We start from the raw sequence: 72089 nt of genomic DNA on the forward strand, positions 1-72089 counted from the left end.
ACTGTATATAGGAAATAGGGTGCCATTTGGAAAACAACTGATGTCTAGTGGTTTTAAGTGGAAGTCATCTGATCTTTATTATGATTCTGTGATTCAAACGTTTTCCTTTATGAATTACTGCGGACCCATTTCCCCAATGGTATAGTATACTATGGCAGGCACAGGAGGCTGCTGAGGGGAGGACGTTTCATAATAAGGGCAAATGGAGAAAATGGAATGGCATCAAACACATGGAAACCATGTGTTTGATGTGATTTGATACCGTTCCACTGATTCTGTGATTTGATACCGTTCCACTGATATCGTTCCATTATCATGAGCCTGTCCTGCCCAATTAAGATGCCAACAACCTCCAGTAATTACAGTTGATCAGACTGAAAAATAGTCTTGTTTTCATCCGATACAGCATGTCAGATTTCTAATATTAGGTGTAGCCTAGGCTGCTGCAACATTTATGTCATGAGTTTTTGCTTGTGTCTGTCCGGTGTTATCATCTTTGCTAAATAAATAACTTTGCTAAATATTTACCGAAGGAAAGTGGAAAGCCTACCTGAGCGCACGCGAAAAAATGTGCGACGTCAACCTATTAGTGTTATGTTAGCTAGCTACAAAGTTGCTTTTGTATCATGACAAGGTGTAGTACTGAAACTATCGAGGTTACCTAGCCAGCTACACGTTCAAAGTCAACAATGCAGCCACTGCTAGCTAGCCTACTCCACCAGACAGCAGTACTGTATAATTTTCGTCATTTTAGTCAATAAGATTCTTGCAACGTAAGCTTAACTTTCTGAACATTCGAGACGTGTAGTCCACTTGTCATTCCAATCTCCTTTGCATTAGCGTAGCCTCTTCTGTAGCTTGTCAACTATGTGTCTGTCTATCCCTGTTCTCTCCCCTCTGCACAGGCCATACAAACGCTCCACACCGCGTGGCCGCTGCCACTCTAACCTGGTGGTCCCAGCGCGCACGACCCACGTGGAGTTCCAGGTCTCCGGCAGCCTCTGGAACTGCCGGTCTGCGGCCAACAAGGCTGAGTTCATCTCAGCCTATGCTACCCTCCAGTCCCTAGACTTCCTGGCGCTGACGGAAACATGGATTACCACAGATAACACTGCTACTCCTACTGCTCTCTCCTCGTCTGCCAACGGAAGCTCATTGCTACCTTGTCCTCCCTCCTGAATCCTCCTCCCCCTCCCCCCCCCTCCTCCCTCTCTGTGGATGACTTCGTCAACCATTTTGAAAAGAAGGTCGACGACATCCGATCCTCGTTTGCTAAGTCAAACGACACCGCTGGTCCTGCTCACACTGCCCTACCCTGTGCTTTGACCTCTTTCTCCCCTCTCTCTCCAGATGAAATCTCGCGTCTTGTGACGGCCGGCCGCCCAACAACCTGACCCTATCCCCTCCTCTCTTCTCCAGACCATTTCCGGAGACCTTCTCCCCTACCTCACCTCGCTCATCAACTCATCCTTGACCGCTGGCTACGTCCCTTCCGTCTTCAAGAGAGCGAGAGTTGCACCCCTTCTGAAAAAACCTACACTCGATCCCTCCGATGTCAACAACTACAGACCAGTATCTCTTCTTTCTTTTCTCTCCAAAACTCTTGAACGTGCCGTCCTTGGCCAGCTCTCTTGCTATCTCTCTCAGAATGACCTTCTTGATCCTAATCAGTCAGGTTTCAAGACTGGGCATTCAACTGAGACTGCTCTTCTCTGTGTCACGGAGGCTCTCCGCACTGCTAAAGCTAACTCTCTCTCCTCTGCTCTCATCCTTCTAGACCTATCTGCTGCCTTTGATACTGTGAACCATCAGATCCTCCTCTCCACCCTCTCCGAGCTGGGCATCTCTGGCGCGGCCCACGCTTGGATTGCGTCCTACCTGACAGGTCGCTCCTACCAGGTGGCGTGGCGAAAATCTGTCTCCGCACCACGTGCTCTCACCACTGGTGTCCCCCAGGGCTCTGTTCTAGGCCCTCTCCTATTCTCGCTATACACCAAGTCACTTGGCTCTGTCATATCCTCACATGGTCTCTCCTATCATTGCTATGCAGACGACACACAATTAATCTTCTCCTTTCCCCCTTCTGACAACCAGGTGGCGAATCGCATCTCTGCATGTCTGGCAGACATATCAGTGTGGATGACGGATCACCACCTCAAGCTGAACCTCGGCAAGACGGAGCTGCTCTTCCTCCCAGGGAAGGACTGCCCGTTCCATGATCTCGCCATCACGGTTGACAACTCCCTTGTGTCCTCCTCCCAGAGTGCTAAGAGCCTCGGCGTGACCCTGGACAACACCCTGTCGTTCTCCACTAACATCAAGGCGGTGACCCGATCCTGTAGGTTCATGCTCTACAACATTCGCAGAGTACGACCCTGCCTCACACAGGAAGCGGCGCAGGTCCTAATCCAGGCACTTGTCATCTCCCGTCTGGATTACTGCAACTCGCTGTTGGCTGGGCTCCCTGCCTGTGCCATTAAACCCCTACAACTCATCCAGAACGCCGCAGCCCGTCTGGTGTTCAACCTTCCCAAGTTCTCTCACGTCACCCCGCTCCTCCGCTCTCTCCACTGGCTTCCAGTTGAAGCTCGCATCCGCTACAAGACCATGGTGCTTGCCTACGGAGCTGTGAGGGGAACGGCACCTCCGTACCTTCAGGCTCTGATCAGGCCCTACACCCAAACAAGGGCACTGCGTTCATCCACCTCTGGCCTGCTCGCCTCCCTACCTCTGAGGAAGCACAGTTCCCGCTCAGCCCAGTCAAAACTGTTCGCTGCTCTGGCACCCCAATGGTGGAACAAGCTCCCTCATGACGCCAGGACAGCGGAGTCAATCACCACCTTCCGGAGACACCTGAAACCCCACCTCTTTAAGGAATACCTGGGATAGGATAAAGTAATCCTTCTAACCCCCCCCCCCTTAAAGATTTAGATGCACTATTGTAAAGTGGTTGTTCCACTGGATATTATAAGGTGAATGCACCAATTTTTAAGTCGCTCTGGATAAGAGCGTCTGCTAAATGACATAAATGTAATGTAAATGTAACCTTTCTCTTCAATCTAACTTTTAATTGATGATGCGATGAAAGCTATCAAATCATTTGGAATTGTTTTCGACATCCCATTGACATTTCTGTGTATCCCATAGAATGGAAGGGGTTCTTCAACAAAAAGTCCACAACATTTTTGGCAGAGTTGGCCATTCTGTCAGAGAAAACTGCACACTGGTGCTGGCAAAGTTCGATATGTTCAGCAAGTAAAGCATCGTAACGCGCAATTACCTGCAAGTTCCTTGTAGTTGCCTTTGTTAACGGAACTTTCCCTCTCGTTGTGTCCTCTAAAAACAAATTCTTGCATGCCCTGCTTTTGTTTTTTCGTTTAGCTGAACACTTAATGTTCTTCAGGTCACTGTACCCACCTTTCGACCAAGGTTTAGTCTTTCCAAAAAGCATACAAGGCCAGCAATACAGGCGGCCTGATGAAAGGCTCCCTGTTAACCAGCTATACATTTGATACCAGTTGATATTGAACGCCCTCACCTTATCATCCTTCTTCATGAAATTGATCTCAGGCAGAGGTCGACCCTAGCTTTTAATTCGCACATTTTCCGTGTACCCCATAGAATGGAAGGGGTTCTTCAACAAAAAGTCCACAACATTTTTGTCAGAGTTGGCCATTCTGTCAGAGAAAACTGCACACTGGTGCTGGTAAAAATAAACTCCCTCCAGTCCCTCCTTTCAGCAAAGCCCCCCCACAACTTGATGCTGCCACCCCCGTGCTTCACGGTTGGGATGATGTTCTTTGGCTTGCAAGCCTCCCCCTTTTTCCTCCAAACATAACGATGGTCATTATGGCCAAACAGTTCTATTTTTGTTTCATCAGACCAGAGGACATTTCTCCAAAAAGTACAATCTTTGTCCCCATGTGCAGTTGCAAACCATAGTCTGGCTTTTTTTATGGTGGTTTTGGAGCAGTGGCTTCTTCCTTGCTGACATTATTTTCTGGAATTCTCCAAGCTGTTTAAAGGCACAGTCAACTTAAACTTCTGACCCACTGGAATTGTGATACAGTGAATGATAAGTGAAATAATTTGTCTGTAAACAATTGTTGGAAAAATTACTTGTGTCATGCACAAAGTAGATGTCCTAACCGACTTGCCAAAACTATAGTTTGTTAACAATTCTTTTGTGGAGTGGTTGAAAAACGAGTTTTAATGACTCCAACCTAAGTGTATGTAAACTTCTGACTCAAACAGTATTTAGTTATAAGGATTATTGTCAGTTATCGTCAGGTACTGTATGTGCGTGATCAGGGCTTTATTCAGGAACGTTTCTTTGGATACTTTAATGTGTCAAGTGTGCGAGATGCGCAGTCTGTGTTTGATATTATGAATTTTGAGATGTCTGAGTTTATGTTCATAGAGAAACTTGTTGTCCAAACCTACAGTGGCGCAGCTGTAATGGAATGTATCTGCTATTTGTATTTACAGCTAAGTCCCCACCTGTTCCATGATTAAGAGGTGATGACTACTCCACTACCTTTGTCAACTTTCTCCTGACATGAACTGAAGTCTCATGTGCCCGCTCATTCACTGGCACACTGAATGTTTCCCCTCCAAGTACTGTGAGTACCCCTGTCAATTGTCTCTCATTACTGTATGTAGAGACAATCACATTATTACACATCATTGACTTCACTCCTTGCTTGGACTAACTCATTCTTAGCTCTTTTGTCTAACTGTGTAGTGTGTTGTCTTATATTTTCTTGTCTTCCCAGTCAAATTCTGCCCAGCACTGGTCAAGCCTCTGAACACCTCAACTCATGCATCATACCCTCATTCAATCACTGCTGTGATCCCTTTCCAACACTGTGTAAGTAGCCCTCCCATTCCCATTCCCATTCCCCACAATATTGTACTATAAATGTCTTTATTAAATGCTTTAGGTTAAAATAATTAGTCTTTGACGATTTTTGAAACACACTTTGTCGTCTCCGTGCGTTCCGCGCCTATTCCGTCGGTCTCCCATTCTCCTAAAAGTTTCAAGTCACGAGCCTCCACTGAAAGAGAGACCTAAGACAACAACATAGCATGGAAGCGACACATCGCAACACAGCATGGTAGCACCACATGACAACAACATGGTAGCAACACAACATGTCAGCAGCACAACATGGTAGCAGCACAAAACATGGTACAAACATTATTGGGCACAGACAACAGCACAAATGCAAGAAGATAGAGACAACAATAGATCATGCGAAGCAGCCACAACTGTCAGCAAGAGTGTCCATGATTGAGTCTATGAATGAAGAGATGGAGATAAAACGGTCCACATTGAGTGTTTTTTGCATCTGGCCGTGGTCCCCCTCCAGTACCTCCTGCGCACCCCAGTTTGGGAACCACTGTACTATGGTGCAAAGGTAATATTTTAAATAACTGCTGTATAGGTCTATTCTTGTTTTATAAATCAATTATATTAGACTGTACAAAGATGAAAATCAAACTGTCAGTTAATAAACAGCACTGCATAGGAGTAGTTGGCATAAAAGCAAGTCCTAAAAATGTAGCTCTAACTTTTGAACGGTTGGAGCTATCAACTATTATGACCCTATCACTGAAAGCAAACATATTCCATTTCCTGGTACGATGCTCACAAGCCATGCAGGTCTCGTTAGAAGGGAAAGTGACACAACCGCACTTGAAAGCAATGCGGATCTTATTTTCTACACACACAATTTCTACCTGATGATCTTCAGTCATATTTTTGTGAACTTTCCAAAACCATTTCAGTCACTTTGTGATGCAAATAAAAAATGTATCAAATCATTTCACATCTTTTCTTATTAGCCTTATGAACTCATTGGTTGCAGTTTTTATCTGTGCTAGAATGGCCATAAACTGAAAAAGAAAATCGGGATATCGGTATCGGGCTGCAATATCCACATTCGTGCATCCCTTATTGAATGTCCAAAACCATATAGAAATTATGTAGGCGATTACAGCTTTGAGTTGTCGTAGGTATGTCTGTATCAGTTTTACACTTCTGGATTTGGGGATTTTCTCCCATTCCTCCTTGCAGATTTTCTCAACCTCTGTTAAATTTGATGGGGAGCAGCAGTGAACAGCAATCTTCAAGTCTTTCCACAGATTTTCAATGAGATTAAAGTCCGGACTTTAGCTGGTCCACTCAAGGAATTTCATATTATTTTTCTGAAGCCATTCCAGCATTGCTTTGGCTGTATGCTTTGGGTCATTGTTCTGTTGGAACGTAAATCTCTGCCCTAGTCTAAGGTCGCTTGCACTGAAGCAGGTTATCATCAAGGATTTGCCTGTATTTGGCTCCATTCATTGTTCCCTCTATCCTTACCAGTCTTCTAGTTCCTGCCCCTGATCAGAATCCCCATAGCATGATGTTGCCACCAACACGCTTCACTGTAGGGATGGTGTTAGACAGGTAAAGAGCTGTGCATGGTTTTCTCCAGACATAGCTCTTTGCATCAAAGAGTTACATTTTTGTCACATCAGACCACAAAATCTTTTGCTTTATGATCCCAGTCTTTCAAGTGCCTTTTTGCAAACTCCAGGTGTGCTGTCATGTACCATTTTTCTCAGGAGTGGTTTCGTCTGGCCACTCTCCCATGAAGCCTAGTGTCACGTCCTGACCAGGCAAAGAGGTAATTTGCCATAGTAATATGGTCAGGGCGTGGCAGGGGGTTGTTTTGTGTGGGTTTTTTGGGTTTTCTGTTTCTATGTGGGAGTGTTCTAGTTTTCTATTTCTATGTGTTGTTTTTTCATGTTGGGCCGGGTATGGTTTCCAATCAGAGGCAGGTGTCTTTCGTTGTCTCTGATTGGAAGCCATACTTAGGCTGCCTGTTTTCCTTTGGGGTTTGTGGGTAGTTGTTTTCCGTTTTAGTCGTAAGTACATGACGGGACTGTTGTTGGTCGTTTTTTCTTGTTTTGCTGTTGAAGTGTTTTCATTAAAGAATTAAGAATGAGCACTATACACGCTGCGTCTTGGTCTCCATTCCACGACCCCTGTGATACCTAGATTGGTGAAGTGCTGTAGAGACTGTTGTCCTTCTGGCAGGTTCTCCCATCTCAGCCAAGGAACTCTGTAGTTCTGTCCAAGTGGTCATTGGGTTCTTGGTCACCTCCCTGATCAAGGTCCTTCCTGCCTGGTTGCTCAGTTTGGTTGGATGGCCATCTCTAGGCTGGTTATATTTTTTGAATTTCACAATGATGGAGACCACTGTGTTCTTGGAAACTTTCAACACTCTAGAAATGGTGCTATACCCTTCCCCAGATATACAGTGCCTTCAGAAACTATTCATAACTCATTGACTGTCACAGTCTTCTCCTTCATCTGACGATATGTTAAAATCACTGTCAGAAAAGGTGGACCAATACGCAGCGGGTTTCGTGCTCAACATATTTATTTATAAAATAATGCGAACACCACGGAAGAAAACAATAAACAAACTAGCGACATGAAACAGTGAATGCAGGCTCAACAAAAAGCAGTGCTCTCAAACAACTACCCACGAAAAACAAAGACAAACACACCCTACTATATAGGACTCCCAATCAAAGGCAACTCAACACACCTGCCTTCAATTGAGAGTCCAACCCCAATCAACTAGACATAGAAACACAGACATAGACCAGTGACAAACCCCATAATACATACATCAACTACCCTCTGCCACGTCCTGACCAAACTACAATAACCAAATATACTCTATACTGGTCAGGGCGTGACATTGACATTTTTTTTTACCCATTTACACAAAATACCCCATAATGACAAAGTGAAAACATGTTTTTAGAAATATTTGCACATTTACTGAAAATTAATACATAAATATTTAATTTACATAAGTATTCACACCCCTAAGTCAATACATGTTAGAATCACATTTGGCAGCGATGATAGCTACGAGTCTATCTGGGTCTCTAAAGCCTTGTTCACGCTGAAGACCTTAAAACATCTTAGATGTAAAGTGCCCTGTTTAGGGGACCTGCGTGGTTTTCGTCCCAGTTCCGGCCGTCTATTTTGCTAATAAATCGATCTGTGGACGATGTAGATAGAAATGGCTTGCATTGAGCAATAATTATCTCTGATTCCCACGGGACACAGTAGAATATTTTCTGAGCCTGTGTAAAGTAGGATGTGAAATCTGAAATAACTTGAAGCTATCACGTTTCAGGAGAAGACCCAGATGCAGACAGTGTCGAAGTAACAAAAGTTTATTACTAGAACAGGTCAAGGGCAGGCAGAGGTTAGTAATCCAGATCAGCGTCCATAAGGTACAGAACGGCAGGCAGTCTCGGGGTCAGGGTAGGCAGAGGTCAATAATCCAGGGTGGTGTGACAAGGTACAGAACGACAGGCAGGGTCAGGGCAGGCAGAATGGTCAAAACTGGGGAAACTAGAAAAACACTTTTAAAGCCTCAAAGAATAAGATGGTAACTGTTTATCTTTCTAACAAATTCAGAAATGTATTTGTAAACAATTAACAAGCTAGTTGGCTACAACGTGTTCTTGTCAAACTGTCAACAGAGTAGTTAGCAAGCAACAAGATATGCCCAATAAGTCTAAAAACCACATGTGGACAACTAAATAAGATTTGAACGTTCAGACACAAGTCGCACGGCCAGGAATCAGATTTGTATCTGACTTCAAACCACCTATGAAGTGGTTTGAAATGTGGCTTGAAATATCCGATTCCATGTACTTTTTGGTTGTTTCGCCCGCTGGAAAAAGAACAGATTCGAATAGGGATATGCAAAAAAAACTTGGTTTTAAGTCACTTCAAACTGCCAATGTGAACATGGCTTAAGAGCTTTGCACACCTGGATTGTGCAATATTTGCACATCATTATTTAAACAATTCTTCCAGCTCTGTTAAATTGGTTGTTGATCATTGCTAGAGAGCCATTTTCAAGTCTTGACATAGATTTTCAAGCTGATTTAAGTCAAAATTGTAACTAGGCCACTCAGGAACATTCAATGTCGCCTTTGTAAGCAACTCCAGTGAATATTTGGCCTTGTGTTTTAGGTTATTGTCCTGCTGAAAGGGGAATTTGGCTCACAGTGTCTGTTGGAAAGCAGACTGAGACAGGTTTTCCTCTAGGATTTTGCCTGTGCTATTCCATTTATTTTTATCCTAAAAAAACTCCCTAGACTTTGCCGATGACAAGCATACCCATAACATGATGCAGCCACCACCATGCTTGAAAATATGAAGAGTGGTACTCAGCTACAGTGCGGGAAAATGTATTTGATCCCCTGCTGATTTTGTACGTTTGCCCACTGACAAAGAAATGATCAGTCTATAATTTTAATGGTAGGTTTATTTGAACAGTGAGAGACAGAATAACAACAAAATAATCCAGAAAAACGCATGTCAAAAATGTTATAAAATAATTAGCATTTTAATGAGGGAAATAAGTATTTGACCCCTCTGCAAAACATGACTTAGTACTTGGTGGCAAAACCCTTGTTGGCAATCACAGAGGTCAGACGTTTCTTGTAGTTGGCCACCAGGTTTGCACACATCTCAGGAGGGATTTTGTCCCACTCCTCTTTGCAGATCTTCTCCAAGTCATTAAGATTTCGAGACTGACGTTTGGCAACTCGAACCTTCAGCTCCCTCCACAGATTTTCTATGGGATTATGGTCTGGAGACTGGCTAGGCCACTCCAGGACCTTAATGTGCTTTTTCTTGAGCCACTCCTTTGTTGCCTTGGCCTTGTGTTTTGGGTCATTGTCAACCTCCTTCCCTCTGTAAAAGTCTGACTATAAGACCTAAGAACCTGTGTGTGGAATAACTTGAAAGTACGTCCTTTGAAGACTGAGAAAAATTCATTGGCTCATGGGAAACGTCATTTTGAGAAAATGGACGATAAAGATAGGCTAATGCAATTAAAATGTATTTTCCATAAATATGACCATTTATGTCACATTAATTCATCTCTTATTCATGTATCACTTCTAAACTGACAAATAAAAATCCAATAAACCTTTTAGCAAATACATAAGCACATTTAACACATTTGTTTCAAGCAATAGAGCATATGATTGGAATACTGGTCTGTTGGGTAAATCTGCAGTTTTGGGCAAATTATCAAATCACTTTGCTCAATTTCTCAAATACAAGGCTGTTGTATGGCTGTTGAAATGTGCATTAATCAGCTATGCCTGCCCCATATGTAAAGCCCTCTTTGAGTTGTTGCTGGTGCTGCTTTACTTTCTTGACCGTGTCCTGGGACCTGAGCCTACTCTTGGCACACTCCATTGAAGCAGCATCAGCTCTCACAACACGCCTCTCATTCTCTTCTCTCATTGCTTCCAGTGCCACCAAAGTGCTGTCAAGCCACAATTTGTCCATCACATTTGATATAGCAGTGGCTCCCTCACTGAACGTGGCTACTGCCATACTGGCTGCTGCGTCAATGTAGCTTTTGCCCACAAAGACAGTTTTGGGGCATCACGACCATATTACAGAGTTCAGACATTCATTTGCATTCTGGGTTCCTCTGTGCTGCAATATTTTGAGGAGGTTATTATTTGACATCCTATGATAGATATACAGGTATCATTTTCTGTGCAACCTCTCTATTAAAATATGTATGGCCTCCATGGTTTTTGTGACTGGGTGGATCTTCACTATTTTCTAGGGCTCGCTGGTACCAGCACCAATGCACACAACTATCCCGTAGTTTGAAGTGAATCCTCTCTTATACCAAGTGCCATTAAATTATACATGAATGTATACATCCTTCGGCAACTCTGCTATGTCTCGGTCTACTGTATATCTGCATATGCACTTCTAATTAGCTTTGCAGCACTCTCCATTGACTGTAGCCCTCTCTGAATTTCTGCAACTAAGGGAAAAAGTACTTATTATGTCTGTCGCCATTACAGTCATAACTGCAGGACTAAATATCAGCATGTTACCCTATGTAAATATTAGCATATCAGCATGTATTTAAAAGCTAATTTCTCTGTAATCACAGTAGGCTACAGCCCAATGACACCGTAGGCCTATGTGACAGTCTCATTGTATAATTGTTTTCCTATCACTCTATTTATTCACTTTGAATACATTTGCTAGCGCAAGGAAATAAATATTATTTCTACACAGCAAGTCACCTGACAATAATGGGCTACTCTCCCTTATTTACCTGATATTATTTACCTGATATGAGCTGAGAAGCAAGAAAGGAATCCCTAGGACTTTGATTATTTTCTTTAGAGCTACATAGCGAAGATCGTGGGCTAGCAGAACCGTTCTCATAATTATATCAAATGCCACATCTCCCCTGCAGCCTGGGGGAAGTGTAAACACTCCTAAATGCATCACCTTCACAATGTGCACATTCTATCATGACAGAATCCCTGGTTGGTGGGGTCTATGGTGATTTTCAGTCCAGTGTTTAGATACTTTGGGCAAATCAAATAATGTACAAGTTGGTTTAATTGTGACGTGTGGAATAAAAGACGCTGCTGTCTGGTTGATCGCTGCTAGCTCTCATCTTCATCTCAACTAATTTGCGTCTCGATGCGCTGCTGTCGATTATCTCCTTTTCTTCCTCTACATGCATTTTTTAATTCATTCAATGCTTTTCTCTCATTGGCTAACTGAGTTCGCTTAACTTTATTCACATACTGTAGGTATTTTTTTGCGAGTTTTTCTCATTTTGTCTCTACGTGGATTCTTCGCGGGGGATATTATCAAACAACGAAGCGCTGCGCGGCACATGAGACATTTTAACCAATCAGGTTGCCGGAGAGAGCCTTTAAATGCCAGTAACCAATTGGATGTCAGGAAATGAAAAATCTTTCCGCATGAAGCCCTACGTCTACAAATGATATATCCATGTATGGACTAGCTAACCATATGCTTAGGAAAACAAACTTTTTAAATGGTATATGATTCAACATGGAGTTTTAAGAATAGCGGTTGAAGTTCTACATAAAACATGCTAACAAGAACAAAATGCATGCTAGGTGTAGTTCAAGGAGTTGGGATACAATTATACAAATCAAGTATTTATATACTATTGCCGATTTATTTTTACATTTGATGAAAGTATGGAGTTATTTTTGCAAAATATCCCAAAATCAGAAAATTGACATTTGACAGAAAATTGACAGAAAATCACAATTTTTGCCTGTGGTGCCTGGCCTTAAGCAAAAATACTTTAAAGTACTACTTAAGTATCTGTACTTTACTATTTATATTTTTGACTACTTTTACTTCTACTCCACGACATTCCTAAAGAAAATTATGTACTTTTTAGTCCATATATTTTCCCTGATATGTTGAATGGTTAGCAGGACAGGAAAACGGTCCAATTCACACACTTATCAAGAGAACATCCCTGGCCATCCCGTACTGCCTCTGATCTGGTGGACGCTCTAAACACAAATGCTACTTTTGTAAATTATGTCTGAGTGTTGGAGTGCGCCCCTGGCTATCCTTGAATTAGACAAACACTTTGTCGTTATGGGGTATTGTGTGTAGATCGGTGAGAAAAACAAATATTTCATCCCTTTTGAATTCAGGCTGTAACACAACAAAATGTTGAATAAGTCAAGGGGTATGAATACTTTCTGCAGGCACTGTATGTATTTCGAAATATCTGCCTTGGCCTTGTGGTTAGAGTCCACCCTGAGATTAAAAGGTTGGGGGTTCGATGCCCAGTTGAGAATGGGATCTGATGCCTCTTTGTTTGGCAAATCAAATCAAATGTTATTGGTCACATTCACATGGTTAGCAGATGTTAATGCGAGTGTAGCGATATGCTTGTGCTTCTAGTTCCGACAGTGCAGTAATATCTAACAAGTAATCTAACAATTCCCCAACAACTACCTAATACACACAAATCTAAAGGGGTGAATGAGAATATGTACATGTAAGTATATGGATGGGTGATGGCCGAGCGGCATAGGCAAGGTGCAATAGATGGTATAAAATACAGCATATAGATCTAGCTGCTTCATGCTACAGAAGATAAGCTCTTGCAGCTGTGGGCCATTCTGGCTCAGACAAGGCTTACTTGTCCAAGGCTTACGTACTTTCTTACCAAGGCTTGTTTTATGCCTGGGCCTGGTTATGGATAAAATCCTGTACAGACAGATTAGTATAAGATATCTGCTCCATTTCTTTTCACAGAATATTGACCAGCAGAGCATCTTTGAATAGTCCTTTTCATATGCACCTCAAAAAACTAACAAGCGTTTTTATGTTTTAATCTTTTGTGTGGAAAACCAACCAAATAAAGTTTCTTGAATAAAAATAACAAATGCTTTCTTTGAGGCTGACATTTTATTGGTAAAATATTCACACCCACTATATTTCCTATATTGTCCTCCATACATCACTCAATTTTTTCCCCAATTTTTTCCCTATGTTTTAGGAAAGAGAGGCCATGAGTAATGGAAAACCTTAGAGGCCTAGTGCAGTCAAAATGCAGTATCATAGCAAATTTTGTGTCATATAGTACAACAACTGATCATTCAGCTGTTAATTCCTAATAGTTGCTGGTTGAGAATACAATCAACACAGGACATTTTAATCAGCAGGTTTTGGAGGTACCCTTCCCCTTCCCGCTAAGACCACACCCAGACAATCATAGTGACATTCTTGCTTGAGAAATAGTTTTTAGCAACAACAAACAACAATGTTTATTTTCGACTGCTTTTAAAAAAATGTATTATTACTTTTTACCTCAATTGGTAGTTACAGGCTTGTCCCATCACTGCAACTCTCGTACAGACTCGGGAGAGGTCGAAGGCCGAGAGCCATGTGTCCTCCGAAACATGACGCTGCTAAGCCACACTGCTTCTTGACTCACTGCTCGCTTAACCCAGAAGCCAGCTGCCCCAATGAGTCGGAGGAAACACCATACAGCTGGCACCAGGCCAGCCACAAGGAGTCACTAGAGCGCGATGGGACAAGGACATCCTGGCCAGCCAAACCCTCACCCTAACCCGGACACCGCTGGGCCAATTGTGCGGCGCCTCATTGGTCTCCCGGTCGCGGCTGGCTGCGACACAGCCTGAGATCAAACCCGGGTCTGTAGTAATGCCTCTAGCACTGCGATGCAGTACCTTAGACCGCTGCCCCACTCGGGAGGCCTCTTTTTGACTACTTTAATGGAAAACTATTACAGTAAGGTACTTAATTGTTACCCAGAAGTGATTTGATATTGAGATAAAAACATCTCCGTTGGGCCTTTAAATTGCAGGAAATTCGTTTTCAAATGTTTCTTTATCTAGGGGAGGCCCCACACAACAGCATCAAAATTGGTCCCCCCAATGTTCAAAAACCAACTACGCCCCTGGCCTGCAATGACATTTATTTTGGGTGAATGAAAATGGACAATAACTTTGGTATAGCTTATACTACAATAGGCTTGTTAAATAACAACGAATTTAGCAAAAATAAATGCAAATAAAATAAAGCAACATTTTATTGGTCGTGTACACATATTTTGCAGATGTTATCGTGGGTGTAGCTAAATGCTTATGTTCCTAGCTCCACCAGTGCTTTAATATCTAACAATACAAAACAATACACGCATATCCAAAAAATGTAAAGAAAGGAATGATGAAATATATAAAAATTAGAATGAGTCCCGGAATATAAATATACACTATATGTACTGTATATGATGGTGTGTATAGGTATTATGGACAGTATATGAATAGAAAAGGTGTGTACAGCAGTAGTTATATAGGATGAGCCTCGACTAGAATACAGTATATATATATTTATGAAGTGTGTAAAAGTATATAAACATAATTAAAGTGTTCAATGACTGTGTACATAGGGCAGCAGTCTCTAAGCTGCAGGGTAGAGTACTGGGTGCTAGCCGGCTGGCATGGCCTGGAGATAGAAGCTGTTTTTCAGTCTCTCGGGCCCAGCTTTATTGCACCTGTACTGTCTCCTACTTCTAGATGGTAGCGGGGTGAACAGGCCATGGCTCGGGTGGCTGAGGTCCTTGATGATCTTCTTTGCCTTCTTGTGACACCAGGTGCTGTAGATGTCCTGGAGGGCAGGCAGTGTGGCCCCGGTGATGCGTTGGGCTGAACGCACCACCCTCTGGAGAGCCCTGCAGTTATGGACGGTGCAGGATGCTCTCAATGGTGCATCTGAAGAAGTTTGTGAGGGTCTTAAAGGCCACGCCGAATTTCTTCAGCCTCCTGAGGTTGAAGAGGCGCTGTTGCTCCTTCTTCACTGTCTGTGTGGATGGACCATTTCAAGTTGTTAGTGATGTGCATGCCAAGGAACTTGAAGCTTTTGACCCTCTCCACTGAAGCCTGTCGAGGTGAATGGGGGCATGTTCCCTCTACTGTCTCATCAGGTCCATAATCAGCTCCTTCTTTTATTTTCCTGGCACCACTCCACCAGAGCCCTCACCTCCTCCCTGTAGGCTGTCTCGTCATTGTTGCTAATCAGGCCTACCACTGTTGTGTCGTCTGCAAACTTGATGATTGAGTCGGAGACGTTCGTGGCCACGCAGTCATGGGTGAACAGGGACTACAGGAGGGGGCTGGGCAAGCACCCTTGTGATGCCCCAGCGTAGCGGAGGTGTTGTTGCCTACCTTTACCACCTGGGGTTGGCCTGTCAGGTCCAGTCAGGGTTTTTCCTCTGCATTAGAGTAAACTACCTCTGAATTTTTTACCTCTACTATGGTTTCATGCCTGGCCTTTGCTGAACACTTACTCCTCAAGGATATGGCTGTGTTCGTGTTCGCAATAGGTCCTCTGCTTAGCTCCCCCAGAGAAAACTCTATTGATCTTAGCTGCTGAATTTGCATTTCAGTTCACTTTTCCTCATTTAAAAGGGTGATGGCAAATATCTCGCAGAGGCCAAAACATGACAGGGGAATTGCAGCGAAGGTTGATACCAATCAGTCGCCCAAAATTAATGAGCTTATCAGCATAATGTAAATAGTGCAGATGTTAATTGCTTAAGACCTTCCCCTTCTATGCAAGTGTCATGTTTGTATCTGCAAGGTAATACAATGATTAGATAAATACAATTAACTTCAGTCTAAAATGTAGGCCTATACTAATTTCTGTGAGAAAAAAGTGGCAATTTAGTTTTACTGGCCTATAACTGTATAACATAAGGCTATAAAGAGTATCAAATGGTATGATTGCAATATATTAGGTGTTCAGCTAGCCTATATCTATTGATGGTTTGCTTTAGGGGTGGTGTGCTTTAGGATTGTCTCTGATAGTCTAATGAAGGCTAGGCCTTGTGATGATGAGCCAATGATGGCCAGAAAAGGTGCATAGTAATTTACCTTTAGTTTAAAAAATATATATTCTCAATATGAAAGTACAGTTTCCAAAACTGTATCACAAGCGAGGATTATTAACGTGTAGACAGAGCGCTGGGACTGTACACATTGGCGGTGCCATCGTGGGTGATGAACGAAAGTTATCCTGGCCTCCCCAGAGCGTCACCACATAATGCTCAATCCTTTTTTATAACACTATGCTAATTAATTAATTAATTAAATGAAAATATAGCCAATATTTGATATTTTAAATGCTGCCTACAAATAAATATTGACAAGTGAAAAGTAGGCCTACATTCATCAGTTTACATCAATGGTTTAGGTCCAACACTGCTTGTCTGTTTGAATCAACATTTAAGAACAATATGTTGTATGTGAAGTTATCTAAAAAATTAACAAATACATACATGTGTTTTAAATGTAGCAAATCACATTTAGATTAGGTCTACATTTCTCTAGATAAGTGGGATATTATGAGACTAATTCTTCTAAGTGAATAGGCAGAAGTGGGTTCTGAGCATAAAACTACCTTGCCCATCAGCCATTGCAAAATCTTGGCCGACTAAAGAATCACCATTTACTTGCGACAGCGTCATTTTCGTACATTTAAATTGTGAGATTACTAAATAATTTTGATATTGTGTAATGTAAACAGGTTTATCTACGTTCTAGAAATTAATAAAATCATACATTTAGTTTGCTACTTGATAGTTAACTTGGCACTGAGACTTTGGTACCAGTTGTCCATCTTCCTACTAACTATAGCTAACGTTAGCTTGCTAGCTAGCTGGTTCATTGATTTGAAGATTGGTTTTTGTCGTGGTGTTGGCAGCTACTGTAATTATGTCTACACAATCGAGTTTTAAACCGGTGACCCATGTTCTTTTCGACATGGATGGATTATTATTAGGTTATAAATATACACTTTCTATTTGCATTTCAAACGATGGAATTACATGCTGGAACAAATGTGACACGAGGCCTAGCATTCAGTAACAGCTCATTCATTCATATGTGTCAACCATGGTGAAGCTAAATGAACAGTAACGTTTGCTAGCTATCTGTAAAGGAATCTTTCTACAACCATAACATTGGCTAATCATTTCCATTTGCTGTCTTGCATAGTCTTCTGAATGTCGTGATTTAAAGCTAGAATCCTTAGTTAAAAGCCTCTGTTTCAGTAAAAAGCTGAGCGGATGTGTGTGGATAAATATAACCACTCAAATTCATAGAGATATGAGTGCACGAGAACTGACCAACCATGATATCAAAATTATAGATTTAACCATGTTTTGAAGCTATACAGTTTGTTTACATGTTGTTCTTTACAACAATTGTTTATCATTTGGGTTCTGATGGGGAAAGACAGTTGAACTAAGCTCATGAGGCATTTATTAGTTCTATTCATCAAGAATCAATGGGTATATATCATTAATTTATATGTCCAAAACTTGATGTAGCAACTAAGGATTTTAGCTTTAAGTTAAACATGTGTGGTGATAACATAGCTATCTAACTTTTATTTTGCTCTGTTTTGAACTTGCAGATACAGAGAGGCTGTACACGGTGGCATACCAGGAAGTATGCGACCGGTTTGGAAAGAAATACACCTGGGATGTGAAGTCTTCTGTGATGGGGAAGAAAGCTATGGAGGCTTCCACCATTATACGAGACTCACTAGAACTACCAATGACACCAGAGGAACTTCTCAGTGAGACTAGAAAAATACAGGAGAAGATATTTCCTTCAGCTCAATTGATGCAAGGTAGCTAAGTGGTGTGTGTGTGTGTGAGATATGTAGTGTGGTATAGCTTTCATAGTTACCATAACATGAACAAAATAATTGATTCTCACCTATGAAATATCAGTCTCTGAGTTTATTGACAAACAAACTTTAATCCCATGTTTTCATTACTGTGTGTGTGTCCTGTATCGGTAGGAAGACTCTACACTACAGACTGTCAATATTCAGAGTGCTAGTGCCCCCAAACTCAACTCTGGACCTTTGAAGCCAGTTCCACTGCATTCTTTTAATTGTTCCCATCTAAATCAGGAGCAAATTTAGGCCAGGGACACAAGGTGTGTGCAATTAATTATCAGGTAGAATAGAAGACCAGCCGGCTCTGGACCTCATAGCTTAAGTTGAGTACCCATGCTATAGGGCATGAGGCAGAGGGAGTGTGATCCTGGATTTGAACTGGGCTCAATTTGTTTGGATTTGTTAGTATTTACTGTGTGTAGGACAAACCAATGATGTGTACTGTACAGTACCAGTCAAAAGTTTGGGCACGCCTACTCATTCAAGGGTTTTTCTTTCATTTTTACTATTTTCTACATTGTCAAATTGTCAAAAATGTTCTACATTGGTCAAATAGCCCTTACACAGCCTGGAGGTGTGTTAGGTTGTTGTCCTGTTGAAAAACAAATGATAGTCGCAATAAGCGCAAACCAGATGGGATGGCGTATAGCTGCAAAATGATGTGGTAACCCTGCTGGTTAAGTGTGCCTTGAATTCTAAATAAATCATTTACATTTTAGTCATATAGCAGACGCTCTTATCCAGAGCGACTTACAGTAGTGAATGCATACATTTCATGCATTTTATTTTATAAAAAAAAAAAATTGTACTCGCCCCCCGTGGTAATCGAACCCACAACCCTGGCGTTGCACACACCATGCTATACCAACTGAGCCACAGGGAAGCTGTGTCATCAGCAAAGCACCATCACACCTCCATGCTTCATGGTGGGAACCACACATGCAGAGATCTGTTCACCTACTCTCCGTCTCAAAGACACGGTGGTTGGAACCAAAAATCTCAAATTTGGACTCATCAGACCAAAGAACAGATTTCCACCGGTCTAATGTCCATTTCTCGTCTTTCTTGGCCCGAGCAAGTCTCTTCTTCTTATTGGTGTTCTTAACTATAGTAGTGGTTTCTTTGTAGCAATTCGACCATGAAGGCTTGATTCACACAGTCTCCTCTGAACAGTTGATGTTGAAATGTGTCTGTTACTTGAACTCTGTGAAGCATTTATTTGGGCTGCAAATTCTGAGGTACAGTTAACTCTAATGAACTTATCCTCTGCAGCAGAGGATAAGCAGAGGGTCTTCCTTTCCTGTGACGGTCCTCATGAGAGCCAGTTTCATCATAGCGCTTGATGGTTTTTACGACTGCACTTGAAAAAAACCGTTCAAAGTTCTTGAATTTTTCCTTATTGACTGACCTTCATGTCTTAAAGTAATGATGGACTGTCGTTTCTCTTTGCTTATTTGAGCTGTTCTTGCCATAATATGGACTTGGTCTTTTACCAAATAGGGCTATCTTCTGTATACCACCCCTACCTTGTCACAACACAACTGATTGGCTCAAACACATTAAGAAGGAAAGAAATTCCACAAATGAACTTTTAACAAGGCACATGTGATAATTGAATTGCATTCAAGGTGACTATCTCATGAAGCTGGTTGAGAGAATGCCAAGAGTGTTCAAAGCTGTCATCAAGGCAAAGGGTGGCTACTTTGAACAATCTCAAATATAAAATATATTTAGATTTGCTTAACACTTTTTTGGTTTCTACATGATTCCATATGTATTATTTAAAATGTTTTATGTCTTCACTATTATTATACAATGTAGAAAATAGTAAAAATAAAGTGAAACCCTTGAATGAGTAGGTGTGTCCAAACTTTTGACTGGTACTGTTTGTCTGTGTGTAACCAGGAGTGGAGAATCTCGTCCACCATCTCCGTAAACACAATGTGCCCATCGCCGTAGCAACAAGCTCAGCAGGCCTGGCGTTCGAGATGAAGACCAGTCAGCACAAAGCCTTCTTTGACCTGTTCAGCCACATCGTCCTGGGGGATGACCCCGATGTGAAAAACAGCAAACCTCAGCCTGACTCCTTTTTGGTGTGTGCCAGCAGGTTCACTCCTCCTGCACCTCCGGCCACGGTAAGAGGGACAGGCGAGTGAGAGGGACAGTAGCCCACAGTGGGTAGTGGAGTAGACTATTGCCCTATTCTTGTTGCCTCATGAATAAATAAGCTAAGCATAAAATAACCAGCCACGATAAGAGGGACAGACCAGTAGACACGCTAACTCTCATTCACACCTAGTAATGTTGGAGGGGGAACGCAGCCCGAAGGTCACCAATTCTTACCAATCATGGCTCAGATGCTATAAATGATAGGAAGAGGGACAGGGTAGTGGACAGTGGGCTGGCACAACTTAGAATGCTGAAAAAGAGCAACCCCTAAAAGTTTTACACCAATTAATTTGTTAAGACGTTTTTTTCGTTTGTTACTTAGTATATTCGTTCATAGACTAATCATTGAGCAGATAAACGAAATTGTTTTTATAGGATCCTGGGGAATTGCATTTATACCTCCAAGAAAGTGGGTTAACTCTTAAGGCCATAACCAATTCTGTTGTTAGGAAGGTTACCAAGGCTAATGTCGTCCTGCCATGCTTCAATGCCCCAGCTTTCACCTGTTCCTAAGAAACGCCAAAGGAGTTATTATCAAGACACTGACTAACTGACTGATCGACTGTAGCAGATCCAAACCAGGCTATCGAAAGTGTAGGCCTTATTTATAGGACCCTGTGGACTTTCATTTATTTACACATCCAGAAAGCGAGGGAAATGATTAAGCCTATAACCGACTTCATACTCTCTCGTTCATTTCCATTTTCAATGCCAATGTTTTGGTTTATTGAGGGTAGCTGTAACAGATCTGTGTTGTCAACACCAGCCATGAAAACTCCCGCAACACTCCCACAACACTGAGGAACCACACTGTGTACATCCCGAATGGCACCCTATTCCCTTTTATAGTGCACTACATTTGACCAGGGCCCATAGTGCTAGTGCACTAAATAGGAAATAGGGTGCTACTTAGGATGTAGCCACTACCATGTTTAATCACCTTCCATGCCTGTTTTAGCAAACCCACCTATGAATATGTCTACAATCATTAGGGTTAGAAGACTACATAAATATTCAGTTAGTTTTACAGAGCGCTATCAAATGGAAAACCCGAAAGAGAGGTTAATAGCTTTGGATTTGTTGTTTTCCTTTTTGAGGTAAATGAATCTCCCTAACAGGTGCAGGGCTGTAGATTTTTCTGCAAATGGGTCTGCAGCAGCAGCAGCCTTTGTTAATTGTCGGCCTGCTTTTTTAATCTCGGTGGCTTCCAAACATCCCCAGTTAGGACTTGCGTTTTTCTTGATGAGCTGGAACTGCGGCTGAGAGGGGAATCGGTTTAGTGGAATAACGAATTATGATGGCTCCTCTCCTCTCTCCGTGACAGTTTTGCCTAAGCACAGAAAGAGAGAGAAGTAGGGAGGGAGGGGCAGATTGCGATTCAGGATTGCAAGGAGGAGAAAGGAGAAAGACAGAATGCAATAAAAAGAAAATGGGAGCGTGTATAAACATTGTGTTTGCAGCTTCTCTCCAACCACCAGATTAGTAGAAGCAGTGATGAATTTACAATGAGTTTAATTAATTGTAGTGAGGCATTTTACAGAAACTGCAGCGAAGACAGATGTAGGTGATACATTTGAGTTGTATTTTTTTTGTCCTTTCTTACCTCTAAAGTGTAAGCATTATTTTAAGCTTTCTCTACAACTGTACATCATTCAATCATGCAGTGAAATGTCAATCATTTTCTCAGGATGCATTTTTCTTCTGGTGCTTAAAAGTTTGCTGTTTATATCAACGTTATTGGGAGAGAGGTTTCCTGGAATACAGGCATGAAGTGGCGTGAGGCATTTTGAGGGCCATAATGATGCTATGCAACACTGCAGGTAATACGCCTGGCAGACTGCTTAAAACCGTCTCACAAGTAAGTAATGTGCCCAGCCCAGTACTCTGTCTCTATGGTGACCAAAGTGCAAGGAATTAGTCCTCCACCTCTTCCATTTTTCACTTTCTCCCCAGCACTAAAAAATACTGTGAGTGAGGGAGAAAGGGAGGGAGACCGAGGGAGATAGAGAAAAGGTTTTTACTAAAGGTGTGTGTGCTCAGCCTACCAACTAAGATTAATGAAACATGAAAAAGCTCTAGTTCATGTTCACATAGGCTGTGTCCCAAATGGCTCTGGTCAAAAGTAGTGCACTTTGTAGGGAATAGGGTGCAGTTTGGGACTTACGATGAAAGACAGGGAGAAAAGTAATCCAGCTACCATTAATCATAAATGACCTCACACCAAGGAAAGGTTTATAGCACCAAATACGGTACAATTAGGACATGAAACCTTATTTAAAAAGTGAGGCACCGAGATGTTTCAGAAAGACCCAATTGCTTCCCAAATGACAATATATTCCCTCTTCATGCACTATTTTTGACCACGGCCATAGGGCTCTGGGCAAAATGAGTACACTGTATAGGGAATAGGGTGCCATTTGGGACTAAGTCACAGAGAGACTCACACAGAGGGTGTAAAGAGTCAGTGCAGAGACAGTATTGGCTCCAGAGCTAGCCTATATAATGATGGTACAACAACACAATGCTGATTTAGGGACAGCCAGTCGCCTCAGCTACACCCCCGTATTTTATGGCCATTTCAACTATCAGGACCCAGTGGGCCTTTCTGCTGTGCAGATGCACCAACCACATAATAAAAGGTTAACTGCTGCTATAATCCCAAAATAGGCACATTATTCAATATTTCTCGACCATATAGTCAATTTCTTTCTTATATTCTTCAATTTAGCTATCACAGTGTCAACTGTGAAGCGTTTGTTGTGCCCAGTGTGTTTGGCACCGGTGGGTTGAAATGGTCAGGGACTAAAACAGGCTTGTTGATCTATCTATCTGAATAGTTAAGGCTGTGCTATTCTACAGCCCTAACGATGCTCCTTATGAACAGACAGTCCCATGTGCTTTGACGGAGAAGGTATATTTGAGCTTTGAAGTTCTCTGCAAAAAGATTATGGACACGGTGGTGCTTTAAGTGGTCAGAAGGTCAGTCCTTAATAGCAGTAGATGTAATACTGCTGGCCTTATACTCAGCAGTAGTGGGCTTGTTTGGGTTTTTATATCTAGTGCTGCATTTTAGTGGCCTAATATCCTATGAACTCCCGTTCATTTCAGAGACACAATATATTTTATTTGTTAAAGTCTTTTATGAGCACAGACTTCATGTTAGTGTTTCACGAAGCCTGTTGGGTCCTTTTCTGTCCACACCAAATCAGGAACGGGGAGAATACATTGTCAGCGAGTTTGTCTGAGTTTATGAGGAGCTTTAACAGTATTGATTACTCCTTTTTATTCTGTTGGAAAGAAATGCCAACACTGGCATGAAGATATAAGATTTACGGACAGACACTCGGTCAATGGGGATTTTTATAAGCTCCCAGGGAGTGTCACTGTCACAGCTGGTAGACAAGTTAAAGGCTATTTCCGGAAGGACTTTTCCACTGTAGTATCATGGTTTGTTAATCATTTTCTTATCTGGAAGGTAGTTGTGGAAGGTGGTGCGGGAGAGAATTGACTTCACTCAATCATCAATAGGTATGTCTTTACCTTGACCTTCTATTTTTGCCATTTCTAGATAATGTGACCCTTACCTATGGTTATTTATGAAGTCTACCTGTTCCATAGCCTGTATGTATCCTAAATCTTTCAAAACATAATCTCTCTCAACAGATTCAGGGCGCTCCGCGAGCACAGCGGCTGTTAGAAGAGACTATTCTAAACCTAGTCTTTTTGTCTGAGTAAAAGATGAAAACGTTGTCCCCACTCCTCAGACATCAAATGAAAGCTATTCTGCTCCTGTCTGCCATCTGGCCTAGAGTGACAAACCTCTCCATGTGTTTTTCCTTGGGTTGACCAAACCACTCATTAGCCTTGTGAATGCAGCCCTCTGGAGGCCAGTGGATTGCCCTGTTATGCATTTACACTGTGCCCTCCAGGGCTGCATCCCAAATGACACCCTATTCCCTTTATAGTGCACAACTTTTGAGTGCACTACAGATCCATATGGACCCTGGTTAAAAGTTGGGCACTATAAAGGGAATAGGGTGCCATTTAGGACCTCCGGATTTTTAAATGATGGCCTGCATTTCCTGTTTCCTATGTATAACAAAGTACCCCGTAGCACAGGTGATAAAACGTTACACATCCTGCAGTCAGCCTGCCCTGGGCTTAGAGATTGTTTAGAAGATGTAGCAGGCTATCTATCACTGTCTCTTCACTCACTCAACAACCCACTTTGCAGGCCCGAATATACACACTCGCACAAATCCTTACTGTGTGATGTTAGTTTCAAGTATTTTCTTGCTATGGTACCGTTCATCAAGTTTGAGAATGCATCAGTCTGAGACCGACTGTTCGATGAATGAGCACACTGCTGCACTACCTACCTTATTGCATTAAGCTCAGGCCAGAATGGCGTCGGAAAACAAAGCGAGAAGCAGAATGATATTTACAAAACGTCAACTGCTCTGATTAAATATTGAAGGGAAAGAGACGGTACAAACGCTGTTATTTTAGTGAATGGCTGTGTCATTGTGACAAGCACCGTCTTAAAGCCGTGCGAAAGTTAAGACACACGGGCACTCTGGTGTTGACATAGTTGGTTTGCCTTGTCGTGTCAGACGGTGACAAAAGCGACAAGTAAAGTAATATGTTAGAGCAGGGGATCAGCCTCTTTAGGATCTAACACCTGAGGAAAGAATTGAATGGATCACTGTCAAACAACTGTGGGTGTCAAAAGTCCATTCAAAATACGCAATTTTTATTTTTTTATCTCTCTTGATGTGTCCTTCCAGGAACATGAAAATGACACAGTAAAAGGGAGTATTTAGTAGTAGTATTTATTGGGATCCATACAGGAGAAAAAAAACACGACTAAAATAGATAATATACATAATCTGCCTCTGTCTCACGCTTCAGGAGCAGGAGATGTCTCCTGCCCGATGAGCCATTCTGGCTCAGACAAGCCAAGGCTTGTGCAAGGCCACCCACCTACATAATTCAATACATAACACAGTGTAAATTACAATACAAAATATATCAAAATGTCTCTCTTCACAGTCCCTTTTGGCGCCGTAAGGTGTTCTTCTATCTGTTTTTAAAAAAAATCTGTTTTTATTGCTTTCTTGAGTTACCTGAGGTGGCGGAGAGTTCCATGTAGTCATGGCTCTATTAGTACTGTGCGTTTCCCAGCCTCTGTTTTGGACCTGGAGACTGAAGAGACTTCCTGGTTGCATGTCTTGTGTTGTACCGATGAGTGTCCGAACTGTGTGCCAACTGCTTGAACAGGCAGTTCAGTACGTTCAACACATCATTATCTTGCTACTTTGAGCTAGGAGAGATTGACATGCATGTTACTGACATTCGCCATCTGTGTACATCTAAATGCAAAATGTGCTGCTCTGTTCTGGACCGACTGTAATTTACCTATGTCCCTCTTTGTCGCACATGACCCCACAACTGGGCAGTAGTTCAGGTGCGACAAAGGCCTGTAGGACCTGTCTGGTCGACTGAGATGTCAAGAAAGCAGAGCAACATCTTATCATGGACAGACCTCTTCCCATTTGAGTAACTATTGAGTCTATATGATTTGACCATGATACTGTAGCTTGCTATCTAGGGTTACGGCCAGCAGTTTAGTCTCCTTAAGTTGCTTAATCGCCACATTATTCAATAATAGATCTGGAGGAGCTTTAGGGTTGAGTGAGTGATTTGTCTCATAAATGTTCCTTTTAGTTTTTTTGATATTTAGCACCAGCCTATTGCCAGATGCCCATTCTAAAACTGACTGGAGCTCTATGTTAAGGGTGTCAATTACTTATTTTACTGTCGTAGCCGACATACACTGAGTGTACAAAACATTAGGAACACCTACTCTTTCCATGACATACACTGACCAAGTGAATCCAGGTGAAAGCTATGATCCCTTATTGATGTCAACGACAAGCAGTGTAGATGAAGGGGAGGAGACAGGTTAAAGAAGGATTTTTAAGCCTTGAGACAATTGAGACATGGATTGTGTGCGTGCCATTCAGAGGGTGAATAGGCAAGACAAAATATTTAAGTGCTTTTGAATGGGTTATGGTAGTAGATGCCAGGCACACCGGTTTGCGTGTGTCAAGAACTGCAACGCTGCTGGGTTTTTCCACACTCAACATTTTCCCATGTGTATCAAGAATGATCCACGACCCAAAGGACATTGGAGTCATGGGCCAGCATCCTTGTGGAATGCTTTTGACACCTTGTATAGTCCTTGCCCTAACGAATTGAGGCTGTTCTGAGGGCAAAAGGGGGGATGCAACTCAATATTAGGAAGATGTTTAGAATGTTTTCTACACTCAATGTATATTCTATGGAAGGTCATTAATAGAAACAGAAATCAATGACCCAAGACGGCTGCCCTGCGGTACACTACACTCAACTGAATTTGCATTAGAGAGGCTTCAATAAAATAAAAAAACTGCGTTCTATTTGATGGGTAACTCTATCCATGACTGAGAGGATGCCAATCCCTAACACTTACAGTTGAAGTCGGAAGTTTACATACACTTAGGTTGGAGTCATTAACTCGTTTTTCAACCACCCCACAAAATTCTTGTTAACAAACTATAGTTTTGGCAAGTCGGTTAGGACATCTACTTCGTGCATGACACAAGTAATTGTTCAAATAAATGTTTACAGACAGATTATTTCACTTATAATTCACTGTATCACAATTCCAGTGGGTCAGACGTTTACATACACTAAGTTGACTGTGCCTTTAAACAGCTAGGAAAATTCCTGAAAATTATGTCATGGCTTTAGAAGCTTCTGATAGGCTAATTGACATAATTTGAGTCAATAAGAGGTGTACCTGTGGATGTATTTCAAGGCCTACCTTCAATCTCAGTGCCTCTTTGCTTGACATCATGGGAAAATCAAAAATAAATCAGCCAAGACCTCAGAAAAAAAATTGTACACCTCCACAAGTCTGGTTCATCCTTGGGAGCAGTTTCCAAACACCTTGAAGGTACCACGTCATACCGCTCAAGAAGGAGACGCGTTCTGTCTCCTAGAGATGAGCGTACTTTGGTGCGAAAAGTGCAAATCAATCCCAGAACTTCAGCAAAGGACCTTGTGAAGATTCTGGAGGAAACCGCTACAAATGTATCTATATCCACAGTAAATCGAGTCTTATATCGACAGAACCTGAAAGGCCGCTCAGCAAGGAAGAAGCCACTGCTCCAAACCCGCCATGATGAAACAAAAATAGAACTGTTTGACTCTAAAGACCTTGCAAGACCTTAGGGAGGCTTGCAAGCCGAAGAACACCATCCCAACCGGGAAGCACGGGGGTGGCAGCATCATGTTGTGGGGGTGCTTTGCTGCAGGAGAGACTGGTGCACTTCACAAAATATATGGCATCATGAGGTAGGAAAATTATGTGGATATATTGAAGCAACATCTCAAGACATCAGTCAGGAAGTTAAAAGCTTGGTCGCAAATGGGTCAATGGACAATGACCCTATAGAAAATTTGTGGGCAGAACTGAAAAAGTGTGTGCGAGCAAGGAGGCCTACAAACCTGACTCAGTTACACCAGTTCTGTCAGGAGGAATGGGCCAAAATTATTGTGGGAAGCTTGTGGAAGGCTACCTGAAACATTTGACCCAAGTTAAACAATTTATAGGCAATGCTACCAAATACTAATTGAGTGTATGTAAACTTCTGACCCACTGGGAATGTGATGAAAGAAATAAAAGCTGAAATAAATCATTATCTCTGCTATTATTCTGACATTTCACATTATTCAAATGAAGTGGTGATTCTAACTGACCTAAGACAGGGAATATTTACTATGATTAAATGTCAGGAATTGTGAAAAACTGAGTTCAAATGTATTTGGCTAAGGTGTATGTAAACTTCTGACTTCAACTGTAAGTGTTTTTTCAGCAATAGGTTTTGATCAATGATAGTCTATCAAAACACATCCCACAATCTTCTTACTGTCATTTTCTTTAAGCCAATCATCTGTCATTTGTCAGTGCCGAGCATGTTGAGTGCCCTTTCCTTTATGAATGCTGAAAGTATGTTGTTAATTTGTTTTCTGTAAAATAACGTCTGAGCCCCACTGTACCTTCCTCTCCTCATTCATCTGCTTGTAATTTGGTAGACCCAGCTTTATTTCCTAATTTCCCTGGTCCATGTGTATGTTATTGGGTCCATGTGTAGGTTGAGTGCGTATGGCGACCTGTGACCTACGGTTCTCTGCTTCTCCGTCTGGGCAAAGTGGCGCATCTGATGAGTTTTCCCCGAAGGACTGACCATGTTGCCAGGTCAAGTCTGCGTCACAGATCCAGACCCTGGTCTCTGTTTACAGTAGCATAAGCCTACTGTCTAGCAGCAAGCCAACGCACTTGTCTACCATAACATAGAGTCCATATGATTCCATCATATATTATACACTACGTGATCAAAAGTATGTGGACACCTACTCGTCGAACATCTCATTCCAAAATCATGCGCATTAATATGGAGTTGGTTCCCTCCTTTGCTGCTATAACAGCCTCCACTCTTCTGGGAAGACTTTCCACTAGATGTTGGAACGTTGCTGCGGGGACTTGCTTCCATCCAGCCGCGAGCATTAGTGAGGTCGGCGCTGATGTTGGGCGATTAGGCCTGGCTCGCAATCGGCGTTCCAATTCATCCCAAAGGTTGTTCGATGGGGTTGAGGTCAGGGCTCTGTGAAGGCTGGTCAAGTTCTTCCACACCGATCTCGACAAACCATTTCTGTATGGACCTCGCTTTGTGCAAGGGGGCATTTTCATGCTGACACAGGAAAGGGCCTTCCCCAAACTGTTGCCACAAAGTTGGAAGCACAGAATCGTCCAAAATGTCATTGTATGCTGTAGCGTTAGGATTTCCCTTCACTGGAGCAAAGGGGCTTAGCCCGAACCATGGAAAAACAGCCCCATACCATTTATTCTTCCTCCACCAAATTTTACAGTTGGTACTATGCATTCTAGCAGGTAGCGTTCTCCTGGCATCCGCCAAACCCAGATTCATCCTTCACGCGAAAGAATACGTCTCCACTGCTCCAGAGTCCAATGGTGCCAAGCTTTACACCACTCCAGCCGATGCTTGGCATTGCGCATGGTGATCTTAGGCTTGTGTGCGGCTGCTCGGCCATAGAAACCCATTTCATGAAGCTCCCGACGAACAGTTATTGTGCTGAAGTTGCTTTCCAGAGGCAGTTTAGAACTTGGTAGTGAGTGAGGACAGACAATTTTTTTGGACTTGGTGGTCCTGTTCTGTGAGCTTGTGTGGCCTACCACTTCGCGGCTGAGCCGTTGTTCCTCCCAGATGTTTCCACTTCACAATAACAGCACTTACAGTTGACCAGAACAGCTCTAGCAGGTGCGAAATTTGACAAACTGACTTTTTGGAAAGGTGACATCCTATAACGGTGCCATGTTGAAAGTCACTGAGCTCTTCAATGTTTGTATATGGAGATTGCATGGCTGTGTGCTCGATTTTATACACCTGTCAGCAACGGGTGTGGCTGAAATAGCCAAATCCTGTCCACATACTTTTGTGTATAAATAGTGTATCTGATTTAAATCACATAACATACATATGACTCAGTCACATAACATGCTGATAACATATGATTAAAACTCATAACTGTCCATAGGATTCAATCCCATTCTCCAGTCCCAGTCTCTCTGAGGGAAACTTTTCTCTCCTTGTCCTAAGTGTCCTGTGATAGTCCTGTAAACAACTAAACGTCATGGTCTGTTCTGCTGAAATAGCTGCTGCTGGCTGCCAAGCAGGCTCTGGATCTGCTCCATAACAACACTATGCTCTGTTCTGTCATCTCCCCTTAATACACCGTTGTAAAGGGAGTGTGTGTGACGTGCTGCTGAGCTGGCTAATCACAGTAGTCTTGGCATCAGCCACTGTAGTCTGATGTGCGTCCCTAATGGCATCCTGTTCCCTACGTAGTGCACTACTTTTGAGACGAGCCTGGTCAAAAGCAGTGCACTATGTAGGGAATGGGGTGTCATTTGGGAGGTATCCACACACACACTGAGTCTCCCACTCTTCTTGTGTTGCGGCAGTGACTGCCTTGGGTACACTGTGAATACAGATTCAATTGGTTCTGATGAATGTTGCATGTGTTTGGGTGTATGCCTCGGGACTGGTTGTTAATCTTCCATGGGGCTGGCTGTTGGAGGCCTGCATGGCGAACGACTTCGGGTTCTCTGTCTGTTCTCCGTTCACTCTTCCCAATGCATGGTATAGCAGGCCTGTAGTTGAACAATAAAATATTGATTTTTGAAGCAAACTTCTATTGTCCTAACAATGAGTGGTAGAAAAGACCCTTGACCCTTTATAAGGCAAATCACCACCCCAATCTCTCTTTGTTGCTGTGACTTGTAGCCTGGTCACAGATCTGCTTGTGCCCTTGCAAACACCATTGCTCATTGTCAAGCCAAACATGTTTGGCATGACAAGGAGTTGGCATGATAGCACAAACAGACTGGCACTCAGGCTATGTGCCTTCCTCCTGAGCCAACATGGAGTCGCAGTGCATTTGAGTCCTGTTTCCCTCTCGTCCATTACAATGCAGCTATTGAACACTGATTAAAGGTTCATTTTCCAGGCTCATTGCCTAATTCAGACTCTTATTGCCCCTTGATTGGAAGCAACTATCTAGCTAGGGCCTCTCGGTAGCCTTGCTGCTCTGTGTTTCCATACTTACTGTCCCTCTGCTAGGCTACTTCTAGGCTGTGACATCACAAGAGTCAATTAGTCAAATCTTCTAAAGTCCTCGAGTCGGCTTCTATTGTTCCACCTGCGAACCCTTTATTAGGTTATTTTAGTTCCATTTGAGAATTAGTGAAGAGACTGACTGGTAGTTGTGGTTTAGGGCATTTCCAAAGCTGCTAGGTCAATCTGGTACAATTAAATTACATTGTCTGTCACCATTAGTGTGTGAGGTAAGTCAAAGGCACATTGGAGGGAAATCACGTAGAAGAAAGAACATTGCAGAAAATAGTGTAATTTTGTGATTATTTTGTGCACTCATTCAAATTATAGGGATTGATTGAACCTTGAGTTAGGTAGAGTGGTGGGAGACGTCTTTGGAGGGGGTGTTTTGTTTGAAAAGCCAGGAAGCGTAGCTATTGAGGTTCAAAAAGCGCAGGATGTCGGAAGTTCCCAATGAATTAAAGGGAAGCTCTGGTCACTCAGTTCTTTGTCCATTCTTCTCCACACTGCTTCCATATTGGCTTCTCATTTGTATGCTGGCTCTATTCATGCAGCTGTGACGCAAAGGTAAGAGTCCAAAGCATACTGTGGGTCACCTCACCTCAACACGAGTTCTTCAGTATGACAGCCTTCCTCTGCTCTGTTTTCTCCACCAGACACTGAGTTGCAGTTCATAGACATAGGCTTCTCAGTCCAAGACTTTGTGCTTTATGCTGTGCCAATAGACTGTACTGTTTTTATGTTGTGGTTGCATAATGAGGCATCATAAACCTTGTCATACTTCCTCTATTTAAAAAATGGATAACTTCTGGTACTTTGCCTTCAACCTCCTGTAGTGGACACACTAGGTTATAATACATAATTGACTGTATAGCAGAATTACATGAACCATTGTTCACTTCATTATGCCCCCATGTGAATTTATAAATCCTATTGTCTCCTTTCACTTTTTATTTAGCACTGTATGACATCCAGCACCTGCTTGTCTTGTTTCCTCTCTCAACAGTGCCTGGTGTTTGAGGATGCTCCTATGGGTGTTAAGGCCGGCCTGGCGGCTGGGATGCAGGTGGTCATGATCCCTGATGACAAACTGGACCGAGCCCTTACCCAGGAGGCCACACTGGTCCTGAGGACCATGGAGGACTTCAAACCAGAGATGTTCGGCCTGCCGGCCTATGACTGAGCTCCATCTCCGCTTCCTGCTCAGGGCTGAGAATCCACCCCTGCTTTTTACCCCCCATGTTCACCATTTAGCCTGATCAAAGCAATGTAATGATGCTAATCACAATGATCACAATGCTGATCCAAATTATGCAATGACGCTGAATTTGATTGTTACTTGGAACTGTGGTCAAGTTGTTGTTAGTCGAATATTAATATTTTTGCTTTGGCCAAATAGTGAGAACGGCTGAGAATAATGGTTGAATTGTCAACATAATGAGATGTAATTTTCTTGTCTGAACCTTTTACACAGGTTGGTATTGTAATTAACTCACTGCCGATCAGTTTGAAGGCTTTTATTGTGATATGGTGTGCATCCCAAATGGCACCCTATTCCCTACATAGTGCACTACTTTTGACCAGAGTCCAACACAGTCATTCTAGGTAAAGATGTATCCGTCTCTGAGTTAATGTCCTTGAACAGATTTCTTAACCAACTGCAGTTTAAGCTGTTCGATTCTCCCTCTTTTCCCTGCTTCATACCATTTGCCACTCTTCTTTGAGCGGGGCCTATTGAAATGCCAAATACACTTTTCCCAGCTTGGATGTGTAATCCAATAAAAATGGTGAGAGAAATCTTCAGCTCTTTCATCTTCACTCATGTTTGCCTCAGCAGTGCTGCTGGAATTCACATGTTCTCTCTTCCCTGAGAAAACCCCTGAAACGACTGAACACAGGAGTAGAGTTACTGAGAGCTAATGTAGAGCCCTGTTTCCTCATCTCCCTCAGGCTGTTGAAATAGGATTTCACTGCTGTAGTATCCTTCCATCCACTATACTTCTTCCCCCTCCCGGCCTCCATGCATCCCTGGCCTTTCATCCTCAACTTGGTCTAATCTCTGAGGCTTTTCCTCCTCTCCTCTTCATCACTCAGCCGTTTTACAAGTCATTTAGCCCCTCATGCCCTGAAGTGTGTGTGTGTGTGTGTGTGTGTGTGTGTGTGTGTGTGTGTGTGTGTGTGTGTGTGTGTGTGTGTGTGTGTGTGTGTGTGTGTGTGTGTGTGTGTGTGTGTGTGTGTGTGTGTGTGTGTGTGTGTGTGTGTGTGTGTGTGTGTGTGTGTGTGAGATTGTGTGAGATTGTGTGAATATCCACTGAGTGTACAAAACATTAGGGCCATGACAGACAGACCAGGTGAATGCTATGATCCCTTATTAATGTCAGTTGTTAAATCCACTTCAATCAGTGTAGCTAAAGGGGAGGAGACGAATTGAGACTATTCTGAGGGCAAAATGGGGTGCAACTCAATATTAGGAAGGTGTTCCCAATGTTTTTGTACACTCAGTGTATATGCATGTGTGTGTCTGTACATTATGCATGTATGGGTGTGTACTTACGCAATAAGTGTGATGGTGTTGGAACATTATGTCTGTAAAATGTAGTGAGATCAGGGTATGAATGGTACATAACGACCAATGCCATTTGCCACAGTCTAAAGGAGTTATATTTTGCTATTTGAAATGCATTTTCTTTGTATCAAATAAGTGATGACAGAGACATTTATTGCGGTAAATGGTAGAAGTAGCTCAGTGCAGATACAGTATTCACCAGTATTGTTGTAAAATGCACATGGAGTTACCAAGTGGGCATTCAACATGCATTTTCTATTGCGTTTCTGTGGAATACACTGAATAGTCCATCTCCCCATGTTGCAGTTGCTATTCACAAAGCATTTTGTCCTTTTTGTTGGACATAATAGCTTTTTCTCTTCTCTTCTGCTAGCATTCATCCTCCCCCTCAAGGTCTATGACTATGGTGAGCAGACAGAGGTACTTGGTCCGCCCAGGAGCAGCCTATTGGCTACGTCTCTCATCTGGGCAACCAATCACCATCAGTTTAGCCTGATGATCCAGCCACTACCTGCATAGGAAAAGCACTCTGCAATAACTGATATCAGAGCTTACTATTCCACCTGTAATGCCAGTCCACCTGACTGCTTGTGACTAGAAGGGCCCCAATGGCTCCTATCTCTCCTAGGAAATTAGCACTCTTCATCTACTGCCAATAACTATTATTTTACCCCTCCCTACTTACCTTTCAACTCTCATTCTGCCAGAGACAAAGAGATGGGGAGAGAAACAGAGAGGAGAGCAAGTGAGGGAGGCGGAGAGAGGGCTAGCTAACATGTTTCTCAGGCCCGTCTTCACATCATGCTGGGGAGGGCAGAAGAGGGACGGTGGACCCCCACTCATTTTCAACATCAGTTGGTTTTCTAGACAGGATTTGATCAGCACTCAGACAAGTGCCACTCAACAGGGGAAGTTTGAAAAACAGACGTTGTATTGAATGATCTCATTTTAGAATGTTATAATAAAGCTTTTCTTTTTTCCCCCCATCCTCTTACTGGCTGACGAGCCCACTGGTTGAAATCTCAATGAGAAAGCTCATCTGATAACGGCAGACAGCCATTGTACATTTTCACTGTCATTCGGACTTCACTGTCATGCATTATCAAGACATATACAGTATATGGTGGCTTTCATTAAAAAAGCAGAAAGCAGTTAATGTCTTTCCTTCAGGGATGTAGGCTCATCTTTAATGTGATAAAACACCTGAGAAAATGAAAGCAATGGATTACATAGACACAGAGACTTGTGCATTATTGCTTTGGGATATAGCAGTGGGTTTTCTCTAGACTTATGACTCATAAAAGTCATTGGTTTCAGTTATTAATAGCAGCAAGGGCCAACAAACTGTTTAGGGTAAACATTTGGGTCCCCATATTCACAAAGTCCATCAGAGTAGGAGTGCTGATCTAGGATCAGCTTCCCCTTATTTGTTATGATCTAAAAGGCAAAACTGATTCCTTCTCTGAGACTGTGAATATGGGCCTTGGTCCTCGAGATATTGCTTATCCGAAAGTTCCACGTTTGTATTGAACGACATAGAAAACCCTTACTATGCAAAGAGCAGTTCAGCGGTTGAGGAAGCCATGTGCCAAGTCATGAGGCTTACTTTGTAAATTAAATTAGTTTATTGGAGTAGCATTCCGTGATAGTGATAATAAAGAACTCCTCTTTGTTTGTTCATACTAGCAAGAAAATTATAAACAAATAACTGCACTGTGTGCAAGGTGGGTCACCCCCAAGATGACGTAAAAACAGATTTGGTGTGCAGTTCTTAAGCAAAAACAGCATCTACAGTAAGCCTATCTTCGGAGTGCAGGCTGCATTTGAGTCGGCAAAAGAAGGGAGCACAAAAGAATGCCAAGATCTGATTGAAGAACTCTCTATGGATGCAACTGATCCATTTTCATATTCCCACTCTCTAAGTCTACAGCCTTAAAGGACAAATCCACCCCAAAAATATAAACTCAGCAAAAAAAGAAACAACCCTTTTTCAGGACCCTGTCTTTCGAGGATAATTTGTAAAAATCCAAATAACTTCACAGCTCTTCATTGTAAAGGATTTAAACACTGTTTCCTATGCTTGTTCAATGACCCATAAACAATTAATAAACCTGTGGAACGGTCGTTAAGACACTAACAGCTTACAGACGGTAGGCAATTAAGGTCACAGTTATGAAAACTTAGGACACTAAAGAGGCCTTTCTACTGACTCTGAAAAACACCAAAAGAAAGATGCCCAGGGTCCTTGTTCAACTGCGTGAACGTGCCTCAGGCATGCTGCAAGGAGGCATGAGGACTGCAGATGTGGCCAGGGCAATAAATTGATGGACAGCTGATCATCCTCGCAGTGGCAGACCACGTGTAACAACACCTGCACAGGATCGGTACATCCGGACATCACACCTGCGGGACAGGTACAGGATGGCAACAACAACTGCCCGAGTTACACCAGGAACGCACAATCCCTCCATCAGTGCTCAGACTGTCCGCAATAGGCTGAGAGAGGGTGGACTGAGGGTTTGTAGGCCTGATGTCCTCACCAGACATCACCGGCAACAACGTCACCGATGGGCACAAACCCACCGTCGCTGGACCAGACAGGACTGGCAAAAAGTGCTCTTCACTGACGAGTTGCGGTTTTGTCTCACCAGGGGTGACACCGAGGCCTGTACTCTGGAGCGGGATCGATTTGGAGGTGGAGGGTTCGTCATGGTCTGGGGCGGTGTCACAGCATCATCGGACTGAGCTTGTCATTGCAGGCAATCTCAACACTGTGTGTTACAGGGAAGACATCCTCTTCCCTCATGTGGTACCCTTCCTGTAGGCTCATCCTGACATGACCCTCCAGCATGACAATGCCACCAGCCATACTGCTCGTTCTGTGTGTGATTTCCTGCAAGACAGGAATGTCAGTGTTCTGCCATTGCCAGCGAAGAGCCCTGATCACAATCCCAGTGAGCACGTCTGGGACCTGTTGGATCGGAGGGTGAGGGCTAGGGCCATTACCCCCCAGAAATGTCCGTGAACCTGCAGGTGTCTTGGTGGAAGAGTGGGGTAACATCTCACAGCAAGAACTGGCAAATCTGGTGCAGTCCATGAGGAGGAGATGCACTGCAGTGCTTAATGCAGCTGGTGGCCACACCAGTTACTGACTGTTACTTTTGATTTTGACCCCCCTTTGTTCAGGGACACATTATTCCATTTCTGTTAGTCACATGTCTGTGGAACTTGTTCAGTTTATGTCTCAGTTGAATCTTATGTTCATACAAATATTTACACGTTAAGTTTGCTGCAAATCAACGCAGTTGACAGTGAGAGGACGTTTCTTGTTTTGCTGAGTTTTAATTTTGGTATTTATTTCAAGTCTTCGACATATTGGACTTTCAAGAAGCAAAGTGTGACTTGCACCATCACCATGATGATGCGTTTTACATCATGGTACATTATGCATCCTCATGATGATGTGGCAAGTTACAATTTTCCTTTCGAACTGTGGACTTGTGAAAATGGAGAGATGGCATCCATAGTGAGTTCTTCAATCAGATCTTGGCATCCAAAGGATCTCGTGGAGCTCGGATTGAGATATGAAAGACTCTTCTGGCCAAGAGGAGCCGGTCTTCTGTAGCAGAGGATATGGAGATGAGTGCTTTGCAATCTCTACAAGACCGAACAATCTTTCAAAGATGCAAATATATCGGGCTACACCTCATGGTTTATGCATTATTGTATGATGAGAGAATATGTTATGTCACGAGCAGGTAGCTTGTTACAGATGACAATTTCGCGTACACGTTTGTGTATGCAAGGAAACAAGAAATCTATGTTTCAAATAGAACAATGAAAGATTGATTAATCTATTTGAAATAAAGTATAATGGAACTAGAAATCTTCATCCTTCCCTGGTTTCTCCCTCCGAGTCCCTTGTGCTATTTTGGGATGTGAGAGCAAACATGGAACGTTTGGTTTTTCATTTGAAATACATTCAATCTAACCATATCAAATGTTAATACCGTCATATGCTTGTAATTTCAACCATGCTGCACAGACCAATTCATCATGTGAAGTGATTCATTATTTAGACTTGAATCACACTCATTTGATTGTTCCACCAGATCATAACAATATGATAGGGTGCATCCGAAATGCCACCCTATGTTTCCTGTATAAGGCACAAATTGTGACCAGAGCCCCGGTCACAAGTAGCGGACTATCAAAGAAATAGGGTGTCATTATGGACTTAGGCATAGAAATAGGCTGTATGTGTCTAGTCATTTTCACGTGTGGGTTGAAAACAAAGACCAAGGAAGATGAGATGACACGTATAGTCTGCCTTGACAAACGGAGCTTCAGATATTATAGTTGAGTAGTCATCACAGTTTGCTAAATCTCTGCGTCGGAGGATAGAGTTGAAGGATGTGCCATGTATTGCACATGGCATTGGAGCCACCTTATATGAATGTATACAATCATATAATACATGGCAACAACACATCTCCTTTTCACAGTTCACAAAATAACCAACACCCACCCTGAAGCCAAGAGTAAGGATCTGATTTTCGTGTCAGTTACAAATGCAAATAAATCCTTGTCCAGTAGATGCATCATTCTTTGGGGGTATCTGTACTGTACTATTTATATATTTAACAACTTTTACTTCACTACATTCCTAAATAAAAGGATGTACTTTTTACTCCATACATTTTCCCTAACACCCCAAAGTACTAATTTCATTTTGAATGCTTAGCAGGACAGAAAAATTGTCCAATTCAGGAGAACATCCCTGGTCATCCCTACTGCCTCTGATCTGGCGGACTCACTGGTCATCCCTACTGCCTCTGATCTGGCCGACTCACTGGTCATCCTTACTGCTTCTGATCTGGCAGACTCACTGGTCATCCCTACTGCCTCTGATCTGGCCGACTCACTGGTCAGCTCTACTGCCTCTGATCTGGCGGACTCACTGGTCATCCTTACTGCTTCTGATCTGGCAGACTCACTGGTCATCCCTACTGCCTCTGATCTGGCGGACTCACTGGTCATCCCTACTGCCTCTGATCTGGCTGACTCACTGGTCATCCTTACTGCTTCTGATCTGGCGGACTCACTGGTCATCCCTACTGCCTCTGATCTGGCGGACTCACTGGTCATCCCTACTGCCTCTGATCTGGCTGACTCACTGGTCATCCTTACTGCTTCTGATCTGACAGACTCCCTGGCCATCCCTATTGCCTCTGATTTGGCCGACTCACTGGTCATCCCTACTGCCTCTGATCTGACGGACTCACTGGTCAGCCCTACTGCCTCTGATCTGGCCGACTCACTGGTCATCCCTATTGCCTCTGATCTGGCAGACTCACTGGCCATCCTTATTGCCTCTGATCTGACGGACTCACTGGTCAGCCCTACTGCCTCTGATCTGGCGGACTTACTGGTCAGCCCTACTACCTCTGATCTGGCAGACTCACTGGCCATCCCTATTGCCTCTGATCTGACGGACTCACTGGCCAGCCCTACTGCCTCTGATCTGGCAGACTCACTGGCCATCCCTATTGCCTCTGATCTGGCAGACTCACTGGCCATCCCTATTGCCTCTGATCTGACGGACTCACTGGTCAGCCCTACTGCCTCTGATCTGGCAGACTCACTGTTCATCCCTACTGCCTCTGATCTGGCGGACTCACTGGTCAGCCCTACTGCCTCTGATCTGGCCGACTCACTGGCCATCCCTATTGCCTCTGATCTGGCAGACTCACTGGCCAGCCCTACTGCCTCTGATCTGATGGACTCACTGGTCAGCCCTACTGCCTCTGATCTGGCTGACTCACTGGTCAGCCCTACTGCCTCTGATCTGGCTGACTCACTGGTCATCCTTACTGCTTCTGATCTGGCGGACTCACTGGTCAACCCTACTGCCTCTGATCTGGCGGACTCACTGGTCAGCCCTACTGCCTCTGATCTGGCGGACTCACTGGTCAGCCCTACTGCCTCTGATCTGGCTGACTCACTGGTCAACCCTACTGCCTCTGATCTGGCGGACTCACTGGTCAGCCCTACTGCCTCTGATCTGACGGACTCACTGGTCAGCCCTACTGCCTCTGATCTGGCGGACTCACTGAACACATGCTTTGTAAATTATGTCTGAGTGTTGGAGCGTGTCCCTGGATATCCATAAATATAAAAACAAGACAACGGTGCCATTTGATTTGCTTAATATAAGGAATTTGAAATGATTTATACATTTACTTTTGATACTTAAGTATATTTTAGCAATTACATTTACTTTTGATGCTTAAGTATATTTTAGCAATTACATTTACTTTTGATGCTTAAGTATATTTAAAACCAAATACTTTTATAATTTTACTCATGTAGTGTTTTACTGGGTGACTTTCACTTTTACTTGAGTCATTTTCTATTAAAGTATCTTTACTTTTACTCATGTATGACAATTGGGTACTTTTTCCACCACTGAGTGACTACCGATTTAATGCTCTCTCCGATGTATGACATTGAAAAACACGTGCATATCACATTCTGTGTTGTGGAACACGTCTACTTATGAGGTATACAGTGGTTAAGTACACACATTGTTAACAGAGGATTTCTTCTTCAGATGATCGATGCGCCTCTCCTCTCTCTCCTTAGCTCAGGAACACTAACAGAGAAACACTGACGTGGTCTTCAACCGTCACAGTAACGAACGAGGGCTAGTCTCACCGAGGAGCCCCACAAACAGCCTGCGCTCTGTCTGGTGGTAGGACTAGATCCCCTATCGTTGCATGTAATCAAATACTCACAAACCCTTTATACCCAACCGCCCCCCGTCTCCATCTCCTCCTCCAGAGATCTCTCTAAGAAGACGCCACGTTAAAAGCAATGTAAGCAACTGAAATATAAATGCATTTAGGGCTGAAATCCATTTAAGGAGTTGAAGCAGCACAGTAAAGCGTGCTCTGGGCGCCTTTAAAAGGGCCTCTGGCGTCTGAATGTGCAACACGTCAGTAACACCGGGCTGCCACCTACCCCTGATATACTGCATTATGGATGTGCATCAGTTTGACTACTGTAAGCTCCACTCAACATCTATCGACGCACGCACATGTTGGTGGAGTGTGTGTGCCCGGACACGCATGCATGTAGACTACACATGAGTATTTATACACGTGCACGCATACACAGAGGTTTCACACACACACGCTCGCTATACAGTGGTTCTGAATTGTGTGTGAGTGTTCTACCACAGATCATATGTGCTGTACAGTGTGAAAATATAGCAGGTCGCTAACAGTATTATATGCACTCCCTTCCCCTGGGGCCTGGGGTAGACAGTAAGTGATGCCCCCATAGCCTGTCTGTCTGATGGGCATGCAGAACACAACTCTGCTGGCTGGACAGAATGAACAGACACACACACACACACCAGAGGTGTGGGAGATAGTCGCTGTCCCTGGTGCTGAAATCCCAGAGGATCTTCGGTGTTGTCCAGGGTTCAAAGTAGTTTTATCGGTTGATGATTTTGTTGCTCTAAAATTGCTGTTTGTTTCATTAAATATCCAAACAGATTTATAATAGAACGTATCTATGAAAGAACAAAATGAGTCTGCTAAACCTTTGATTAAATGTACTTTTATTAAAAAGAAGAAACTGAACAAAAAATGTAATTGATGTCGGAATAAAGACATAGTAGACTACTTGAGTTTCACATTCTGAACAGATTGAAATACTTTATTAAACCTGGGCCATGACAGTCAAGGAGGCTAAGAATTCAGCTGAAAATGATGAAAGAAATCATGTTTTCTATACTCCCTTTAATGTTGTGTTTTATTTGTTGGCTCAATACATCAGCGCTTCAAGGATGCATTTCAGCAGCAAACGGCAAACTACCATTTGTACAGGCAACGGCAAACAAATCCATCTGTGACCATTCGATAAACACAGATCATGATTGTGTGCATTCCAATTGTCACCGTTTCCCTATATAGTGCTCCAGGTCAAAAGTAGTGCACTATATAGGGAGTAGGGTGCCATTTGGGACACGGCCAATGTGTTTGGTCTGAATGTGAAGTGTCTCACTCGTCAGTGTCACTGACACAGAATGGAGTGTGAATGGAGTGTCTGACTCTGAAAGGGGATTTGACATTGAAACCAGAGAGCTGTATAGGAACTATCTGTAGGAGCACTGCATGGTTCTGGCTGCATGTCTGTTGATTTATTATCTAGTTTTATTTGCATTGCAGTCGGTCTGAAAGGAAGGCAAGGATAGAAAGGACACAGTCTTTTGTATTGAGATGTGGATGGAGTTTTTGATGTGACTCAGAGTCTTGAGACTGAATGAATGTCCCAAGGTGACGTCTTTTGAATGGATAATGTCACATAACAGGGTTGACAAGCACCAATTCAAGATGTTTTGATATACAGTGTTTGAGTGCACCACTTTCAACATATATTTATTCATCCCGTAGTTATGGGTAAAAATGCTAAATCAGTTCAATTGTATAGATTACTTATTTCATTTAAAGCAGTAAAATGTTTGCCTTGATGTTCTAATATAGACAGAAATTATTTTAAAAAATAATAATGAAATTGACAATAAATGAACATATTGATTTTTATTTGGCTCAAACTAGAAATCATTATGTCTAAACCTTTGCCTTCCAACACAGAATGAGCAGCCAGCGTTAAATGGGGATGAACTGGTAAATCAGTAGGCCTTACTCCAAAGGTCCTAAAATCATTTTTAAGGGTATATACAGTTGAAGTCGGAAGTTTACATACACCTTAGCCAAATACATTTAAACTCAGTTTTTCACAATTCCTGCCATTTAATCCTAGTAAGAATTCCCTGTCTTAGGTGAGTTAGGATCACCACTTTATTTTAAGAATGTGAAATTACTGTGGATATAGATACTTTTGTACCTGTTTCCTCCAGCATCTTCACAAGGTCCTTTGCTGTTGTTCTGGGATTGATTTGCACTTTTCGCACCAAAGTACGTTCATCTCTAGGAGACAGAACGCGTCTCCTTCTTGAGCGGTATGACGGCTGCGTGGCCCCATGGTGTTTATACTTGCGTACTATTGTTTGTACTGATCTAGAGGTCTAGAATTTTTTCTGAGGCCTTGGCTGATTTCTTTTGATTTTCCCATGATGTCAAGCAAAGAGGCACTGAGTTTGAAGGTAGGCCTTGAAATACATCCACAGGTACACCTCCAATAGACTCAAATGATGTCAATTAGCCTATCAGAAGCTTCTAAAACCATGACATCATTTTCTGGAGTTTTCCAAGCTGTCTAAAGGCGCAGTCAACTTAGTGTATGTAAACTTCTGACCCACTGGAATTGTGATACAGTGAATTATAAGTGAAATAATCTGTCTGTAAACAATTGTTGGAAAAATGACTTGTGACATACACAAAGTAGATGTCCTAACCGACTTGCCAAAACTATAGTTTGTTAACAAGAAATTTGTGGAGTGGTTGAAAAACCAGTTTTAATGACTCCAACCTAAGTGTATGTAAACTTCCAACTTCAACTGTACATCTAAGAGCATTCAATCAAATAAACATTCTGTCAAGGCCAAATCTGAGTTAATAGGTCTGTATAAATACCTGATATGAATATCTTTGCTTCAATGAAACTACCAGGGATTGGTTCATACTCTCTGTTTTTACAGTATGCTACATGATGACTGTGCACCACAGGCCCTCTGAAGGCCAGGGTCTAAGGAGAGGAAATAGTTTTTAGTCTGTGGTACATGCAGGAGTCTTGAAATGTCAGGGCAGGTTTGAGTAAGATTCTATTGCTTTCCAAATAGAAATCTGCCCTTTGTACAGTGTGAAGCTGTGCACAGTGGAACTTTAGAAACAGACTTTAGAAACAGAAGCAATGTCCCAGATAGTGGCAGTTATGTACAATTGATACATAGTGATTTTTTTCTAGAGAATAGTCACTGAGGCACAATGTAAGGCTGTATAAGGCTACGGGACTGCCTGGCTGTGATCCCCCTGTGTCTGTCTGGCCTAGAGCTCGGTGGTACATCCTGACAAACGGAATTATCACAGGGATAAATTAGCGGCCGTCCCTGATGGTGTGGCCTGCCAGGATGACATTTTTCCTTGGCCTTTTGTTCTCTCCGCAGGGGACTCAACCTCCCGGAGCCTCTACCACCCTCTCCCACCCTGCCAGAAACTAAAGAGTTGGATGGGGAAGGAGAGAGAGAGAGAGAGAAGAAAGAAAGAAAGAAAGAAAGAAAGAAAGAAAGAAAGAAAGAAAGAAAGAAAGAAAGAAAGAAAGAAAGAAAGAAAGAAAGAGCTGGAAAGAGATGGGTCTTTCTATAAATAATGGGGCTAATGTGTGATGTTGGGATACAAATTCAAGGACTTCCAGGCACTTTTTCAAGCACTTAATTGTAATTTTCAACATTCTCAATGTTATACAATAGTAAAATGTATATAATTGTACATATAGGGCCTAATACAGAACCCTCCTTTTACCCCCAAAAGCATGCAAAAAGTGTAAAAAAAAGTAGTCCTCTACAACTTTTATTCAAATGATTATTACATTCTAAAATTTGTGAGAGTAATGTGGATTTCCTGACTAAATAGATTGGATGCCTGCATGGTGTTTTTTCTGTAGGCTAAAGTCATGAATAGCAGTAGCATTCATCTCACCATTTGAATCTCACTATCGCTGTTTTTATAATGAGAACGTTACCAAAAACCAGTTTCCTTTTTTAATGAAAGGATTTGTATGTAAAGCCAAGTTGAAGCCAACATTACAATTTGAAACAGCCGGAAACAAATGAAAGTGGCCACATCTAGCACAGAAACTGATTACAAATGTTATCACAGATAATTTAAGGCAGCAGGAGAATTTTTAAATTGGCTGCAATAATTACAAGGACTTTTCAAGCAGGCTACTTCAAGCCCCTTGTATTGCAAGTGTAACATGGAAAACGCAATATATTTGTCATGTTATTTCATTACATTTACATTACCAGATCATTGTGTGAATGAGCCCACTAGGCTATGTAATGTGTTGTCAATATATAAAATCATTAAAAGGAATAGCGCTGGGTGTTACGCAACAGTCTATCCTACAGAATTGAACACAGTAGACCTAGACTCAGTGTCCAATTCAAGGCACAAAACATGAACTCATTACCTTGATGAACGAGACCCTGCTGTAAGTCAAGCAGACAACAGACGATCAACACCAATTCGCTAGGGATATTAGGTCCAACGTGGATCCAGGCACAACTGTCTTCACCAGGATAACGAATTAGACAGCAAAATATTCTGGCCGTTGCTTGCGAACAGCTTTTTTCCAGCACTTGGGCTGCGGTCAAATATGGTGTAATTGCAGATTGCAATTTGGGGCGTTTCTTCATGTGGGTTTGTCCTGCTATCAGGAAATGCCTATTGATACCTGCCATTGGTTAATTCCGGTCTTACAATACTGATGGTTTCTCAACACAGATGATTTGTTTACAAAGCAGTTTAGGATAACTACGGTGGCAGGCTAGGATAATTCGCGTGGCAGGTTAGGTGAATTAGTGTGGCAGGTTAGGAGACAGGTTAGGAAAATGGGTATGGTTAAGCTTAGTTACAATGCTACAGTTGTCAACAACTGTTGTCTCCAACTGTCACGCCCTGACCATAGAGAGCCCTCTGGGTTCTCCATGGTGTTTTAGGTCAGGGCGTGACTAGGCGTGTTTCTAGGTATTATATTTCTATGTTGGTGTGTGTGAATGGTTCCCAATTAGAGGCAACTGAATATCGTTACCTCTAATTGGGGATCATACTTAGTGTGTCCTTTTTCCCACCTGCTATGTGGGAGATTATTTTGTATGAGTGCCTATGTGCGCTACGTATTTCACGATCGTTATATCTTTGTTGTTTTGGAAGTTTCACTATCATTAAAATGTGGAACTCTACTCACGCTGCGCCTTGGTCCAATTATTCATACGACGGTTGTGACAGAATATCCCACCTAGCCAGGACCAAGCAGCGTGCCCAGGAGGTGAAGGAGAGTTGGTCATGGGAAGAGATACTAGGTGGATGCGAGACCCTTCCTTGGCGGGAGTCGCCGAGGAGTAAAGGAGGACAGCGACGACGCCAGGGTCCGCGGCCACAAACAACCCAAGGGCAACCCCAAGATTATTTTGGGGGGGGGCACAAGGGGTGGTCGGCCGAGCCGAGGAGAGAGCCAGAGACCGTCTGGGAGTTGATGGAGCAGTTTGAGGAGGGATATCGGAGAAAGATGTTGGCTAGAAGTATGCTGCAGCGCAGGCGTTTTGAGGAGCGTGTCATCAGTCCGGTGCAACCTGTGCCGGCTCCACGCACCAGGCCTCCAGTGCGTCTTCCCAGCCCGGTACGTCCTGTGCCGGCTCCCCGCACTAGCCCTGAGGACCGTGTCATCAGTCCGGTGCAACCTGTGCCGGCTCCACGCACCAGGCCTCCAGTGCGCCTTCCCAGCCCGGTACGTCCTGTGCCAGCTCCCCGCACTCGCCCTGAGGAGCGTGTCATCAGTCCAGTGCAACCTGTGCCGGCTCCACGCACCAGGCCTCCAGTGCGCCTTCCCAGCCCGGTACGTCCTGTGCCGGCTCCCCGCACTCGTCCACCAGTGCGTGTGTACAGTCCGGAGTCTCCAGCGACGGTCTACAGCCCTGAACCTCCAGCGACGGTTCACAGTCCAGAGCTTCCAGCGATGGTTCACAGTCCAGAGCTTCCAGCGACGGTTCACAGTCCAGATTCTCCAGTGACGGTCCATGGTCCGGAGACTCCAGTGACGGTCCATGGCCCGGAGCTTCCTGTGCCGGTGCCATGGCTGGAGCCTTCCACTGTGCCGATGCCCAGTCCAGGCACGGCGTCCATTCCCGCTCCATGGCCGAAGCCTTCCTCTGCACCGGTGCTCAGTCCAGGCACAGCGTCCAGTCCCGCTCTATGGCTGGAGCCTTCCTCTGCGCCGGTGCTCAGTCCAGGCACGGCGTCCAGTCCCGCTCCATGGCCGGAGCCTTCCTCTGCGCCGGTGCTCAGTCCAGGCATGGCTTCCAGTCCCGCTCCATGGCCGGAGCCTTCCTCTGCGCCGGTGACCAGTCCAGGCACGGCGTCCAGGCACAGCGTCCAGTTCCGCTCCATGGCCGGAGCCTTCCTCTACACCGGTGCCCAGTCCGGGCACGGCGTTCAGCCCGGCTCCATGAGCGGGTGCTACTTCCCGCAACGGAGCCGCCACCGACGCTAGTTGCCCACCCTAACCCTCCCCATCTAGTTTCAGGCTTTTGCGGTCAGAGTCCGCACCTTTGGGGGGGGGGGGGGGGGGGGGGGGGTACTGTCATGCCCTGACCATAGAGAGTCCTCGGGATTGGTGTTTTAGGTCAGGGCGTGACTAGGGGGGTTTCTAGGTATTATATTTCTATGTTGGTGTGTGTGTATGGTTCCCAATTAGAGGCAGCTGAATATCATTACCTCTAATTGGGGATCATACTTAGTGTGTCCTTTTTCCCACCTGCTATGTGGGAGATTATTTTGTATGAGTGCCTATGTGCGCTACGTATTTCATGATCGTTATATCTTTGTTGTTTTGGAAGTTTCACTATCATTAAAATGTGGAACTCTACTCACGCTGCGTCTTGGTCCAATTATTCATACGACGGTCGTGACACCGACGTGAAAGAAACGGCCATGGACCAATAGCGAGCATCAACGGGAGTAGCTTGATATCAAGAAACGCCTATATCAGAAAACGCCCCTAATTGCTGTGTGCAATTACACCCTTCTCCTGTTGTTGCATCGCATGTGCTATCACAACAGCTCTTTGTCACTTGACTGGCATTCAGAAAATGTTATTTGTGTGCCCATGAAACTCTTTTCACTCCGTAACGTAAGGAGATACGAAGTGTTACGTAGTTACCCTGCATTTGTGAGATCTCTATACAAAAATACTGTCCAACAGCTACTGTAGATCCAGGATTCTTACAGGGATTCAAGTTCAATGTCTAATTTAACTGATTAATGCATAATATATGATATAATGACAATTTACACTGCCATAAATGCAAGGACAGAAAAGTAATGTCTTATATTTTGGACAAATCCGTCAAGACACCAACCATGATAAAGGGTTAAACATAGGTTTTAAATCAACTCGCAAATGTTATTGAATATAGTAATGATCCCCTTTATAGCTTAATGTAATTATTTTTTTTTGCAGATTATTATCGATGACTTATCAACAAGTTGTCCAGTTTAGGAAATCCTCAGTGGTACCCTAGTTCATAGAAAGACCCTGCCCCCCCCCCCCCCCCCATCTCTCTCTGCACACAGAAGGGGCAGGCTATCACATCACAGGGCGCTTACAGAATGTTTTTTAATGAGCCATCAGAAGAATTAAGGCTGATGTAAAAAAAAAAGCCCCGTATCCCCTAATTTCACCTCATTAATTAGACGGAAATTGCGCTCATCAAAGGGATCCTGGAAGCTTCCCTCTCTGTGGGAAACATGGTGGGGGGAGTTTAGTTCCAGGGCACTTAGTTTTCCTGCATGGAGCTAGCTAGGGTGCTTATCTGCATCCCCAATGGCACCCTATCCCCTATATATTGCACTACTAGGGCCCATGAGGCTCTGTTCAGAAATATTACACTATAAGGGGATAGGGTGCCATTTGGGATACAGGCTATGCCTAGTGTTCCTGCTTGGAGCTAGCTAGCCTCCAGACATGGGCCTAGCTCTAGCTGCCAGCCAAAGCAGGCTTCATCAGCACACAACGCTAGGGGATGAAGACAACTGTTGATTAAGCACATACACCAAGTAATTTCACAGTTTTGGAAGGGAATTTTTTTCAATTGATGAATAGACAAGGAGACATCATTGTACACTATGTTAATTACAATGACTTGACTTAGCTACTTAACTTGTTCCTTTTAGCTCCTTGTGGAGCAAAAGTCTTCAACAGTGCAACGTCAGTATGTTAAGAAAATCAACCTATTTCTTCATTGCTTGGATCCAGTGGAGGCTGCTGAGTGGAGGACGGCGCATAATCATATCTGGAACGGAGCTAATGGAATGGCATCAAACACATAGAAACCATGTGTTTGATACCATTCCACTGATTCCGCTCCAGCCATTACCACGATCCCGTCCTTCCCAATTAAGGTGCCACCAACCTCCTGTGATTGGATCACTTGAAATGAAACACACATAGACCTACAATATGTTTGATGACGGTCATAGTACTGTTCCACTCACGCATCCTTAGAAAATGTTCGGCTCATGTGAAGACCGCATATTCTGCTATTGTTGCTTGCATCTTCACGTACAAAGGCGAACATTCAGCCATGGATTCTTGCAGCTTTTTTAATTCATCATGTCCTGACTCACCAGAACCAAGGTCGTGTACACCCCCTCTCAGCCTGCCAGCCCTATATTTACAAAGGTCTGCCTGCTGAATTTTGAGAAGACCCACTGTCTACTGGAATTAAGTTAACACTGACCAGAGGAATGGGTTGCAATTAGAGAGAGTTGAAATAGAAAAGAGTGTAAAGAAGGGCGAGTTTGAATTTAAAAAGAGCGGAAACCAGCACCAGGACAGACAGTATAGCGCTCCTCTTCAGATACTGTACATGAACAGAATGCTACAGACATTTCAAAACAAACCTTTTTCTTTTCTCTGTAGCGCAAAAAAAAGGTACAATAATGGGTCTAATAATAAAGACGTAATTTAGCGTAAACATTTGTTAACTTTTTAATTTGGCATGAACACAATCAGCCATGATGTTTTCATCATATTGTCAAACAAATCACTTCAGAAAGTAGGCTACCTGCGCATGTTCATCCACTGTTTAGATGCCGGGAAAACCTGTTCCTGGAGAGCTACCGTCCGTAGGTTTTCACTCCAACCCTAATCTAGAAGACCTGATTCTAATAATTAGCTGTTTGAGAAGCTGAATCAGGATGGTTACAACTGGAGTTGGAGCAAACATCCACAGGAGGGTCGTGGCCAAAAGTTTTGAGAATGACACAAATATAAATTTTCACAAAGTCTGCTGCCTCAGTTTGTATGATGGCAATTTGCATATACTCCAGAATGTTATGAAGAGTGATCAGATGAATTGCAAAGTCCCTCTTTGCCATGCAAATGAACTGAATCCCCCAAAAAGATTTCCCTGCATTTCAGCCCTGCCACAAAAGGACCAGCTGACATCATGTCAGTGATTCTCTCGTTAACACAGGTGTGAGTGTTGACGAGGACGAGGACAAGGCTGGAGACCACTCTGTCATGCTGATTGAGTTCGAATAATAGACTGGAAGCTTCAAAAGGAGGGTGGTGCTTGGAATCATTGTTCTTCCTTGGTTACCTGCAAGGAAACACATGCCATCATCATTGCTTTGCACAAAAAGGGCTTCACAGGCAAGGATATTGCTGCCAGTAAGATTGCACCAAAATCAACCATTTATTGGATCATCAAGAACTTCAAGGAGAGCGGTTCAATTGTTGTGAAGAAGGCTTCAGGGCGCCTAAGAAAGTCCAGCAAGAGCCAGGAACGTGTCCTAAAGTTGATTCAGCTGCGGAATCGGGCACCACTAATACAGAGCTTGCTCAGGAATGGCAGCAGGCAGGTGTGAGTGCATCTGCACGCACAGTGAGGCGAAGACTTTTGGAGGATGGCCTGGTGTCAAGAAGGGCAGCAAAGAAGCCACTTCTCTCCAGGAGAAACATCAGGGACAGACTGATATTCTGCAAAATGTACAGGGATTGGACTGCTGAGGACTGGGGTAAAGTCATTTTCTCTGATGAATCCCCTTTCCGATTGTTTGGGGCATCCGGAAAAAAGCTTGTCCGGAGAAGACAAGGTGAGCGCTACCATCAGTCCTGTGTCATGCCAATAGTAAAGCATCCTGAGACCATTCATGTGTGGGGTTGCTTCTCAGCCAAGGGAGTGGGCTCACTCACAATTTTGCCTAAGAACACAGCCATGAATAAAGAATGGTACCAACACATCCTCCGAGAGTAACTTCTCCCAACCATCCAGGAACAGTTTGGTGACGAACAATGCCTTTTCCAGCATGATGGAGCACCTTGCCATAAGGCAAAAGTGATAACTAAGTGGCTTGGGGAACAAATCATCGATATTTTGGGTCTATGGCCAGGAAACTCCCCAGACCTTAATCCCATTGAGAACTTCTGGTCAATCCTCAAGAGGCGGGTGGACAAACAAAACCCCACAAATTCTGACAAACTCCAAGCATTGATTATGCAAGAATGGGCTGCCATCAGTTAGGATGTGGCCCAGAAGTTAATTGACAGCATGCCAGGGCGGATTGCAGAGGTCTTGAAAAGATTGACTCTTTGCATCAACTTCATGTAATTGTCAATAAAAGCCTTTGACACTTATGATATACTTGTAATTATACTTCAGTATTCCATAGTAACATCTGACAAAAATATCTAAAGACACTGAGGCAGCAGACTTTGTGAAAATTAATATTTGTGTCATCCTCAAACTTTTAGCCACAACTGTACATTCTTGTAGCCTGAATTCATTGATGCACCTTGCTTGCAAAATTACCTTTTTTGTATAAAATTAAAGTTGGGACACCTGAAAAGGCCTGCAATACGGGACTGTCCCAGGATCACCTCTCTCTCTCTCTCTCTCTCTCTCTCTCTCTCTCTCTCTCTCCCCCACTCTCTCTCTCTTTCTGAGGGACCTGCGATGCATCTGCATGAATTATTCCTTTCATTTGTCAGCCAGGTAAAACAGGAGGATGGAGAGGGATGAGAAGACGAACCGTGTTGACTGGTGAAAGATGTTAGCAGCCATTCCTCATGAATTCTAAATCACATTGAATTAATTCATGTCTAAACCGCACCACAAATAGACATTCTCTGCTGCAAGACAGAGGATCCTGGATCCCCATTTAGCAGGTTGTTCCTTGAAGTTGTTCGTTCATCAAGGGGCCGGGCTGTTGGGCAACTGTTTGTCAGTTCAGTTCAGGTAGCTAGAGATGGAAACAATGGTGCAACGTTAAGATACTGATGACAAATCAAATATTATATCTTGCAAAACTCCTGCGGCTTTTCTGAAGTGAATGATGTTCTGAAATGGATGACAAAGAGTTCTGACTAGTGTCAGCAAAGATTTGTGGATGATTCAGAGGATATATTGCCACTTAGTACAACCTCTGAACTAGCATGTTCAAGGTAGTTGACTACTGCTTGATAAACAGCCCATAATACTCTGGGAGACTAGATACGATGTTGGTTGATGCATGTACCACAGCATAGCATAATACATATAAAAGTGACTATTTTCACAGCATGAAATGACCTCTAGGTTATACAGAGCAGTTTTATGGCACATATAGGCTGTAGTCTAGTTTTTGAGACATAACTAGACATACATAACTATCTGTATGTTGGCATTGTATATTAATTTTCCATTAATGTTATACTCAACCTGCTGTCAATTTCTGGATAATGAATTGTTGAGAGGCTTTCGTCGCAAGCCTCTCTCTGGGTTATTATGTTATCTTAGGGAAACAGATATTCAAACGAAAGGAAGGAGAACAACAGAAATTAGGTACAATTCCACCACTGGGAGATGGTGGACTGAAAAGAGGTGCAGAAGCGCAAAAACAATTGGGTAAGGCGGAGAGAGACAAATCCAGTGGAGGATTATGTTATATCCACATCAATTTCGTAAGCAATAATCAAAGAAAGGAGTAGGAGCCATTAAAACATTAAAACACAGACAAAGAGAGAGCTGCAGCCCCGAATTTAAGCAACAAGGGTGAATAGTTGAGACTTTGAACTGAACAAGCAGCTCATAAAAGAAAAGAAAGCTTTGAGCAAAGGATACATTTTCAATACTTTTTTACACTTGTCACAGATATACCATACCATTATTCGCAGTCTGGGAAACCATAAATATATTGAAAACACAAGAGAGCAACAACTGTATTGTGCATATGATCAAAAACCTACACCATACAATATAGAATTTACCTATAGACCTGAATTTACAGTTTTGTAGCAAAGATTTGTATAACTAACCCAAGATAGATCAGGGCTTGTCGTTTCCAATGGGAGCAAATGAATCATAGAGCCAGAACAAGCAAGGAGGTGGGCAGAGCCAAGCACGAGCTAGTGAGACTCTATTGACATCCTAGCATGTATTTGGATATTTCCATTATGGAACACCTATTCTGTGAAGTGCGCACGTGTAGTCCACTCTGTTCATAACATATTTTTGTTTTGGGAACAGAAAACTGTGTTGAGGTCAAATGTTTAATCGATGACAAAATTAGCAAAATGTCTGCCAAAATCCATCTCGCTCCATATTCTCCCACTGCCAGCCACTGGGCTTCCTCTCAATACCATATTTGGTGGCGAGTGGAAATGCCAACTGGATGCTTTAGATTCATACATCTGGTAAAACATCTGGTATTTTAGTATTATTTTGTCCTGCACACTGGTGCAGTATGTTGATGTCAGTCTAATAGGCGATAGCAAATACCTGTACAAAATATTAATAAATTAGAGTGTACCATGTGAAGTGACGTGTGTCATGTTGTATAAATCATTGTGTCATCATTTTGATTTACTGTAGATGCATTTCACAGTGTACGTGAGCCATTGTCACCAACGATACATGAACATGAATACACAAATGGCCCTTTTGGGCAATCAATCGCGACTCTCCAAAGGATAGCAAATGTCGTCGAGTCTGACACCTCGGACAAGCTCACGTTTAAATCGCATGGAAACCAGTATCAGGGCTATGGCAAAATCAGCGTTTTCTTTTAAAAAAAGTACATTTTAATGGTTAAATAACTGAACAGTGCAGCAGGAGTACTTGTTACTGTGATTCCTGAAATGCAGAGCCTGTTGGGAGTATTTTTCTGAATCCGAAATTATACTTTTGTTACATTGTTTGCCAACTCAGTCGGTTAGCTAGCTCTCAGTCTCATTGGCCATAAAACGTTGCTAATCCGTCTGGCCCAGAGGCCTTATTAGAAACACAGTTTGAGTTCATTGTGAGGGGATTCCCTCAGCGGTTGAATGGGGAATTGGTCTTCCAGGGAAGAGCTTAGTGAAGGGTAAATTGTTGTTGACCAATAGACAGTGGGAAATGACTGAACTGAGAGAGGCTATACAGACACGCCTGGTGCTCAAATTGATGACGTATGTCACACTGCTGAAAGTCGAGTCGAATGGATTTGGTTCGGTCAGTTCAGTCAATCATCCTGACGATGAGCCCTTCCTAGCTAGCTAGTTTATGCTGGCTAGCTGGCAACAACAGCACAATGGTGCTTGCAAAAGAAAGTAATGTTTATTTCGATGGGTGAGGGAGAAATAACTTGTAGTGTCACCGTGACATGCCAATTAGCTAATGTAATGACAAGCCGGTGTGAATGACCAGTGCAACGATGTTGTATCGAGGTGCTTCCCAGTTCCCACCAGTATCGCTTCCCACTGGGCAGCAGTATCACATGTCGCTGGGGGGAGCAACGTGGGCAATTTGTTCCATCCCACTCAAATTATATTTAGACGAGGATAGCAGCCTATAAGAGAAATAACTTGTAATATTGGTATTTGCTAGTATAGTAACCATCTAGATATCACCGTGATACAGCCTACTGCTCATTGGGGAGAGTTTGCGCTACAAGCCGGCAACACAACAACATCCAACAGCGTTGCAGTTCTTGACCGACTCAAACCGGTGCGCCTGGCTCCTACTACCATATCCTGCTCAAAGGCACTTAAATCTTTTGTTTTGCCCAGTCACCCTCAGAACGGCATACATACATAATCCATGTCTCAACTGTATCGGGACTTAAAAATGCCTCTTAACCTGTCTCCTCCCCTTCATCTATACTGATTGAAGTGGATTTCACAGGTGACATCAATAAGGGATCATAACTTTCACCTGGTCAGTCTATGTCATGTTTTGTACACTCAGTGCACATCGTCATCAATTTTGGTCACCAGGCTTGTCCGTCTAGCCTCACCCAACTGAGTAGGATGCATTTGAATATGTAAGGTTTGCAGTTTCCACAGACATCTCTGTGGAACAGTACTACGAGTTCAGTGCTCTCATTGTGATAATACGTACAGTCTATATACTGAACAAAAATATAAACGCAACATGCAATCTCAAGGATTTTACTGAGTTACAGTTCATATAAGAAAATCTGTAAATTTAAATAAATAAATTGGGCCCTAATCTATGAATTTCACATGACTGGGAATACAGATATGCATCTGTTGGTCACAGATATATATATTTTTTTATTAAGTTAGGGGTGTGGATAAGAAAACCAGTCAGAATCTGGTGTGACTATATTTACCTCATGCAGCGCAAGGTAAATGCAGCGCGAGGCATCTCTTTCGCATAGAGTTGATCAGGCTGTTGATTGTGGCCTGTGGAATTTTGTTTCACTCCTTTTCAATGACTGTGCAAAGTTGCTGGATATTGGCGGGAACTGGAACAGGCTGTCGTACATGTCGATCCAGAGCATCCCAAACATGCTCAATGGGTGACATGTCTGGTGAGTATGCAGGCCATGGAAGAACTGGGACATTTTCAGCTTCCAGGAATTGTGTACAGATCCTTGCGACATGGGGCCATGCGTTATCTTCTGAAACATGAGGTGATGGCGGCGGATGAGTGGCACGACAATGGGCATCAAGATGTCGTCACGGTATCTCTGTACATTCAATTTACCATTGATAAATGCAATTGTGTTTGTTGTCTGTAGCTTATGCTTAACCATAGCATAACCCCACCGCCACCATGGGGCACTCTGTTCACAACGTTGACATCAGCAAACCGCTCACCTACACGATGCCATAGATGTGGTCTGCGTTTGTGAGGCCTGTTGGACGTACTGCCAAATTCTTTAAAATGACATTGGAGGTGGCTTATGGTAGAGAAATTAACATTAAATTATCTGGCAACAGCTATGGTGGACATTCCTGCAGTCAGCATGCCAATTGCATGCTGCCTCAAAACTTGAGACATCTGTGGCATTGTGTTGTGTGACAAAACAACACAATTTAGAGTGGCCTTTTATTGTCCCCAGCACAAGGGGCACCTGTGTAATGATCATGCTGTTTAACCAGCTTCTTGATGCCACACCTGTCAGGTGGATGTATTATCTTGGCAAAGGATAAATTCTCACTAACAGGGATGTAATCAAATTTGGGCCCAAAATTTGGAGGCAAGAAGCTTTTTGTGTGTATGGAACATTACTGGGATCTTTTATTTCAGCTCATGAAACATGGGTCCTACACTTTACATTTTGGGTTTATATTTTTGTTCAGTATATATTTAAGTGATGAGGAAATTAAGCAAGTCTTGGAGGACAGTGGAAGTTCATAAAAGTGCTTCTTAATTATTAAAAGTATTATGAATAAATCTACTTTGCATGCGATTTTGACATTTTCAAGTTTTGACCAGGTGATCTCAAAAGGAACAGCCTTGTCATTCTCTAACAGAACATTTTAAGGAAGAAGCATTGAGGACAAGGAAATAATAATAACAATCATATTTTAAACTTTTATAGTGCTTTTCATTACAGACAGAATCTCAAAGCGCTTGTTAAGCAAAATTAACAAACAATTATTTAAAATGATATATAGGCTACCGCAGTACATTTTAGTAGACACCCTTATCCAGAGTGACTTACAGGAGCAATTAGGGTTAAGTGCCTAGCTCAAAGGCACAATGACAGATTTTTCACAGTGTCGGCTCGGGAATTCAAACCAGCAACCTTCCAGTTACTGGCCCAACACTCTTAACAGCTAGGCTACCTGCCGCCCTACAGTAGCTAGATCAGCTTGATCAAGTCTGTTTGAAGCATCCAGCAGATGGGTAGCCACGGTCATGAGAGGATCTGGAAGCTCATAGCTCTGCTAGATGGTCAGCGGAGGTGGTGGTCGGAGGTGGTGGTCACGTCAGCATGTCCAAGGGTAGGTAGGCAGGCAGCTCGATGTCATCAGGGCATCTCTGCTGTCTGCAACTTCTCTGTATTGAGACTGATAAAGTTTGAGCTCCCCACAGAATACAGCCCACTCCTTACTTCAGAAATGTCATCCTTAGCAATGTAAATCTGGCCCATTGCCAACTCTGGGGTCACCATTGGTGGAAAAACAAGCTAAAGTCAGTAGGTGTAATTCAAATTAAAACACACTCCTGCTAGCTAGCATTAGCTAGATTGTTGACAACACTGATTTTCATCGTTACGGCCAGGAATCCAGTTCAAGATATCAAGATTTTATTTGCACTCATTTATTTAGCTATTTACATAAAACCTATTAAGTATGATTAAATATGTACATACAGTGCATTCGGAAAGTATTCAGACCCCTTGACCTTTTCCACATTTTGTGACTTAACAGCCTTTTTCTAAACTGGATTAAATAGTTATTTTCCCTCATCAATCTACACAAAATACCACATAATGTCAAAGCAAGACATTTTTGCTAATTAAAAAAAAAATGGGAGCGTCGTCGCACAGCTATTTTCAGGTCTCTCCAGAGATGTTCGATCGGGTTCAAGTCCGGGCTCAGGCTGGGCCACTCAAGGACATTCAAAGACTTGTCCCGAAGGTTCTCCTGCGTTGTCTTGGCTGTGTGCTTAGGGTCGTTGTCCTGTTCAAAGGTTATCTTTCTCCTCAGTCTGAGGTCCTGAGTGCTCTGGAGCAGGTTTTCATCAAGGATCTCTCTGTACTTTGCTCCGTTCATCTTTCCCTCGATCCTGACTAGTATCCCAGTCCCTGCCGCTAAAAAACATCCCCACAGCATGATGCTGCCACCACCATGCTTTACAGTTGGGATGGTGCTAGGTTTCCTCCAGACGTGACTCTTGACATTCAGGCCAAAGAGTTCAATCTTGATTTCATCAAATTAAAGATTCTTGTTTCTTATGGTCTGAGAGCCATTTAGGTGCCTTATATTTTTATTATTTGAGATTCTTCAAATAGTCACCCTTTGCCTTGATGACAGCTTTGCACGCTTTTGGCCTTCACTCAACCAGCTCCATGAGGTTGTCACCTGGAATGCATTTCAATTAATAGGTGTGCCTTGACGAAAAGTGAATGTGGACAGTTCTTCTATTATCTTCAATATGTGCCTCCGAATTGGACAAGGATGCGTGCAGTTGCATCCACGATGTGTCTTTCTTCACTTGTAGCCTGTGAGAAAGACCCGATCACATGATGGAGAGCCATGTGAATGAGAGGTGTTCGGAGCAAGCAGCATGAGGGCACAATGGCCACTGGGTGCAAAAAGCATGGATTTTTTTAAGGGGCATTATGGCCACACAAAGGGATGCAGCTGGGAAATTTGAAACAATATCAAGTGCTTGTCAAATTGTAAATGAGAGACTGATGAAGTGTGTATATCCTGTGTAAAAACAAAAACAAAGCAGAGCTCATGCCTTTCATGCAATTCTTTTCAAATCATCAATAGAGAGAATGTATTAAAAATCTAAACATATATCCCAACTTGTGCATCACAACTAAAGTTACCCAAATACCTCTAAATGAAGCATATTGGAGTACCTGTTTCTTTGTTAACCGCTCAACACAGAATTGCCGCATGTGCACAATGTCACGTCCTGACCAGTAAAAGGGGTTATTTGTCATTGTAGTTTGGTCAGGGCGTGGCAGGGGCTGTTTGTTTTGTGTGTTTCGGTGTTTTTGGTTTATGTTCTATATTTTCTATTTCTATGTGTATATCTTTTTCTATGTTGGGTTTTTGGCAATGACCTCCAATTAGAGGCAGCTGGTTGTCGTTGTCTCTAATTGGAGGCCATATTTAGTTGGGTTTGTTTTCACTTGTGTTTTATTGGGTGGTTGTTTCCTGTATAGTCTGTGTACCTTATGGGACTGTTTCGTCGTTTGTTTCTTTTGTTCAAGTGTTAGTTCTAATAAACTAAGAAGATGAGCACTTTACCCACTGTGCCTTGGTCCTATCCTTACGACGCCCGTGACACACACTCCCTCAAATCGTTTGGAGAAAATATCCTTTCTATTTTATTCAGCTCTGTTCAATTGTATCCTTCGTACTATAAAATACTACAAAATAATGCCAGGGAACTCTAAGCATATCTTGTCTGCTAAATTAACTGCCGTATGGCATAGCCAAATCAGGACCTAACATAAGGACAACTCAGAGTTTACTATTCTGTTCTTCTGAAATAGGCTACATTTTCTTCATATCATGTTTCTTTAGACATGGCTAAAATACATTTGTGGAAATGACACTCTCTAATTGTTTTATATTTTTTACATTATGTCAGGAAATGCAGATCCTGCTGTGGTGCTGTGGTTGCACAGCCTATCCTCTACAGGGAGCCAGGTTTTCCTGTGTCTACCCTTCTCAATGGCAAGGCTGTGCTCACTGAGCCTGTACTTTGTCAAGATTTTTCTGAGGTTTTGATCAATAACCATGGTCAAATAGTTTGCCACGGTGTACTGTCGATTTAGGGCCAGATAGCACTGCATTTTGCTTTGTGCTTGTGTTTCCCGATAAGTAATGTAGTTTTGTTTTGACTGTGTTGTAATTTGGTTTCTCTCTCTCTCTCTCTCTCTCTCTCTCTCTCTCTCTCTCTCTCTCTCTCTCTCTCTCTCTCTCTCTCTCTCTCTCTCTCTCTCTCTCTCTCTCTCTCTCTCTCTCTCTTTGTTCATTGTTCAGGCAACAGCAGGAGAGTAGAGAGTTGTTCTGTGCTAATGCTTAAACCATGTATTGTTTTGAAAGGAGTTCTTTCCAATGGGCTGTGTTCCGTCACGTCACCCACCCGTGTTCCAAATGGCCCGGGTCAAAAGTTGCGCACTACATAGGGAATAGGTTGCCATTTGGGACGCAGAAGAAAGAAGCCAACTCAGGAACCTGGGCAGCAGAGAGGGTGCCTTCATAAATGATGCAGAAATTATCTTTAATTAAAAGTTTTCTCCCTGTGTGAGCCCAGCTCAAGTGGAGCATCTTTTCTTCCCTCCATCCTTCCTTCCTCCCTCCCTCATTTCTCTTCCTCCTTCCCTCCTTCCATTCTCTCCATCCCTCCTTCCTCCCTCCTTTCTTTCCCTCCTTCTTCCTCTTCCCCTCCTTCCTTTCTTTCCCTCCTTCCTTCCTCCCTCCATTCTCTCCCTCCTTCCTTCCTCCCTCCTTTCTCTCCCTACTTCCTTCCTTCCTTCCTTCCTTCTTCCCTCCTACCTCCCTCCATTCTCTCCCTATTTCCTTACTCCCTACTTTCTCTCCTTCCATCCTCCCTCCTCCCTCCTTTATCTCCCTCCTTCCTACCTCCTCCCTCCTTTCTTTCCCTCCTTCAAATGGTGTGGGTGGGTAATCCAAGGAGAGGAGTTTCATGTTTTAGAAGTGGGGAACAACAAATACTCTTTGCCTTTATCGATGAACAGTTAGGACCGGTTTTCCTGGACACAGATTAAGCCTAGTCCTGGACTAAAAAACACTTTCAGTGGAGATTCTCCATTGAGTTTGCTTTCAGTGGATATTCTCCATTGAGTTTGCTTTCAGTGGATATTCTCCATTGAGTTTGCTTTCAGTGGAGATTCTCCATTGAGTTTGCTTTCAGTGAAGATTCTCCATTGAGTTTGCTTTCAGTGGAGATTCTCCATTGAGTTTGCTTTCAGTGGAGATTCTCCATTGAGTTTGCTTTCAGTGGAGATTATCCATTGAGTTTGCTTTCAGTGGAGATTCTCCATTGAGTTTGCTTTCAGTGGAGATTATCCATTGAGTTTGCTTTCAGTGGAGATTCTCCATTAAGTTTGCTTTCAGTGGAGATTCTCCATTGAGTTTGCTTTCAGTGGAGATTCTCCATTGAGTTTGCTTTCAGTGGAGATTATCCATTGAGTTTGCTTTCAGTGGAGATTATCCATTGAGTTTGCTTTCAGTAGAGATTCTCCATTGAGTTTGCTTTCAGTGGAGATTCTCCATTGAGTTTGCTTTCAGTAGAGATTCTCCATTGAGTTTGCTTTCAGTAGAGATTCTCCATTGAGTTTGCTTTCAGTGGAGATTCTCCATTGAGTTTGCTTTCAGTGGAGATTATCCATTGAGTTTGCTTTCAGTAGAGATTCTCCATTGAGTTTGCTTTCAGTGGAGATTCTCCATTGAGTTTGCTTTCAGTGGAGATTCTCCATTGAGTTAGCTTTTTAGTCCAGGACTAGGCATAATCTGTGTCCAGGAAACAGCACATTTGCTTGTCTTTCTATTTATAAGTCTTTTCAGATAGTGCTTGATATCATGGTGTAAAATGTTTTATTGTTTGACATGTAGTTATCATTTGTTTCAATGAATCATGGCTACATCTACTTTTCCAAACTCAGATTGCATATTTTTCCATTGTGCACTTTTGGGTAGCAAATGTTTTCTTCAGTATTGATAGAGACCTTGAGTCTTTGTTGGTGTCTGCAGAAGCCATTGGCTTTCAATGTGCAAAACACACAATGCATGTTGTATTCATGACCAAGACTGGATATATTTGAAGTATGGTGTGTGTAAAAATTGTAAGCAAACTTGATCACTGCAGTCAACAAACACACATAGCCCATCTCCACCTCCTCTTCAAGTTTGAGTCACGTCAAATGCCTTTCACTGTACAGACCATTCATCAAACATCCAATTGAATCCAGTCTGTTTAAACCTCCTCACCGATGTCACATATGGCATACTCTGTGCCAAATCCTGATCTGCTCCGAAAAAAAAGCCAATGTTCATTCATGGCTTACAAATGAGTTTTGTGCCATCGGCCAGATAGCTAGGCTACTGTTCAGATATAGGCTGTGTACCAAATGGCACCCATTGTGTTTATAGACACTGTCTGCAGTTTCTGCTTCAGCCTCATGCTCTAACTCGGACTGAATTAGACAGGCTTAACGCCGGAGAGCGCTGGATTTGGGGAGGCGTTTCACACTGTTGCAGATGGAGAACAATGCAAAGCGAATGAGCAAAATAGTTCATAGTCTTCTTTCTGAGAGTTTGAAATAGATATTCGAAGGAGAATAAAATGGGCCGGCTTTAATGAATTATCATTCAGAATCAGAAATACTTCCGTTGGGCTATTCTGTAACTTAATAGTATAATGAAGCAAATGAATATCCGTAGTTTTTTTCTTCTCTTTACAAGCTAAATAACATATTGTTGGCTTGTGAGTCATTTGTTGGTCTGAGACTAGGCTAGTTTAGAGACCAGCTGGTGGAACATGGTACCCAAGCCAAATTGAATTATTCTCAAATGCAGACAGCCATAAGATCAATAGCAATTAAAAGCCTATTACAATTCACTTTATTCAGCTTGATTAACAATTAGAATACTGCAGGAACGTTTACAGGGTTGAGTCGAGTTTAATGTGATGATGGATGAACTTGATAGTTACTTTGAAATAAAGAATAGATCGCAAAGCACATTAGTCCACATTAGTACTTTTTCTATTGGTGGAAAGAATTGAACCCATGATCCCAGCATTGCAAGCACTATGCTTGCAATTGAGCTACACAGGTGTAGGATCTGAAGTTGACCTACACTGATTATACCAACATTAGGAACACTTTCCTAATATTGAGTTGCACGCCCCCCATACTCTGTTCAAAGGCACTTATATATTGTGTCTTGCCCATTCACTCTCTGAATGGCACACATGCACAATCCATGTCTCAATTGTCTCAAGGCTTAAAAATCCTTCTTTAACCCATCTCCCCCCACTTCATGTACACTGATTGAAGTGGATTTAACAAGTGACATCAATAAGGGATCATAGCTTTCACCAGAAAAAGAGAGAGAGAGAGAGAGAGAAGTGAGAGAGAGAGAGAAGAGAGAGAGAGAGGAGAGAGAGAGAGAGAGAGAGCTGGGGGAAGAGAACGAAGCGTTCAGACTGTGACAGTTAGACTGAGAGAGAGGCAGCTCAGCTCAACAGAGAGAGAGAGAGACCAGCTGCAACACTACTGTCAGCCAACAGTCCAGCTCAGAGATATTATTGTCAACCATTCACTATGACTTCATCGTGAGGAAAAGCATGGGATCATTTTGAGCACAATTAAAATAAACATTTGATGATTATAACCTGAAGCATCATCATTTAAAGGACGGTCTCTTGAATTGTGATGACTCATTTGTCTATTCACTGTAACATAATAATACAAAAAGCATTGAATCATTTTGAGTATAATTCCAAATAAATGATGTGTTGATTATTTAATTGCGTTGTCAGATGTGTCCTTGGCTGTGGAAGACATTTCAGGAAGAAGGGGGAGGCAGCATCTGCCTGTTTGTCTTTTGTAATAACCCTACTTCATGGCTGTCAAATTCAGGACATGTTCCGTAATTGTTGACATATCCGCCTAGCAACTACTATAGTCCACGCGGGGATTTGTTTTACACCTGTGATCCAATGACTTATTTGCCCGTAGGGTTCTGAGTAAGTCTCACTGGAACACCTGAGCATGGGCAGTTCCAGGCACAGTTGAACCGAGTTCATGTAATATCAACAGACTTTTCACATAGTATACCTACATGTTACACTTTATAGACACAGAACAAGAAAGCTGATGGAACTTACTCAGTGGCACGCATGCACGCACACACACACACACACACACACACACACACACACACACACACACACACACACACACACACACACACACACACACACACACACACACACACACACACACACACACACACACACACACACACACAGAGGTGACTGTTCTAATCTCCACACACAATTTCCACCTTCAAATGAGGCCATCGTTGGCAGCGTCCCCATGGGTTGCACTGCCACCACAGTATTTCCAGATAGAGCCAATGACTGACCATTACTGAACGGGACAATGTATCTGGGGACACTATAGTCAGCCTCTCCTTATGATCCTGTGGCTAGAGCTGGATAGAGTAATCAGTAATGCCTGTGAAGGATTGGGACACACACACATGCAAGCACGCACACACACAAACAGATGTTGATATTGTGATTTATGCAATCACCAGTCTCGCTGTTTAGGCCCAGTTAAATGGTAGCTATTAGCCAGAGGCTGGTTCAATACCTAATTGATTCTCCCAACCATTGGTGTCTACAATGATCAATCAATCAGAACCATGTTAAGATGTTCTTGATTTATATCGCATGACTTCTACACTCTCCTGTTATAGCGATGTCTGTTTCCTTCTAAAAATGTCAATGAGGGAAGATTTGTTTTTCTCTAGAGATAACAAGAACTGGCTAATTCAGAAGCTTCATTATGGCATGAATGGTTCATTTCTGTCATTTCTGGTCTAGAAGTCACCAGAGCACCTCAGTCTGAACGCATCTTGATGGAAGTAGTGTACTTTACTACTGCTTCCCTCAACATAGGCTCCTGTAGCCTATAAAGAGAGCCTGGTAGAGTTGATGGACGGTCCAAGCTAAGGCCCCCTTCCTAGCACAGCAGAATGGAGACGTTGTATTGGCTAGGTTAGCTCAGGGGTCAAGGCCTCCCTCCCATCAAATGGTTAATATATCTGACACCCATTCAAATGTAGTTAAGTAGCTTTGTCAATATGTCACATTTTAAAAGAAGCTCATTTCAATAATGGAAGATAAACTATGAATCGTTTTTCTTACTTTATTTTTCCAAGATTGATTGTGAACGCACAAGACAGAACAACAACAACTTCAAAACAGGAGCCACTGTAACAAAGACACAGGGAGTCAGGAAGCAAGTGCAGTTGGAGGGTTTAAGAACAAGGAACGTGAAGCTATACAAAACAAGAGAAGCGTACTGGACATTAAAAATGAAACCAATACCGCCTGAAGACTGAGACTACTGAGGGCCGGTGGTTAGCAGACCGGCGACGATGAGCGGCGGAGCGGGAGTAGGCGTGATAACCACATCCAGATCCATGACTATACATTAAGGCTATAAACCGCTCTGACCCCCCTATTGCCCTCTTAGCAGAGGAAGTTGTAACCGCTTGGACAGGGAGAAGAGAAGCTGCAGGGTTAGAGAGGCGGCACACAGGTGTTGACGTGAGGGATGGAGCTAGCAATACATTCCAGATGGGCAGCAGGTGGTGACTGCATCGACCCGAACCGAAACCCATCAAGTCATTCCAAGAATATGTCCCATGGATCCAACACCCTGTTTATGGCTCATTCTGGATGCGTCCCAATTGGCACTACAATAGTACACTACTTTTTGAACAGGGCCCATAAGGGGATGAAGGGGCTCTGTTTAAAAGTAGTGCACTATGTAGGGAGAAGGGTGCCATTTGGGATTCAGCCTCTGTGATCTGTTGTCCCTTACTGATGTGTACTCTGCTGTACATCATAAAGGACACAAGCCAAGCTATCCTGTCCTTCTTTGATGCGTTTGGATGAATGATTTTTCTCCTACCTTGATCAGCTTCTGTGATCCTAGAGTAATATCCACAAACATACAGAAGACGACTCTCGTGTATAATATCTAACCTCAAGATGTCATATTACTGCAGACACTACATACAATACATTACATATAATGTACTCAACAACAGAAATACCCAGTACACTCCTCATGAAATATAGAAACAAATACACGCAAAGGCGTAAAAAATGATGTTTTTTTTGCACTCTGCATACAACTCTCAACATGTCCTGCAGCGTATCCTTTCCTCTCTTGTTTTATAAGAGGTATTCTGTGTCAGTGATCCTTCTGCATCTGTGCGCTCGTCCACACATTAACCTCAGGGGCTCAGCTCAGCCTTGTTTTATGCATGTCCTCTCTCGGCGCGGGCGGGCGAGGCGGATGGGCGCCATCCGGTAATGCTTTCACAACAGGAGGGAGAAGTGGGGCAGTGCTGATGCTGCGTGCCAGTTACATGGTGTGTGGAAAGCCATTGGTTGTGGATGGATGCTGCATGTCAGAGGGAGTGTTGCCCAAAGCAGAGCCTCTGAGCCTGAAGTGAGGGCTGGGCATTCTCTGCCTCTCTCTTTCACGGCCTGGATGGCTCTGAGTCAGTCATGGTCCAGTTATGGGCCAGTTATGGGTCAGTCATGGTCCAGTCATGGGCCAGTCATGGGTCAGTCATGGGTCAGTCATGGGTCAGTCATGGTCCAGTCATGGGTCAGTCATGGGCCAGTCATGAGTCAGTCATGGGTCAGTCATGGGCCAGTCATGGGTCAGTCATGTCCTCACGTCATGCACAGTATGAGAGCTAGAGAAAACAACAACAACAACCAAAATAACAACAACAACAACTTTAAGAGAAACCCAATGAATTCCCAGAGCTACACAACTACAGTTGCATTGTCCCAGACCCATGGAAGACCTTCTAAGAGGTTTCAGAGAATTTATGATGAATAAAAAACAAATGGAGAGAGCGGGAGAGAGAGAACTTCTGGGAAAAGTGTATGGGTTGGACCCTGTGCACCAGGTGCACCTTGGCTGGCCATGTTCACATTACCAAGCCATGTAGAAGAGCAGTGTGAGTTGAATCCTCAGCTACTGTAGTCCGTTAGCTGGTTGTTATGTTTTAGTTAACTGACCGTCATCAGTTCACTGATACACTAGGCTACTATTATGCTATAGCTTTGCTTTAAAGACCAGAACCCATGAGCCCGCTAGACCTCTACCTTAAAGAGGTTCACAGTTGAAGTCTTGAAGATGAATTGTGGGTGATATAACTGGTTTGGTGATGTCATACATGACCAACTATCTGCTCTTTTCAAAATGCATTTTATAAATAAAAAGTTGGTTCCCTGTGTGTTCGACTGCAGCAAAGAGAACTGCAGTTGAGTTTGTGCGACAGAGTATTAGACCAGGTCAGAATGTTCTGGTCAAACGAAGACATATGTAAAAGCACAGGTTGCGTGACAAAATCCCATATGTAGTGCACTACTTTTGAACAGAGCTCTATGGGTTTCCCTATAGGCCCTGACCAAAAGTAGTGCACTAAATAGGGAAAAGGGTGCCATTGAGACACAAACGCAGCCTATTACACAGGTCTCTGTGACAACACGTATAAAAAATGGGAGTGAGATGGACTCCTACATGAAGAGTATACAGTATGGGAATGCCTCAAACCTTACCATTAACAAGTTCACAGTGTGACTTTGAGTGAAATACATGACAAGAAGGGGTTGAGGGGTGACGGTTCGTTTTCATGGAGAGACTATTAGTCCCAATGCAAAAAAACACATGCTGGTGAAGGATTTCATGCTTGGTGCTCATATCTAAATATACTGTAGCTTCAGTCCCATATTTCATGATATTTCACTGTAAATTGACACAGTCATTGATTTAGCAGTAATTGTTTTATGTAATGTCTGTCTTTCATAATAGGTAATGGGTTTCTTCTCAATGACTGGAATAGTGTTGCCAAAACAGACAATTACGGCAGATGACAAATTGAAACCATGTATTTAACCATGTTTGGTGCTCATACTGTATTTTGGTTTGGCTTGGAAAAAATGTTAACTTTTAAAATGTCTAGCGCATTTCTCTGATGTGTATCGGTGTTCACAAATGTGAAATGAATGAATCAATGCATAAGTATAGCTGTTTTGCTACTTAATTCAGCAGCTGCAGCATTTTGACATCCCTAGATAGACACCAACAATAGGCTGCTCAAACAAATGAGCTTTCAGATTGCCCAAGGCAAATAAATACATAAAATACCCTTGTTTTTCATGGCAGTGGCAATCATAACATGTTTTGCATAAAGCCGAGGGTAAGTACATGAGCATTTCCAACAACAGTGTGTGTGTGCCCAGGCCGCAGCCTGTCAGGAAACACTCCATGTTGCCATGTTTGTCCCGCTGCCCCTCAATGATCTTGACATCGATGCTACTGATCCAAACTAACACACTTAAACAAACAAACTATAGGGCCGGTTTGCCAGAAACAGATTAAGCATAATCCTAGAGTAAAAAGCATTTTAAATGGCAAAAACCCGTGAAATATGCTTCTTGCTAGGCTTACTCTGGGTCTGAGAAACCGTTCCCTAAAACAGTGAAAGACAGGAACTCTGTGGATAAATGTTGAAAGAAGCCGTCATTCACCGAAGCCCACTATGTAAGACCCTCTCAGTTTTGCCTTTTTAGATCATAATGAATAAGACTATATTGACAGAGAAGACCTGATCCTAGATCAGCACACTGTTTTATGTGTACGGGCTCAGGTGTTCTGCAAAGACTCCTCATGATAGAACCTAAGGCCTCCTGTGCTTTCCACAATCCACACTCCACAGCCACCCAGGACAAGAGGTGACTTAGGGGCTTAGGTAAGAGAGCATCGCATGTTCTGTTAGGTAATCACCAACTGAAGTGTAAGGTACAAAGGTATAGCACAAACATTACTTTTAGAGGCCGGTTTACATTTTACACTACAGTAATGTTCGAAAAACAAAGTATGATACTATACAAAAATATATCTAGGCAGAAAGTTTGAAGGCCTACCCCTGTGACAACAGAAGTCATTGCTGCTAATGATTTACAATCTGTTCCCGAGTCCAGTCAATCATCATAAACCCCATTTAGGAGGGGATTTTGAATCCACTGGGAATCCAACAGTCCTCGTCATCTCATTCCCCTGATTAACAGAGTCCTTTATTGAGCATCCCAGGCCTTATTCACAGTCCAACCGTTGAAGGGGCCTCTCGTTGACAAATTAGCTAGGCTAAAGACTTCCTAATCAGCCTCAGAATGGAGGAATTTCACACTCCTCCCCACTGTGTTACAGATCATCATAATCTAGCTGAGGGCCATTTTACTGTAGACCAGACATACAGAGAACTTCATTAATTCACCACACCGGGATCCAGTATGTTACTGTAGCATCCAGATTCAGTCGAAGAAGAGGGTGTGACCGGAGATGATTTGTGGTGATCATAGCCAAGTTGATTGGGAAATGGTGAGTCAGTAGAGGTCATAGATGACCAGGAACCAACATGTACACTATAGTCAAGACATCATAGATGCGGCTAAAGGCGATCAGTGGTACAGTAAATGACGAGAGAGAATCCGGTAAGAAATACCTAACAGCGATAGTCAGAGGACTTTGACCGTTCTTCATTATTGTGATCGGGGGCTTTTGTTATGTTGGATATCTACCAAACCTATTTCTTTCTGAGTGTATAACAAACTGTTTCTGTCTATCGTGCTCACTTGCTGTGGCAGCCCCCATTTATGATTTTGATCAAAAGGTCTGGACTTTCCATGTACAGAGGTGGGGCTGGGGCAACCCCTATGGGCATAAAATCACTCCAAGTTCACGAGGCTCAGAGTCGTCTGGGCACCAAACTTTCCTCACTTTCCTCCAGCAATAGCTTTGTCTTGTAGAGTAAACAGACCACTGACATGCAGCGGCAGATACCAAACAGTTTCCAATGCCACTTAGCTCCTTACTGTATGTCTACCAGTGTGACCAATGACCTTTTGTGTTCCTGTTCATTTTAAAATGAAAATTACATGAATATTACATTATTACAGTAGTTTTAGCAACTCTTTCCTCCAGTAACTGTAGTGGTCTGGGTGTAGCTGGTGCAGAGGAGTCAGGCGCAGGACAGCAGAGATGAGTAAGACAAGTAACTTTACTCAAATATTCCAATAACATGTCGTAATACCGAGCCCACAATAACGGACCGAACATACATAAAACAATCACGCACAAAAACCATGGGGAAAACAGAGGGTTAAATAATGAACATGTAATTGGGGAATTGAAACCAGGTGTGTAAAACAAATGGAAAATGAAAAGTGGATCGGCGATGGCTAGAAGGCGGGTGACGTCGACCACCGAACACCGCCCGAACAAGGAGAGGGACCGACTTCGGCGGAAGTCGTGACAGTAACGTTTTTTAAAATAATTTGCATAACATTATAATCCGAAAGAAACCTGTAACTGTTGAAGGTGATCTTACTTTAAAGAATCCCCTTTAATTTATCTAGGCAGAGCGAGTTATTAAATAATGATTTAATCATGAATTAATTCCTATTTAACAGACACGTTAATATTCGTATAGCAACTCTGATTTGATATATTTACTAAGCCAAGTAGGTACCCAAACTAAAGACTGTAAGTGTCACGGTTGTCGTAGGATGAAGCGGACCAAAGTGCAGTGGGATTATCATTCCACATATTTTATTGAACTGTGAAACTATGCATACATACAAAATAAACTGAATAAACAAATAAACAACAAACCGTGACGAAGAGTTAACATACACTAACTCAAAAACAATCTCCCACAAACCCAGGTGGGAAAAACACCTACTTAAGTATGAGCTCCAATTAGAGACAACGATGACCAGCTGCCTCTAATTGGAGATCATCCCAAACAAAACCCAACATAGAAATACAAAAACTAGAACATAACAACATAGAAAATCTACACTAGAAAACCCCCCCTGTCACGCCCTGACCTACTCTACCATAGAGAATAACAGCTTTCTATGGTCAGGACGTGACAGTAAGAAATTCCTGTTTCATATAACTTAGACTGGTGTGCAGTGTGGTGTTCAATGCTCAACCCAAATGATACAGATGTTGGAAGTTTTTCCAAACATTATTGTGGAGACAGAATTGGGGTCTTTGTTTAATGTAAATCATTCCTCCAAAATAGGAAAAAGACAAAAGGAAAAAGTTTTTAAATGTACTCACAATGCGGTTGGCAATGCCGTTGGAAATGCTGGATTTCTCAGAGAAACTCAAACATCACAAATATTGTATGAGTGAATCTACGCTTTGTGGTTGATACAGTATATACCAGAGGCTGGTGGGAGGAGCTATTGGATGAGCTCATTATAATGGCTGGAATGAACTCTAGGGAGTCAAACACACTGTTTCCATTTGTTTGACGTGTTTGGTACCATTCCATTGATTCCATTCCAGCCATTACAATGAGCCCGTCCTCCTATAGCCCCTCCCACCAGCCTCCTCTGGGACACACCTAATAGATTCTGCCTTTTTACATTAACTTCAGGAAGAGGAAAAGCTATATTGAGATAAGAATAGTGCGTTCAAAATGTCAAGAGAGAGAATGGTTGTCTTCTACAGACTAGGCAAACTTTCCGTTTCACAGCAGTTAATTGGCTAAAAAGAGGACCAGAACACATCGAAATGTGTATGAATAAAAATAACAAAAATGAGAATGTCATCGTTAACATGTGATGAGAATGTTTGTATTTCTGACTAGAATGTTGGATGGTTCTGCGTGACACTTACCTTACATAGACTGTTCAGGCGTGTGTGTGTGTGTGTGTGTGTGTGTGTGTGTGTGTGTGTGTGTGTGTGTGTGTGTGTGTGTGTGTGTGTGTGTGTGTGTGTGTGTGTGTGTGTGTGTGTGTGTGTGTGTGTGTGTGTGTGTGTGTGTGTGTGTGTGTGTGTGTGTGTGGTCCTAGATTAGAATAATACATTCAGTGATGTTTTGTCACCTCTATGTTTTAAAACAATGGGTGCTCGGCAGTGGCTTTGAGATTAAAGGGATTGTTAGGGATTTTGGCAATGATGCCCTTTATCAACTTCTCCAGAATCAGATTAACTTTGTGTCCAGTATGAAGGAAGTTAGAGAGGTAGAACTATCCCTTTCATGCTAGCTGTTTCCAGTAATTGCGCTAATGCTAGTTGGCAACTTCCTTCAAACTGCACGCAGAGACATTCAAATGGTATCCACAAGTTAATCTGACTCTGAGGAAGTAGATTAAGGGCTTCAGTGCCAAAATCCCTAACAAAAATAGTGCAATATGTAGAGAATAGTGTGCCATTTAGGAAAACAACTATGTGATTCTGTCCACACTGGCCTCTGACTGACGACACCATGTTGTGGTGAGGTGTTGTAGTGATTATGAGGAATTTGGCAACCCAACCCTAAGGGAAATGGTAAACATGACTTGAAGGCAATTTATTAGCCTACTATAGTGACGTTTTCGTGCGTAGAAAGTTAAAATGTGTTGGCCTTAACAGACAAGCAAATAGCGCCGAGAGGTTATTTCAGCACCACGGACAGCGGTACAATTTGGATCCCGCGATCTAATGTTCAGCACCAAAGGACGTTGGACAGCGACCGTAAGGTGCTGCCAGAGGATCCCTAAACAGAAACACAGGAAGTCTTTGCCTTTCACAAAATCATTCAGCACAGGCTACATGCTAATACACCTTGGTGAATTAAAGACTGACTTATACAAAATGAATTTACATCTAGGCTACTTTGTAGGCTAATCTCTACATTAAATAGACAGAAATGTCAAATGATTTGACATAGGTTCGGTGAGCTAGTGAGGGTTTCCTTATTTTCGTCTCAATAAAGCTGGGTGAAGCAAGCATGGGCACCGCAGAGTGAACAGCGTGTGACCAAAGTTGGGGAAAGCTGAACTTTATACAAATACTCCGTGACATCGCGTTGCTATTGACCAATCGAAGCTCACTATAGTTTCCAGCCCCTAATGGATTGGCTGTTGATACCTAGCACTACCTAGCCTGCTTGCTAGCTTGCTAGCACCAAC

The 72089-nt window shown here is 42.9% G+C and overlaps 1 protein-coding gene across 1 annotated transcript; it reads left to right on the top strand.

Moving 5' to 3' along the window:
• The first annotated feature begins 17097 nt into the window (after positions 1 to 17097).
• On the top strand, positions 17098 to 32844 carry pudp (pseudouridine 5'-phosphatase). The gene is made up of 4 exons (NM_001141007.1): positions 17098 to 17230; positions 17867 to 18085; positions 20045 to 20274; positions 32057 to 32844. The coding sequence occupies exons 1-4, from the start codon at positions 17164 to 17166 to the stop codon at positions 32231 to 32233; spliced, it is 693 nt and encodes a 230-aa protein (NP_001134479.1). The 5' UTR covers positions 17098 to 17163; the 3' UTR covers positions 32234 to 32844.
• Positions 32845 to 72089: the final 39245 nt, after the last annotated feature.

The sequence above is a fragment of the Salmo salar genome, chromosome 17, assembly GCF_965601325.2.
Source record: "Salmo salar chromosome 17, fSalSal1, whole genome shotgun sequence".
Classification (NCBI taxonomy): domain Eukaryota; kingdom Metazoa; phylum Chordata; class Actinopteri; order Salmoniformes; family Salmonidae; genus Salmo; species Salmo salar.

Coding starts and splice junctions, on each gene's coding strand:
- pudp (NM_001141007.1), top strand. CDS start 17,164: ATGTCTACACAATCGAGTTTTAAACCGGTGACCCATGTTCTTTTCGAC. Junction 18,086..20,044: donor TTCAGCTCAATTGATGCAAG/GTAGCTAAGTGG, acceptor GTGTGTAACCAG/GAGTGGAGAATCTCGTCCAC. Junction 20,275..32,056: donor CTCCTGCACCTCCGGCCACG/GTAAGAGGGACA, acceptor CTCTCTCAACAG/TGCCTGGTGTTTGAGGATGC.